At 46.7% G+C, this 64,147-nt stretch overlaps 2 protein-coding genes and 1 long non-coding RNA gene across 4 annotated transcripts; 1 reads left to right on the forward strand and 2 right to left on the reverse strand.

Moving 5' to 3' along the window:
- On the forward strand, window positions 14,953-22,494 carry LOC108634079. Its single transcript, XR_001917356.1, has 3 exons — window positions 14,953-14,998; window positions 21,209-21,283; window positions 22,205-22,494. It is a non-coding gene; the product is annotated as an uncharacterized LOC108634079 (long non-coding RNA).
- On the reverse strand, window positions 33,986-35,770 carry LOC100861169 (beta-defensin 1-like). The gene is given in 2 exon segments (XM_018041797.1): window positions 33,986-34,221; window positions 35,700-35,770. Coding segments are annotated over 2 exon segments (249 nt in total). The 5' UTR covers window positions 35,758-35,770; the 3' UTR covers window positions 33,986-34,030.
- LOC102188015 (beta-defensin 103A) lies at window positions 44,371-45,854 on the reverse strand. 2 transcript variants are annotated; one of them, XM_013975355.1, is made up of 3 exons: window positions 45,721-45,854; window positions 45,297-45,460; window positions 44,371-44,614 (listed from the first exon to the last, which is right to left on the reverse strand). In XM_013975355.1, the coding sequence occupies exons 2-3, from the start codon at window positions 45,352-45,354 to the stop codon at window positions 44,469-44,471; spliced, it is 204 nt and encodes a 67-aa protein (XP_013830809.1). In that variant the 5' UTR covers window positions 45,355-45,460; window positions 45,721-45,854; the 3' UTR covers window positions 44,371-44,468. The 2 variants fall into 2 exon arrangements, with proteins under 2 accessions (XP_013830809.1, XP_017897288.1); XM_018041799.1 differs by having other exon boundaries at window positions 45,566-45,758.

A 64,147-nucleotide genomic window follows, 5' to 3' on the forward strand; every position in this document is an offset into this window, starting at 1 on the left:
CTATACTGCATGTTTGTGTGTGTTAAAATATAGATCTACGTATGTATAGTTTTTTGTGTTATTGTAACAGGTTATATATACTTGATATATTAATCAGTGGTAGTCACAATTCCTCTGCCGGGATGGAAAAGTGCTCCATGTCGTAGCCTAGGGAGTGCGAGCGCCCTCAGACTATGAGCCACGTGTTTCCTGGACATCACTTTCAAGCCTTTGGGGTCCCTTTCTGCTTACCTATTTCTAGGGACACGAACCGAGATCGAACCCCACCCAGGAAGACTCATTCAATCTTGTCATCTCGAAGATCTGTGCTTGGAAGACTGACTGCTTCTGTGAGCACGCAGCGGCAGGTCAGCGTCCTGGTTTTTCTAAGTTAGGAAACAGGTAATGACCCAGGTGGCTGTGGGTGTCGTTGAGGGTCTTCACCTTGTACTGCTCAGTTGTCTCCTGCAGCTTATATGGGGTGGGGCTGAGTAAAATATAACGGACTTGTTAAGAGGGGGAACAAGTCGGATTTTTATACTAATCACTGCCAATCAGAATTTTAAGGCTTAGATGTTAATATAACTTTTAATTTTATCTGAATCTTCTCTTACGTCAAACCTCTTGGTTCTGATGATGTTTTCATCGCCTCCTGCGCGCAACCTTAACTATTCATCTTGAGAAGCTTCAGATGGAGCACAGCCTGACCGCACGATTTAGTAGCAGTGGTACCGGTCATCCGCTTCGTCACGTCTGGATCTCCACAGTTGTAATCATTTGCAAATTAATTGCTTTGGAGTGATTTACAGAGGAAGTTTGCCATAGACTTTGTGACCTTCTTTCCAGGCCTGAGGCTGCTAAGAATGCACTTGTCAGCTTGTTCCGTGCATTCCTAGGACAGGCCATTCTCAGCAAAATGTCAGTAAAGAGTCGGACGTGACTGACTTCACGTTCAGTTCCCAAAACTGCGATCTGTAGTCTCGCCCTTGCGGTGGATGCACCACGGCATTCTGAGTCCGCTGAGGTTTTCCTCCAGGCAGCCCTGATGTTTCCCTCTCCCTCCTCAGAGCTTGTGTTTCCAGAAACGCTCGATGGATGGTTGGACCTGGCATCCCGTGCCACCCTCATTCCTGACCAGGGGGGTTTGGAAATTTCTGGGGAAATTTCTGTTTTTTTCCCTAACCAAAGGTGAGGTGGCCATGGCATCTGGTACACAGAGGCCCGAAAGGATGGCTAAGCATCTGGGCATCATCCGGTGCAGGAAACAGCCCTCTGGACCAAGGACCGTCCTCCCAAAGGCCCCGCGGTGCCGAGGCTGAGAACCTGGGTGAGAGAGATGGTCAGACCTTTCTGCCCACTGCTTATCATCCTGCTCCTGTTGTTGCTATGACATCACCTGCCGTGGGCCTGGGTTCCAGGAATGAGTATTTATCGTGAAATCAGTGGAAGAAACTGGTATGCTGTGGGCTTGATCTTATCAAAGATAATTGGCAGGAGAGCGGACCACGCTCGGGTTACTCATCAGGCCACAACTGCGGAGCTTCTAGTCCGGGGGGGGGGGGGGGGAGGCGGGGCGGTGATCCAGCCCTGCAGTCTGACACCCGCGGCGGTGAGCGCGGGAAAACAGGGTCTGCGCAGGACCGATGGAGAAACCGGCCCCGGATGCCCCGCTCTGCTCCGAAGTTCTGAGTCATCACCAGTTTCACAAGCAATCGCGGGGGGAGGCACTCCAGGGCGGGCACACACTGCGTTCACAAGAAGCCTGTCTGTTAAGAATAAATGCGCCCCTAAAATTACTCTTTAATAGCCAACACCGTTTTGAGTCATTGGAGGTTTCAGTTTCCCAGTGCACTTGGATCTAAATATCCCTGGTCCCTTATGGGGTGCTCCGTTCCTCCCACTGGAGTGACTGCTTGTCTGCTGTGTGTCTGGGACCTCTTGCTCTGGGGTTGGCCATGGTAGACGTGCTGGTCTCTCCACGGGCACGTCACCCTGTCCCTTCACACGTGGGCCTAGGTCAGCTTGCCACCGTGGAGAGCTAGTGGGAGATCTGGGGCCCGAAGTCTGGGAGACTGTGACTCTAGGAAGATGGGGCCCTTCTCGGACTCCCATGAATGAGGCCTCTCCCACCTCCAGGTCCAGGCTTGCAAAGGATCTGAGGCTGGGGTCATGGGCTACTGCCCAGCTGGGGACACCCCTGCAGGGCCCGCTGTTTGGACAGGTGCTGACTCTCTCTGATTCAACTCAGAAGATTCAAGGACTGCAGGGTCCTTGATGCTAAACTTTTACTTCAGTGGATGAGGGGGAGATGGACAAGAAATACAGTGCACACACGTGTCTGAGTGTATGAACGAATCAGCTCATGAGCAAAAGGAGGCAGCAGAAAGGATGAGGGGGTTCAGAGGGCGGGGGGGGGGGGGAAGTGTCTGAGGAGGGAGCCTGAGGCCTGCCACAGGATGAGGCGGCAGCTCTGTGCGCGCCTGGGGGCAAGAGTCCTCTTATTACTAGTTCCCAGTGAGGCACGCACTCCCACAGGCGGGTACACACAGGTGCACACACATGCCTGCATGTGCACACACACACACACACACACACACACCACACAGACACGCACCACACATTTTATAAGAGGTAGAAATAAAATTGTCCAGACTGTTATCCCTTAACTCTTGCCAGTACAATTCAGCCAATGTTTTCTGAGCTCCCGCGGTGCGCCTGAGAGTTGGTCACTGAACAAAAGCATCTCAGGAGCAGGAACGCGGTTTCAGAAACAGCTCTTCTCCGCCTTCAGGTGAAGGACGCGCCAGCAGACCTCAGGTTTGCTGATGGCTTAAAAGGCCACATCAAGGTCAAATGAACTAAGTGATTTAGAAAACTTTGCTTAGCCAAGGAAAAAAAGAAACAGAAGCCAAATCCAGAAAACATGTCTTACGAACTTTATGCAGACAGGTGGAAAAACAAAATGATGACACAGTTTGAAATTTTCTTTTTAAAGAAGGTAAAAAGAGCAGAAGCCTAGAAACTCTTAAGAGAGGTTATTTAGTGAAGAAATCTGCCTTGTGCTCTGGAATCATGTATGTTTGCTTATATATATGGTCCTCAGATCAGAGAAACAAGTCAACCTGACATCACTTTCCAGAGTTAATAATGGCATTTTTCTTACATTAAATGAATGATTCCTCTTTCTTCAATGGCTGAGAGTCGCACTCTCCCTTTCAGCTCCCTGAGAGGGGACGCTGGCCTGTCCAAAGTGGCAAAAGGACCCACTCCTTCCTCCTCTCTGAAAGGAGGTGGGGTCCTCTCTCCCTTCAGGAAAATCTGTATTATTTCACTAGAGATGCAGCCTCATCCAGACCAGTGTGGTAAATCTGAGATGATGATTTTTACAATCTGAGGATGTCAAAGATCATGAACAGCTGTCTCTGCATGTGAATCACAGGAAGAGTACTGTCGAAAACGTTTAATCAGTGACACTTCACTTTTCTCTGTTAAAAACAATTTTAGTCACAGTATTTTACAACTGCCCATTGACCAGCCAGAACTGCTTATTCCTGGTCAGGCAATGTTCTCAATGACCTTAACACTTTCAGGTGATAAAGTCATGAGACCAAAGGGCAGAGAGGAAGGTTAGACACTCGCAAGACAGAGTTCTGCAGACCGGGACGGCATGCGCCACAAGTTACCTGCCCAGCAGCAAACAGGGATCTCTGGACAGCTTCCGATGGAGGCAGAATGCTCACATTCTAAATCCCTTCAAAGAAGATCCATATGCAGGAAGAGCAGACCCAGAGTCTGTTTCTTTCATGGAAGAATAATCTGCATGAAACCATTGCTTGTTGGAACTGAGGAAGGGGTGAAGACAAAATCTAAAAACATAGAGTCATTTCCTTCGTTTTGTATAACAGCTAAACATAGATTCTGAGTTAGCGGAAGAGTTTCACATTCCTTCTTCCGTTTCTGTGGCTGTCCAGGTGAGACTGTTTTGCCTCATTAAGAGTCACTGAAGCAAAGCCCAGAAACAGTGTAGGTACTATACGCAGTGCTGCCTGCAGGCGGCAGCGTCACCAGCCTAGTTTGGTGGTAGCAAGCGAACGGCAGACTTTAACTGGAGGAGACAGTCCTCTCAGCAGCCCACAGGCCTTTCCTATGCGGCGATCTCGTGTCACGCCTGTGATTTCTGTTAAGCATCCATTAAGGAAGGACAGAAAGACCAAATAGAACAGCGACTGTTTGTGTTCAGTGCCTGTAAGCTCACCTCCAATGGACAATGTATGTGGTTCATTTTCCTTTTTATTCTGTGTGGTTTGTTCCGATTATGTTATTGAAATGAAATGTTATGTTTGTTGAATCTAATAAAAATATGACTAATAATTTGTACATCTTTTAAAAATGCACAGGCTGGCATACGCAAACGTAATAAAAGTTTTCACCAGGAAACATCTGGGAAGCGTTGCTCTGAAGGATGTGGTTGCGTGGGGTGGGGGAGAGGTGAGGTGAGATGATGGGCAGAACCCCAGTTCTGACCACAAGGGAGATGGGTTGAGAGTTGCCAGTTCTGAGTGCATATTTTGACCAACTTGGGTTTCTTTCTGGGATTTAGATTTATTTGTTTCCTCTGAAACGACTTTCTCTCTTAAGAGTGTAGTGGTTAAAAAAACAAAAGCAAAACCAACCTGGGATCCCTGGCAGGATGCCTAGAAGGACCACTTGCACAAGCCGAGTACCTGCTGGGCCTGGGAGGTCCAGGCGCAGGATGGGGCGAGCTGCTGCCCTCTAGTGGTCGGACAGAAACTTGCGCGCACTCCACCTGCCGGAGTTAGCCTTTGTCTTAAGAAAACTGCCTGCCCCCGCTTTTATTTCACAATGTTCTTTTTTTTTTTTTTAACGTTTTTAGTTTTTAAATTATTTTTGGAGTATAGTTGATTTATAATGTTGTGTTAGCCTCAGGAGTACAGCAAAGTGAATCGGTTATACATATCCATATCTCCACTCCCTTTTAGATCCCTTCCTCTATAGGCCATCATATTGAGGAGAGTTGGCCTGTAGAGCTCCCTGTGCTGCGCAGCAGGTTCTTATTAGTTACCTATTTTCCATAGAGTAGTGTGTATGTGTGTATGTAGTGTGTATACGTAGTGTGTATGTGTATATGTAGTGTGTAGTGTGTGTGTGTTAGTCCCAGTCTCCTACACCGTCCCTCCCTCACCCCCACGACAGCCTCGTAACCATAAGCCTATCTTCCACATCTGTGACTCTTTCTGTTTTGTAAATAAGTTCATTTGTACTCTTTCTTAGACTCCATTCCTTTTGATAAACATGAAAGCCCCACACTTACAGTCCTCCCCTTTTCCACCTAAAGATTCCTGGGGATGCTTGCCAAGAATTCATTCAACTTGCTACATATTTTCATCAGCTAAGAGTTGGTCCAATCTTTCTTGAAGCTCGTAATACAAAAATAAAAGTTGTCCCCCCATATGTCAAATGTAGATAATATTGTAACCCTGAGTATACTCAGGTAAACAACTCCCCTCACCTCGGCAAGATTCCTGTTCTCTCCTGGAGCTGCACGTTCCAGGACGATGCTCCTTGCTTTAGTTCCTGCTGAAGATCCCAGTCCCTTCGAGCTTTCCTGTTATTTTCCTGCACGTTTCAGGGGCAGTGATGCCAGTTCTACGAGCAGTTTTCCGTCGCTCTGGCTCCTTTTGCTTCCCTCCCTTTCCCTCCCCTCCTCTTTCTCACCCTCTTTCTATACCCTCAGCCTGTCTCATCTTGTGGAGGGAAAACGCTAAAGGAGAGGTAACCCAGCTCCAAGCTTGTGTAGACGGTGGTTCCAGTGAGTTACCTGTATCACCTCATTTATTTTACCCAGCAGCTTCAAGCGGGAGATAAGACCTTAGGAACGGGAGCTCTGTCCACTCTGCTCAGAGGGGCTCGGGGGTGGAGGTCTCTTCTGATGGACTATGGGAGGAAGGAAGCAACGGAAACCACACAGCTGCCGGTCAGCGGGGCTTCCCAGAGACCCGCCATCATCAGCCAGGGTCTCCGCAGAAGCTCTTCCCTGAGCCCTGCGCTCCCCGGGAGTGGCTGCCCCCTGAGCCTCCCCGGCTCCCCGGTCCTCTGCCCACCCCCAACCCCAACTCCCGGCTTCCCGGCCCTGGCATTTAGGGCTGCCCTTCTTGCTCTGTGTTTCTTAGCTTCTGTTCATTTCTCCCACCAACTGTGTCTCTGTGTGTCAGTTATTGCAGGGTTGCAAAGACAAGTGGTCCACATCATGCTAACCCAACCTCAGCCACAGTCTGTGGCCAAGTTTTGGTGAAGAAACTGAAATTTTCCAAGACTGTCTTGTGTCTGTGTGGGGGTGGGTGGGGGGGCAGGGTGGTCTCAAAAGGTTCTGCAACCCAGGAAAAGTTACTTCAGAGTGTAGACAACCACAGCCCATCCCTGTAGGGCTTTCTGGGGGTGCCTCCCATCTTTTTCCTCTTCACTTATCCAGATTTGGTTGTGAGTCAGTCAGGGTTCTCCATAGAAATAACTCATTTATTTAAGGAATCATCTCACACCATTACAAAAGTAAGTCCCAAAACAAACAAACGTTTTGGCAAGTCCTAAAACAAACAAACAAACAAACAAACAAACAGACCCAGTGCGAGTGTGGCAGACCAGCGGGACTCAGGGAGGAGCTGATGCTGGAGTCAAATCTGAAGGCTGGCTGCTGGCAGAATTCCTTCCCTTTGGGGGGAAGTCAGTCTTTGTTCAGGCCTTCAGCTGACTGGATGAGGCCCACCCATGTCACGCAGAGGTAATAATAACCTGCTTTACCAAAGTCCACTGATTTAAATGTAGGTCTCATTTCCAAACATCCTCACAGGAACATCCAGAATGACGTTTGGCCGAATATCTGGGCAGCAAGGCCCAGCCACGTCTGTACGTAAGATAAAGCACCACAGGGAGGTTCTCAGGTTCGCTCTTCTCTGTCTTCTGTCTCCCCTTTTCCTCACAGTGTGGGTTTCCAACAGTTAGAAGCTTTGAGATGGACAGTATTTGTGGTCCCTTAGAGGTGAGAGGACACATGGGAGTGGTCCTCCATCCCTCCTGTCTGGCCCATTTATCCATTTTAAAATTAGACCTAAAGGGTTCTTTTTATTACAAAGCCTGCATTTTGTCTTCACTAATTTTTAACTGAAGCAGAGCTTGCATAGAGTGAGGAGCACAGAGCCTAAGTGTTCAGCTGGAACCCGTGTCCCTGTCAAGCTATGGGACTGCCCCATCCAGCCCCAAGTTACCTTGACCCCCTCCCCTCTTCCTCTCTGACCCTCTCCTGCTCATCCCACCTGCAGAACTCTGTGGAATCTGGGTGGGGAGGTCAGGACACATTCTCAGCAGTGCAAGGACCTCCAGCTTCGTATTCTAGTAGTTTTGATATGGTCCCATAGTTTAATGCCAGTAGTTCTCAACTCACATGGTTTTTCATTGTAGTTTACCTTTAAATAACATTTACTCTCATCTTCACTGAATGGTGGGCATTAGTCCCTTGGACTACAAGGAGATCAAACCAGTCAATCCTACGGGAAATCAACCCAGACTATTCACTGGAAGTCTAATACTGAAGCTCCGATGCTTTGGCCATCTGATGCAAAGAGCCAACGCACTGGAAAAGACCCTGATGCTTGGAAAGATTGAGGGCAGGAGAAGGAGGTGGCAGAGGATCAGATGGTTGGATGGCATCACAGTCTCATGGACATGAATTTGAGCAAACTCCGGGAGATAGTGAAGGACAGAGGAACCTGGAGTGCTGCAATCCGTGGGGTCACAGAGTTAGACATGACGGGGAAAGCAATGAACAATAACAAGAACAACAACAATGACCTCTGGGAGGGGGAAGGGACCACAAACTTGTCTGTGTTTGGCTCCTGACAGGTACTCGATAAAGTCTGTTGCCTCAGTGACTGTGGAGCCAACACTGAGAACCGAGAAGGGCTTGGTCGTTTACTGGGCTCAGATTACGCATGTGGCCTCTGCAGCAGGGAGCTGGAGGCACCACAGGGGTGGCAAAGGGAGCCCAGGGTGTCCTGCACGATTTTCTGCTATTCTCAGCCTGTGAATCACCAGTGTGGTGGTCAGACTGTCCCCTGTGGGTCTGACACACTCAGGAAGCTCTGAAAAAATAGAGGCTTTTTGCTTACAAGACCTAAAACTTACACAGCACACCTGGAGGCACGGTGTCAGGTAGGGAGAGAATGCATGGGGGGGCCTAGGCTTTTGCTTTTGTTCAGGTATAGGGTTGGGGGTCTGGATTTTCAAGGATGCTGCTGCTGCTAAGTCACTTCAATTGTGTCCGACTCTGTGCGACCACATAGACGGCAGCCCACCAGGCTCCCCTGTCCCTGGGATTCTCCAGGCAAGAACACCGGAGTGAGTTGCCAGTGCCTTCTCCATTCAAGGATGCACTATTGGTGAATTTAAAACATACGAGGGAGAATTTAAAGTGTAGGAAGAGAAACAAAAAAACAAGTGACTCAAACGGTCAGTTACAGAAATCGACCAAGGTTTCTAAAACAAAGGAGCTTGGGGAGGGGGCCAGGGCCTGGCCCTGCCTCTGGCATTTGCTGGAGTTCTGAGTCAGTCTAGCAAACTGTACAACCTGAAGGGCGAGGTACTGGGATTCCTGAGTTTGTAGCCAAGCTGGGCAGAAGTGTGGGGGAGCTGGGGACCCAAGAGTTGGCATCTGAGGTGGGGACAGTCTTGTGGAACTGGGATCATACCTGTGAGGCTGACCCTCCTTCTGGGGTGGTTAGTGTCAGAACTGAGCTGAAGCCCTGGACACACAGTTGGTGTCAAGAAGGGAAAACACACAAACAAAACCCTCTCAGCCAGGACCTGCGAACCCTCTGTAATCTCAGTTTTAAGCAACCGCTCTCAACTTCCACCTCCTGTCTTTCTGGCTCAACCCTTTGTAGATGAAGAACCTAGAATCCTTGACCTGATGCTGCTAAGCCCCTTCACACGCCCCCAGATTCAGCCTGTTTTCAGGATGCCTCATGCACAGCGGGTCCTGTCTCCCCACTGGCCCTGCTTGGATGCCTCCTTCCCCTTCACTCGCCTTCAGTCCTCACGACTGCTTTCACGTGGCACCTTCTCCTCCAAAGCTCCCGTCAGCTCCCCTCGCCTGCTCTCAGCTGAGAGACATCATGACAGGTTTTCAAAGAAAATCAAAGCAACCAGAAGTGAACTTCCCCAATTGCAGCCCCCAGGTGTGTCTATTTCTGTGCCCACATGTGGCGTGTGATTCTCTCCAAGCTCCCTGCACACCTTCCTGTCTCTTCTCCCCGCTCCCCGCCCCCTGCCCCCAGTCCCCACCACCTCCTTTTTCTTTCAGCATCTTTGGAGAGATTCTGAATGGTTTCTGTTTGATGATGACTCATCTTTGTCCAGGTGAAATATTCCTGTGCTATTTTTCTTAATTTATTGTATTTAACTGCTTGCTTTATACTGATTCTTTTTTATTGTTGTTGTTTTTTAATTTGTGCAGGCTGTTAGTTGTTGCATGCAGAATCTTTACTTCCAACATGTGAACTCTTAGTTGCGGCCTGTGGGATCTAGTTCCCTGACCAGGGATCGAACCTGTGACCCAGCATTGGGAGCTCAGAGTCTTAACCACTGGACCACCAGGGCTGTCCCTGCACAATCTACTTTAAAGTGGTTTTGTAGAGGAGTAGACAGAATTGGGTTCCAGGCTACAGGGATTTCTCCCTATGATACATGATTGTTGCTATGAATACTTTCTTTCAATAGGTAACCAATGGGAATAACACAAATGGACCATCCACATTCTCACAACCAAATTCACAACTGCTGCCTCCTAAGCAGACTGCTTCCTACCAGTGTGGTTCCCTCATGTGATGGTTAAGTCAGCACATCTCTTCTCCTTCCTGAAGCTCAGCTTCCTGTGCTATACAGCAGCTTCCCACTAGCTAGCTGTTTTATATATGGTGGGTTTATAACAGTCCTTTACCTTCCCTTCCTGAATCCAGTCTATATATAGCTACCGAGTTATTTCCAGATTACAAACTTGACAGTGTTATTTTCTCATTTAAAGTCCCTCAGTTTCTTCTCTTTGCTTACAAGGCAAATTCAAATATCCAAACCTGAGTCTACATATCCTATAGTATTTCCTTTTTCTTTAGCCAAAAGACACATGACTTCCCAAATTCACATTGAAATCTACGCCTTTCTATCTTTGCCTATGATCTTCCTTTTTCCTGGACTGGCTTCACCACTGTGTCTGCCTCATAAATACCGACTCATCCCTTAGACCATAAATCAAATACTGACCTCACATCAAAGTTTTCTCAACTTCTCCCCCTGCTCCCACCCCCACACCATAGGAACAGGAACAGCTGTTCCTTCCTTTAAGACCCCTCCTCCTCCCTGCAGTGAATAGTGATGAACTGTTACAGTGTGGATCTGTTTGATCCAGCGGAAAGCCCCTGCCATTCCGGGAGCACATTTTGTTCATTTTGTACCTGATTCTGGCCAAGTAACTAGAAATTGTGGGAGCAGAGGAAATGGGTCTCATGAAGATGGTGCTGAGCCAAGCTGCCCTGTGCCTGGAAAGGGGGCCAGGAGTACTAGAAACTGAGAACCAGGTGACGCCTGAAGGGACCCATCTGACTGTCTCCTATCTTTGTGTAACTCCTCTCACTTGAGTGCTTTGCCCAGAAACGTCAAGGATCTTAGATTACTATACTTGTGTAACATGAAGCAGCTGGATAAGCCTACATTTTGAGTAACTCACTTCCTTTTATTAGGCAGGAGGGACAAACATATTTTCCCCAGAGGCAGATAATTTGGCTTTTACTTAGTGCAGGAAGTATCTTTTTGCTCAGAAACCATTCATCAGAGCCTAGTGTCAGCAGGTGCGAGCCCTGGGCTCCGATGCTGTAGCATCTCAGAGTTGGAGGGACCTAAGTGACCATCGCATTTTCCAGATGAGAACACTAAGGTCCAGAAAAGAAAGGCTACTTCCCAGAGGTCCAAAGGCAAGTGGCATCTCTGGAGCCACAGCCCCCGTTTCCTGACTCTAAAATTGGTGTTTTCTCAGTTAATCCTAAGACTCAGTAATGACACTCTTTCATGGAGGAAATGTCTAGAGTTGTGAATAATAATCAGAAGAGAAATCAGAAAATAAAAGATGATTAAAAAGGTGAAATTAAGCAATGTTGTGCTATTTCCTTTTATGGACACTTTTTAATATTATTGCCAAAGTAGTTTTGTCATTTTTAACCTACACCATTTTTTGTCTCCCTATTTTAAATGCATCTGATGAAGCACCCTCCGCAGACCAAGGCACTGAAGACCCCAAGACTGTTCACCTCTTCTCAGCTGACTTCCTTGCTTCACCGCCCCTGCCCCCTACTTGCCCGCTGATGCGATGGTTAATGTGCACGTCTAGGTATGATTTACGGCGTTGTGTCCCCAGACATGTTTTCTCTCTTTTTCTTGCTGGCTGCTGCTGCTGCTGCTAAGTCGCTTCAGTCCTGTCCGACTCTGTGCGACCCCAGAGACGGCAGCCCACTAGGCTCCCCCGTTCCTGGGATTCTCCAGGCAAGAACAATGGAGTGGGTTGCCATTTCCTTCTCCAATGAATGAAAGTGAAAAATCAAAGGGAAGGTGCTCAGTCGTGTCTGACTCTTAGCGACCCCATGGACTACAGCCCACCAGGCTCCTCATCCATGGGATTCTCCAAGCAAGAGTACTGGAGTGGGGTGCCATCGCCTTCTCCGTTCTTGCTGGCATGCCGCCCTATTTCCTCTTGATTTCCTCCCTTCTGCAGGGGCATCTGACCATCTGAGCCCTAAGGCCGTGCCACGGTGTCACAGAGAGCTGTTCTCCACCTTCTATCTCCTGGTCCTCAGTGTTCCTGGCGCTGCAGCAGCGCTCGGACCCTCCGACACCCTCTACTCGCCCAGCAGCTCAGCTCTCGGGGGTCGGTGGTGACTGGCTCCCTGAGCTTGCTGAGAGGCAGGGGCAATGACGAGCCCCCCGCATTTTGCAGCCTCGCGTCCCCTCCAGTCCACGCGGTGCCAGGCCCGGTTACAGAGGCCCCGGGCGCCAGGTGCTGGCCCTTGGGTCCCTGCCAGGAGGCGCCGCGCGTCTGCAGGTGCCCACTCAGTGATTTCTCTGGTTCACTAGCGCCCAGTGATGGGAACACGGCGGGCCGTCAGGGCCTGAAACAGGCCCTGGAGGACGAAGGAGAGGCTCCTCAGGCCCCGCTGCCCGCAGGAGGGAGAGGAGGTGAGTGAGCGAAGCTGAGGGCCCGGGCGGACGGCGTCTGGGCTCCGGGGACCCCAGGAGGGAGCCCGGGGACCATGCGAGAGGCCGTCCTCCCATGGTCCGCCCTCTGCGTGGGGCCCCCGCGCCTCTCGGAAGCGCCTGGAGCCACGGGCCTCAGAACCGGGGGGACCTGGGGGTCAGCTCACCCAGCTCTGGCATCTCGCCGACGAGGGCGCGGAGGCGCCGCGAAGGGCCGTGACCTGCAGTCGGAGCCGGAGCCGGGACCGGAGCCCGGGGTCCGAAGCCTCGGTCCAGCGTCATCTTTCCACACGACATCCCAGACGTATCTGAGGCTGCTTCTGAGGGAGCGAGGGGGCTGCGGGACGGGACACGCGCGGTGGCGGGCCCGGCTCTGCGTCCACCCGGGGCTCAGTCCTCCTGACCTCGGTGTGGTCCTGCTCCCCGCGGAGGGAACGGCCGCTCGAGGACGCCCCGGGGGCCGTCTGAGGCCGCAGGGAGGGTCCCAGCGCACTCCGCACGGAGAGGGTCCCAGGATGCTCCGCGCGAAGCCGGCGCGGTGCCGCCGGACGCCCGACGCACTTCCGGGCGCAAGCGACGCTCTTGGCGGCCGACCGCGGCCAGAGACCCAAAGCCGCCCGTGCGCACGTGGGATGGTGCGTCCCCCAGACCGACCTGAGGCAGAGCGTCGGGGTCTTGAAGGGCCCCTTCTTGTTCTCACTGGAAGCAGGACCCCGGGACTGGAGTGTGCACAGAGGCGGGCAGGCCGGGGGCCGGGGGTCCTGAGGCCCTGAGTCAGGAGCGATGAGTGAGCCCCCTCGGGGTCCAGCGTGGAAGGCGTGGGAGCCCAGGCTCGGATGGGAGAAATCTGGGCACAGACGAAGGAGAAGAATCCCACGTTCCTATGGTTCTGTCAGAGGTGCTTCCTGTTTCCAGGCTTGAGTTATTCTCCGTCTGGTTCACACCGCAGCTCAACGCTGAGGAGACTCAGTCTTGGGTTTTCAAGACCTCGGAGTCTTGTAGGTGAAACAAGGTCGACAGGTAACAGGACTCCCAACTCATTCATGACGACAAGGACGTCATTCTGTTTCTTTCGGGAGAGAATGAGGGCTCAGAGTGAGGCCTGCCCTGTCAGAGTGGAGTCAGTAAGCTCCTCAGAGCAGAGCCGGGTGGGAACAGAGCTGCCAGCACCCAACAGAGCAGAGACGTGCTAACCCAGGGCCACATGCTCCCTGGCCTGCTCTGCTGGAGGAGCACATGGGGAGCAGACTGGGGCCTTTTATGGCCCCAAAACTGAAGAACAATTTTATGAGATTCTTGTGACTGCCCTCTCTCCCTCCCTTCTTCCCTCCGTTTCTATTTTCTCTCCTTTGAAGTAGCAACCATACTTGCCTTAGACAATTTCTCTCACAGGCCATACATCCTCCAGAGATTTCTCTCAGGGTCAATAAATAGTAATAGCCCCCATTCCTAGGCCCAGTGTGCTTTTTTATCTCGCTCTAACTTTCCTCTAGTCAAGGCTATGGTTTTTCCAGTGGTCATGTATGGATGTGAGAGTTGGACTATAAAGAAAGCTGAGCGTGGAAGAATTGATGCTTTTGAATTGTGGTGTTGGAGAAGACTCTTGAGAGTCCCTTGGACTGCAAGGAGATCCAACCAGTCCATCCTAAAGGAGATCCGTCCTGGGTGTTCATTGGAAGGATTGATGTTGAAGCTGATTGATGTTGAAGGTGGCCAATGCTTTGGCCACCTGATTTGAAGACCTGACTCATTTGAAAAGACCCTGATGCTGGAAAAGATTGAAGGCAGGAGGAGAAGGGGACGACAGAGGATGGTTGGATGTCATCACCGACTTGATGGACATGGGTTTGGGTGGACTCTGGGAGTTGGTGAGGGACAGGGAGGCCTGGTGTGCTGCAGTTCATGGGGTCACAAAGAGTCAGACATGACTGAGTGAGTGAACTGAACTAACTTTTCAGACAGAAATCTTGACATGGACTCAGTCATCTCAATTTTGACTCCACAAGAGTGGTTAGACTCAATCCCACGGTCACAGAAGCAGTGGGTGTTAGTGTTGTCATTAAAATTCCCTCAATTTCTTCACTGGACACAGTCATTTCTGACCACCCAGGGACATCTTGGCTGAAACTACAATTTGTGCTTCATGCGTGAGTTGAAATTCTTCATTAAGTTCTGGAAGAAAAATCAAAGATTTTTACAGAATAAATCACCTTAAAAAAAAAAGGATGAAAGCATTTATTTAAAAAGAAAAAACTGTCTTTAAAGAACTGTTTTTTAAAAACCTTGTTTCATTTTGAAGATTGAGGAAGTTAATCTTTGACCTGAAAGGAGGAATAAGAGAAATGAGAAAACAGGGGAAATGGGTAGAAATAAGGTAATATTTGCATTGTGGTAACTGAGAAAGCGCAAGCGGCTGTGACGGCCGGCACACTCAGTGCAAGCAGCTGTGACGGTCAGTGCACTCGGCACGGCCGAGAGGAGCTACTCCACGTCTGAGGTCAGGGGCAACGGTCTGGCGGAGCCACCCCGTGTAGGAGGCCAGGGTCGGGGGCTGGGAGGAGCCACCCCACGCCCGAGGCCAGGGGCGGTGGCCGGGAAGATCAACCCACGTCCAAGGAGCGGTGGCTGCGTTGGCGCAGGAGGGCCTAGAGGAGCTGTCCCACATTGAAGGTCAGGAAGGGCGGCGGTGAGGAGATACCCTTCGTCCAAGGTAAGGAGCAGTGACTGCGCTTTGCTGGAGCAACTGTGAAGAGATAGATACCCCACGCCCAAAGTAAGAGGGTAGGTGTTGCAAGAGGGCATCAGAGGGCAGACACACTGAAACCATACTCACGAAAACTAGTCAATCTAATCACACTAGGACCACAGCCTTGTCTAACTCAATAAAACCAAGCCATGCCTGTGGGGCAACCCAAGATGGGCGGGTCATGGTGGAGAGGTCTGACAGAATGTGGTCCACTGGAGAAAGGAATGGCAAACCACTTCAGTATTCTTGCCTTGAGAACCGCATGAACAATATGAAAAGACAAAATAATAGGATACTGAATGAGGAACTCACTAGGTCAGTAGGTGTCCAATATGCTACTGGAGATCAGTGGAGAAATAACTCCAGAAAGAAAGAAGGGATGGAACCAAAGCAAAACAATACCCAGCTGTGGATGTGACTGGTGATAGAAACAAAGTCTGATGCTGTAAAGAGCAATATTGCATAGGAACCTGGAATGTCAGGTCCATGAATCAAGGCAAATTGGAAGTGGTCAAACAAGAGATGGCAAGAGTGAACGTCGACATTCTAGGAAACAGCGAACTAAAATGGAATGGGTGAATTTAACTCAGATGACCATTATATCTACTACTATGGGCAGGAATCCCTCAGAAGAAATGGAGTAGCCATCATGGTCAACAAAAGAGTCTGAAATGCTGTACTTGGATGCAGTCTCAAAAACGACAGAATGATCTCTGTTTGTTTCCAAGGCAAACCATTCAATATCACGGTAATCCAAGTCTATGCCCCAACAAGTAATGCTGAAGAAGCTGAAGTTGAACGGTTCTATGAAGACCTACAAGACCTTGTAGAACTAACACCCAAAAAAGATGTCCTTTTCATTATAGGGGACTGGAGTGCAAAAGTAGGAAGTCAAGAAACACCTGGAATAACAGGCAAATTTGGCCTTGGAATGCGGAATGAAGCAGGGCAAAGACTAATAGAGTTTTGCCAAGAAAATGCCCTGGTCATAGCAAACACCCACTTCCAACAACACAAGAGAAGACTCTACACATGGACATCACCAGATGGTCAACACCAAAATCAGATTGATTATATTCTTTGCAGCCAAAGATGGAGAAGCTCTATACAGTCAGCAAAAACAAGACCGGGAGCTGACTGTGGCTCAGATCATGAACTCCTTATTGCCAAATTCAGACTTAAATTGAAGAAAGTATGGAAAACTGCTAGACCATTCAGGCATGACCTAAATCAAATCCCTTATGATTATACAGTGGAAGTGAGAAATAGATTTAAGGGCCTAGATCTGATAGATAGAGTGCCTGGTGATCTATGGAATGAGGTTTGTGACACTGTACAGGAGACAGGGATCAAGACCATCCCCATGGAAAAGAAATGCAAAAAAGCAAAATGGCTGTCTGAGGAGGCCTTACAAATAGCTGTGAAAAGAAGAGAAGCGAAAAGCAAATGAGAAAAGGAAAGATATAAGCATCTGAATGCAGAGTTCCAGAGAATAGCAAGAAGAGATAAGGAAGCCTTCTTCAGCGATCAATGCAAAGAAATAGAGGAAAACAACAGAATGGGAAAGACTAGGGATCTCTTCAAGAAAATTAGAGATACCAAGGGAACATTTCATGAAAAGATGGGCTCGATAAAGGACAGAAATGGTCTGGACCTAACAGAAGCAGAAGATACTAAGAAGAGGTGGCAAGAATATACAGAAGAACTGTACAAAAAAGATCTTCATGACCTGGATAATCACGATGGTGTGATCACTCATCTAGAGCCAGACATTCTGGAATGTGAAGTCAAGTGGGCCTTAGAAAGCATCACTATGAACAAAGCTAGTGGAGGTGATGGAATTCCAGTGGAGCTGTTTCAAATCCTGAAAGATGATGCTGTGAAAGTGTTGCACTCAATATTCCAGCAAATTTGGAAAACTCATCAGTGGCCACAGGACTGGAAAATGTCAGCTTTCATTCCAATCCCAAAGAAAGGCAATGCCAAAGAATGCTCAGACTACTGAACAATTGCACTCATCTCACACGCTAGTAAAGTAATGCTCAAAATTCTCCAAGCCAGGCTTCACCACTATGTGAACCGTGAACTTCCTGATGTTCAAGCTGGTTTTAGAAAAGGCAGAGGAACCAGAGATCAAATTGCCAACATCCGCTGGATCATTGAAAAAGCAAGAGAGTTCCAGAAAAACATCTATTTCTGCTTTATTGACTATGCCAAAGCCTTTGACTGTATGGATCACAATAAACTGTGGAAAATTCTGAGAGAGATGGGAATCACAGACCACCTGACCTGCCTCTTGAGAAACCTGTATGCAGGTCAGGAAGCAACAGTTAGAACTGGACATGGAACAACAGACTGGTTCCAAATAGGAAAAGGAGTGCATCAAGGCTGTATATTGTCACCCTGCTTATTTAACTTCTATGCAGAGTACATCATGAGAAACACTGGACTGGAAGAAGCACAAGTTGGAATCAAGACTGCCGGGAGAAATATCAATAACCTCAGATATGCAGATGACACCACCCTTATGGCAGAAAGTGAAGAGGAACTCAAAAGCCTCTTGATGAAAGTGAAAGAGGAGAGTGAAAAAGTTGGCTTAAAGCTCAACATTCAGAAAACGAAGATCATGGCATCTGGTCCCATCACTTCATGGGAAATAGATGGGGAAACAGTGGAAACAGTGTCAGACTTTATTTTTCTGGGCTCCAAAATCACTGCAGATGGTGACTGCAGCCATGAAATTAAAAGATGCTTACTCCTTGGAAGAAAAGTTATGACCAACCTAGATAGCATATTCAAAAGCAGAGACATTACTTTGCCAACTAAGGTCCGTCTAGTCAAGGCTTTGGTTTTTCCAGTGGTCATGTATGGATGTGAGAGTTGGACTGTGAAGGAGGTTGAGCACTGAAGAATTGATGCTTTGAACCGTGGTGTTGGAGAAGACTCTTGAGAATCCCTTGGACTGCAAGGAGATCCAACCAGTCCATTCTGAAGGAGATCAGCCCTGGGATTTCTTTGGAAGGAATGATGCTGAAGCTGAAACTCCAGTACTTTGGCCACCTCATGCAAAGAGTTGACTCATTGGAAAAGACTCTGATGCTCGAAGGAATTGGGGGCAGGAGGAGAAGGGGACGACAGAGGATCAGATGGCTGGATGGCGTCACTGGCTCGATGGACGTGATTTGAGTGAACTCCAGGAGATGGTGATGGACAGGGAAGCCTGGCGTGCTGTGATTCATGGGGTTGCAAAGAGTCAGACATGACTGAGCGACTGAACTGAACTGAACTGAACTGAACTGAGAAAGGAGTCTTCCCTGGTGGCTCAGCAGTAAAGAATCTGCCTGCATTGTTGGATATCTGAGTTCAGTCCCTGGGTCAGGAAGATCGCTTGGAGAAGGAAATGGCTGCCCACTCCAATATTCTTGCCTGGAGAATCCCATGGACAGAGGAGCTTGCAGTCTACAGTCCGTAGGGTCACAAAGAGTCAAACATGACTAAAGAAACTAAGCACGCACACAACAACTGAGAAAGATTTAGCAACATAAAAGACATCTGCCACAGGATAAACCCAGGACATGATTTTGACCTTGTCTGGCCACAGTTTCCTCCTCTGTGAAGAGGAAGTTGGCTTAGATGATCTCCAAAGGTTCCAGCCATTGTGAGTCAGCGTCATTCACTGAGAGCAGAATGTAAGAAAGCCTACACATCAGAATCAAGGCGGTTAATGATAATTCCTACAGATACATAGTTTTAGGACTGGAAAACTATCGAGAAGTAACCACTAAAAATCTAAACGAATAAGAGTTCAGTGTGGGCTAGTGACAAAATCATCACTCCTAATTCACAGCTTTTCTTATGCCAACAGTAGCCAATTATAAAATATAGCAAAAGAAGGTGACTGAAAAGCAAAACCATAAAATATTTAAGGATCAAGTTACAAGGAAACACTCTGAAGGACCCAGAACGGTTATACTGAAAGGGGGCAAAAACATGTAAAGGGAAATCTAGTTATTGGGCTCAGTCACCCACGTGTCATTTCTTTTCCTTTAGTAAAACCTGTAATTTCAATGAAGAATCGGTCAATAAAGTGATAACATAGTGTTTAACTTGATGGAGTAATTTAAATGTTATTTGGTAACAGAGAATCACTGAGCACAGCATAGCTATGCACTCTGAAAGAGACTGAAGAGGGAAATTTGATTATCTTGAACTCAAGGAGCTGTGTTATTCATAGCTCGGATCACTTAGCGCTGCCTCCACCAGAGACAAACAGAAGAGCAGAAGGGAACAGAACCGTCTCTGACCAGGACTAGGTAGGTGCCAAGCAGGCTGTGTGGTTTAGGTGATCCTAGGTTTCCTAAGAGGACAGAGATGTGAACTCAGACATCAGCCTTCCATATGAGACATGTGGGAGTGAGGGCGTGTCTGTGAGCTCAGGAAATTCATAGTCCTGGATGGTGCAAGCAACAGTTCTCAAGTCACTGCTGGGGACTTGTCTGTCATAGGTTTTCAGAAGAGGTTCCATTCCAGGACTGAAAGAATTAAGGATGAAACTAACCAGGAATACAGACAGAAGTAGATAAACATACTAATAAATATCTTTGAAGAAAACCAAATGTAATCTCTAAGGGTAGCTATAAATTTCATCTATTAGATGAGCAAGCACAAAGCAAAAAGCAAGCCAGAAACAATTTTTGAAACACATATAATATAGGATTAGTGACCTTAAATATACATGGGATTCTGAGAAGTCAGCAAGGAAAGATGAATAGAAAGATGGGTAAAGTGTAAGAGACAAAAATAACCAAAAAACATTAAAAAAATAAAAGTTCAACCTCAGAAACAATTTTTTAAAATATATTAAAACAGAAAAGAAAATATTATTCCCTCATTCAATTTGGAAAAATTGAAAAAATTCTTAAAACCACTAGTAATGAAAATAGAAAGTGAAGTTGCTCAGTCATGTCTGACTCTTTGCAACCCCGTGGACTGCAGCCCACCAGGCTCCTCTGCCCATGGGATTCTCCAGGCAAGAATACTGGAGTGGGTTGCCATTTCCTTCTCCAGGGGATCTTCCCAACCCGGGGATTGAACCCAGGTCTCCCGCATTGCAGGCAGACACTTTAACCTCTGAGCCACCAAGGAAGCTTGTCAAATATATTTTTTAACATTGTCAGTAAGAGGATAAAGTGGTACAACAGTTTCTAGCATGGGCAATTGGGAAAAACCCATTAAAACTTGAAAAATGCATATATATATATATGGAGATTCCACTTGTAGGAATTTATACAAAAGCAAGTGTTATATAAATTTCTCAAGATATATATATGGTCATACAAATTTATGAGGCAAATTCATTTGAACAGATATTTAAAATTTTCCAAAATAATATTTAAGTGGTAAAAACACATTGGCATTGAGTATGAAGTAAGAGTCTATGTTTTAAATTTAAAATAAATATTTACACAATTTCATTTGCAAAGGAAAAGAGCTGAAATATTCTGAATTGTGAAGGGTGGGCCTATGGGTTTTTAAAAAATCTTTCATTTTTGCATTTATTTATAACCTGAAATTTTGGGTGTTTTTAGTTGAAACTTTCTGATGTGTATTTTTTTTTATAATCAGAAAGACTATGATAGATTTAAATGAAAGTAAACATTAAAACTAAAATCCTAGAAATAATTGGGTATATTTCTCCACTAATTTTTAACCAATACAAACTCTTTCTTCCTTTAACGTGGATTCTCTAGGAAGATTATAACCCACCACCATTCTGGATCTTCCTTTCAAGTAGCCCTGAAGATCCAATCAATTGGGCTCTAAATCTTTTCTAATGAACCTCCTCACCTGCAAGGGGCTGGCCTTACCCTCCTTTTGTAACAGCTGGACTCCTGCCCTACCACTGGCTTTGAGTGCTCCAGCCTCTGCCTCATGAGGACACTGCCTCCATAGATGTGGGCACAGGAGGGCCTCAACCCCAGATCTGAAACCCCAGGTCTGAGCGAACCCAAGGCGAGCGACAGCTGGGGCTCAGGGAGCAAGAAAGGATGGGGCAGTCACACTCCTCCTCCCGAGGCAGGCACAGGGCCCCGGGGTAGGAGGTCGTGTTTGCTTTGGTCCTGGAGGCCCTGAGCTCCTCAGACTTCTGACTGTGTCCTTGATTCTTCCCACCAGGCCTTCTGGGACCTCAGTTCTGGGACAATGAGGCTCCTCTGTATCTTCCTCACTGCTCTCTCGATCCTCTTCCAGGTACTGCCTCGTAAATACCTGCCATGATGCCCTTTCTTATCATTACTTGGTTTTTCCTTCCCTGAGTCAACCATCATCAGAAAGTAAAGCGTGACAGAGCTACTAGTAGGTCACTTCCACACCCAAAATTAGGCATCGAGTGATTGGAGAATTCTTTCCAAAGCATGTTGTTGTGTCTTCATGACTTTAAATGTCTTGTTGGTGGTAAACTTCTCCTTCCTCCCAGTTCCCTAGAATAATCTAGATGATTTGTGAACTAGGTCAGTTGAATCACTTGGCTTGTATAACCCAGTATGAGACAAACTTCCTTTATTCAGCCCCGGACTGGAGACCTCTTGCCACATGTCACAGTTTGACCTTGAGTTCCACTGGACAAGGCCTCCATCTGACGAGCCTGTGAGAGCTGGGTGGGTTTTGCATGATGGGGAGGTGGGGTCACTGGTGAGGCACACGGGGCAGTGGTTACTGACCCTGCGGTTAACACCCAGGTGTTCCTGTGGCTGGAAGGAAATATATATATATATATATATATATATATATACATTTCTCTTTTTTTGGCTGCGCTGGGTCTTCGTTGCTGCGCGGGCTTTCCCCTAGTTTTGGAGAGCTTAGGCTACTTTCCAGTTGCAGGGCACAGGTTTCTCATTGCAGGGGCTTCTCACTGTGGAGCCCGGGGTCAGGAGCACAGGCTCACGGTGGTGTCTCAGGGGCTTACTTGCTCCCACACGGGGGATCTTCTCAAACCAGGTTCATCAGCAACACTGACGTCTTATGTCAGAGCAGAGGGTGAGGGATACGAGGGGGATGTTTGCTGTTGGTGTTTAGCTGGGAAAGAAGGGGATCCCAGTCAGATGGTGAGACCCCAGATTTCCTCATGGGACTTCCACAAAGCTTCGTTGTAAATGTCTTTTCCTTTTCCAGACAGCACTAGGGCGCTCAATTTTGAAAGACCCTGCCATCTTCGGGATGGAATCTGCCTGAAGCGAGGGACACCGAGCTGTGAGCCCTTCAGAGGACCTTGCGGGCAGTCACTGTTTGCTGCCAAATAAAGCCGAGCTGATGGAGGCAGCCCAGCTGAGGAAACCAGCGAGAGACCCAGAGCAATCTCCTCTTGTGCAAATAAAAGCAGACAGTTCTCACATCTACACAATCAACTATTTTATCATTAGGACTGATTAAAGTTGTTTTCAGGGTAGGCAGGGTAGGCAATGGGAGGGAAACAGTTATAAGAATTAAATTTATATTATGCTTTAAATGTTGCAAAGTGTTTCATTCACAGAGCAAATGTGACCCTTAGGCCACTTTGGCCCGAGGCTGGAGTCTGAGAGAGGTGCGCTCATTCGGTGTCTTCCTGTTCACTTGTCTTGTCCAAGGCGTGGCCCCTGCTGTAGTTTGCTGAGTAGGCCGCCTCTCCATACACGTGTCACTCTCCTCCCTCTGAGGAGGGAGCAGGCCTTGACAGGACCACAGCTTTCTGCAGTTTACAGAGCAGGTTTAGGGCGGGAGGACGGAGACAGAATGCAAGGTGCCCAGGAAGCAGGGGACAAAGAGGAAGGACAAGAGACATGAGCGTTTTTCCAAAACCTGAACAATCTCACGGGAAAGAAAGAGTGTGACTGGCATCGCGGTGATGTGATGAGGACCTGTTCTATAACTGGGTCCCAATCAGTGATGAGTGAGCTTTCCGGGTGGCTCAGATGGTAAAGAATCTGCCTGCTATGCAGGAGACCCAGGTTTCATCTCTGGGCTAGACAGAACCCCTGGAGGAGGAGACAGCAATCCATTCTAGTATTCTTGCCTAGGAAATCCCATGGACAGAGGAGCCTGGTGGGCTACAGTTCATGGCATCGGGAAGAGTCAGGCACCACTGAGTAACTAATACTGTAATTTGACTTTCAATCATGAATAATTAAAGAAAATTCAGAATAGGTTTGCAGATGAACAATCAGTGTACTGTTTCTGGCTTCTTTGTTTTACCTCAGGTTTGTTTTTTTTTTTAATTCCTCAGCCAAAGTCACATATTTCAAGCCTCAGCATCATCATAAATTATAATAACTGGTAATGAAAATCACTGCATTGTTCTTTATAAAAATTATCCTGCTTATTCTTGCAAGTTTTCCCTTTACAGAGAATTTTAAAATCAGCTTGGTCAATATAAAAATATTTTTAAATTCTAATTTCTAGATTATCACTAGTGTATGAAAAGTCGTGAGCCAATTTATCATTCTTTTAAAATGTATAACAATTTTCACTTGATTCTGATACTTAATCCTTGAGGAAGGAGACCAGTAGAACATCCTGCAGTAATAAAGAATTCAGTATCAGATTCCTGATTCCAACTTTAATTTCACCACATACAAACTCGAACACCACACTGAATGTCTCTAGTCTTATTTTTTCCTCATGGATACCATTAGGGATGATATTAGTATTGGTGTAAGGTAAGACTAGTTTACTTCTGGTTGTAGGAAGGCCATGATAATTACCTTCAATACGCTTCACTTGGTGGGTTCTGATTAATTGCATAAATGTAGGATTAGTAATCACCCATCATCTTGAGATGAGAGGGAAAATACAAGAATTCTTGAGTCAGTCACTCTGAAGACATTTGTTATAGAAAAATGCTTCATTCAGAATAAGGAGGATCATTTCTTATGAGAAGCCCAAGATTTTCTGGGTGAGAAAAAACTGAAATCTCACCCCCAACTGCTGAGACTTAAGTTAGGGACGGCTCAGCCAAAGCCCGGGGACAGAGGAGAGAAACAGCAGGTTAAGGGAAATCAGAAGGAGGGTGCCTGGATGTCTGTTAGCATCACTGATGCCATCTTGGGCTCATGCAGCTCCCGCCGTCCTTCTGCTGACCCTGCCCGGAACTGGCCTGTGTGGTGAATCACGTCTCTGTCATCAGGGTCTTGTAGCTAATAGATATTGTTTAAAAACCATTAGGACCAGGCAGCCTCTATGCTCTGTTAGTCCCCAAACAATAAGGAAAACCTTCCCTGATGTATTCCCATGTGACTAGTTACCCTTTCACAAATCTTAGGAAAATAGATTCCTATTTCCAACCCCCCACCCGCATACACCAGGTTAGCAAAAAAATAGCCCCAGTGGCTCCTCAGAGGGAGGAGTGAGCTGTGAAGGCTTTGGAGCTCTGCTCTGTGAGTAAGTAAGGTGCTCCCCCAACCTTGGTAAAAAACGGACTTATTGATTATACCTAGCGGCCTCCTCACTTTTTGGTCTCAAGATGCCATCTCAGTTTGGTGAGCTGTTTTCATTTCTTCTGTCCTTCGTCAGGGACACTAAGCCCCTGTCCCAAACTTGTTTTGATTCAGGCTTTGGCTAAGGAGCAAAGCCCTTCGACTTTCACTTACCCTGGAACTATGCTGTGTTTTATAACACAAGAGTCAAGAACATGAGGCTTTATTGGTCATTAGACATCACCATGGCCTGGACAGGGCCCTGAGTCAGAAGGGTCATTCCTAGAGCACAGATAAAGCCCATTGTCAGACTCAGGGGGACCATCTTCTGTACAAACTGAGCCAAGTGACATGCTAGAATAGATCTCAGACACCTCTCAGCCCTCTGAAGGGAGGTGAGTCCTAAACCGTGCGATAGTTTTCCTTCTCGAAGTCCCATTCGGTTAAGCGCAAGAGTGACTATCAGAAAATAAAAGATTGTATCTTGACTGTACTTGTGCCTGAGTTGAAGTAGTGGATGGTACTAACTCCATGAAAGCAAAGGGGAAAAACGTCATCTAAACTATTCACAGTTTCCCATAGATTAAGTGCTCCATCAATTTTAATCATTCTTTTAGACTTTTATTTTTTTGAGGTAGACCATTTTAAAATCTTCATTGAATTTGTCACACTATTGCTTCTGTTTTATGTTTTGTCTTTCTGACCACAAGGCATGTGGGATCTTGGCTCCCCAGTCAAGGTTTGAGCCCACATCACCTGCCCTGGAAGGCCAAGTCTTAGCCACTGGACTGCCAGGGGCATCCCATCTGTTCATTCTTATTTTTACTGTTATCATCGTTGTTCTTTTCCGGTCCTGCACCCATTAAGAGCTAACAAAAGAAACCCCTCCAGCTTTGCCTGGAACATTGTTAGTCATTGCTCCTGTTTATGTCACGGGCTTTCGAAGTCCAGCAAATATTTTAGTTAGTACTCAGATCAGAATTGAAGACTCTCTTCCACATGCAGTCGCCCTGATTGGACTTATAGAAGCAGCTCTGGGTCACTTTTTATTCAACGCACTGAAGTGCTGTTTGTTTTCTCCTTTCCAGGAACTTGCAAGGAGTCTCTTCTGAATCAGCCTTGAAGCTGTCTTACCTCCTCGTTGTCTTCTTTTCTCAAGTGATACCGGGTAAATGGTCTCTGGCATTTCCCTGTCATGTCTGAGTTCAACTTCCTTTCTCCAACCTGCTCCACTTTAAGAAAGATACCCTGTTGTCTCCAAAGCAGCTCAGGGATGCTAATCTGGGAACAGCAGAAAAGGGAAGGTTACCAGCTGGGTTTGCAGAAGGCCGTCTGCCCTGGAGGCTTAGAGAAGAAACCCTGAAATCAATGGGAAAGAATGGAAACAAACCATCATCTGCTTTCTTTAAAGTCTAATATGAGGACATAGTCATATCATACATAGTTTCCTTTTTTAAACCTTCCACCTACTGACATCTGAGCTGATAGCAGTGCCTAAAGTTTACCATTTGCCTCATTCCAGACGCATTTTGTTCCTGGCTGCGGAGCAAGAAAAAAGAGGAAGCTTAGAGGTATTTTTTAGAAGAAGATAATTCATATAGGTAGAACCACAGCATTTTAGGAAAAAACATAGATGTATATTCTGCCCCATATCTTGAGCAAGGGGTGGCGGGGATGAGAAAAGAAGGGGAGGTGGGGATCTGACCCCTGTCTGATCGCTCCTTGCATCACAGAAGTGCTGACTGTCATGGGACAGCTCAGAGGGCAGTAAGATTACTTGGGTGTGCGGGAGCAGAGTGGCAGGTGTGGCTGAGAGGGGCTGGAGGGTCCCTGAGAGCCGGCGCCTTGCCCCCTGCAGGGAGTCTTGTCTTTTGGTGCCATGTTGTGCTCAGTGCCCACCGCCCTTCGTCCTCTGTCTCCCCTCACTCACTTCCTCCAATCATCACATCACACCATGTGGTCGCTCAGTCGTGTCCAACTGTTTGTGACCCCATGGTCTGGCCAGGCTCCTCTGTCCATGGGATTCTCCATGCAAGAATAATGGAGCGGGTAGCCATGCCCTCCTCCATGGGCTCTTCCTGACGCAGGGATGTATCCCGGATCTCCCACATTGCAGGCAGGTTCTGGACCATCTGAGCCACCTAATGTAAATAACTCATCTGACCAATCATTCCTTTCCTAGCTCTCACTGCTCAGGGCTCCCCATGCTTCCCAAGGTGTTAGCTCACAAAAACCTGACAGATAATGAGCTAAGCGAGCAGGGGCTGGATGGATACAGTAGCTCCCCCGATGCCCACCCCCAGACCCCGTCCTCCATTCTGCTTCTGGTCAACAAGCCGCTCTCTGCTGTGGGCCCACTGGGTACAGTCATCGCTTCTGTGGCCTCACTCAGATGAGTGACCCCAAGTCAGTTTCCTCACTGGACTAACTTTCAATCAGAGAGAAGGGGGTGTAGATTCCCTTCCTCCACTGGGCTTTGAGGGGATGTCCTGGGGAAGAATGAAGACAGAGCCGCAGAACTCCTCATGTGAGATTCTCGGCACAGCGCTAGGACATCCATGGGTCCCAGCAATGGGCGGTCCAGAGGTCAGAGCTCCTGGGTCACAGCTGCTGTGATGAAGCCCAGGGTGGCATGGGTGGGCATCAGGACAGCCTCCACGATGTGACACAGAGCTGCAGGTGCGAGGACCTGTGATGAGCAAGCTCCCTGCTGGAAGCCAAGTGCTAGCATCTTCCCTCCAGCCTGTGGGTAGGATGAGCAGTTCAAGAAAGTGGAAACAAGATTGATGTCCATGAGTGGGCAGAGCGGGGAGTGTGAGCCTGCCGCCAGCCCTGGCATTGACCCCACAGGGTGTTGACCCCCCAGGCCAAAGCCAATGAGAGCCAGCTCTCTGACCACTCAACCTGGGCTCCAAAGCTGGTGACCTCTACTAATGACCCAGAGTGGACAGGCTGGACTGGAGAGTCCATGGAGCCCTTGCTTATCTCCCCCACCTCCTAAGTGGCAGGAAAAGCAACGTTCTTCTGTTTTTTATTTTTGGCTGTGCTGGGCCTTTGCTGCTGAGCCTGGGCTTTCTCTAGTTGCGGTGACTGGGGGCGCCTCTCTAGTTGTGGTCCTCAGGCTTCTCATTGCGGTGGCTTCCCTTGTTGCAGGTCCTGGACTCTAGATCGCAGGCTCAGCCATTTGGCACATGGGGCTTAGGTGCCCCGGGGCATGTGGGATCTTCCAGGACCAGGGATCAAACCCGTGTCCCCTACACTGGCAGGTGGGCTCCCAGCCACTGGGCCACCAGAGAAGTCCAAACCAACCTTAGTCCTGGTTTGGAGCCAGGCTGGCTATTCCTTTTTCTCTTTTAGAAACCTATCTCCCCTCAGCTTGGAGAATCCCAGGGACGGTGGAGCCTGGTGGACTGCCGTCTATGGGGTCGCACAGAGTCAGACACGACTAAAGTGACTTAGCAGCAGCAGCAGCAACAGCTCCCCTCAGCTGGTGTCCTGATCATTCTAGGCCCTTGGGGCCATTCTAGGTCCTAGGTCCATTCAGGGTCTTAATTTTTAGATCTTTAATCTTAATTGTAAGACTTATTTGAGAAACCCTGAAAGCAGGGGTATGTTCTTAGCCTGGGAATGGTGAGTAATCTTCAGAATATTGCTGACACTCTTCAAGTGCACGAGGCATATGTGTGAGTATGTTTGCAGATTTTAGTAAATATCTGAGGGCTGTGGTACCATCTTGTCTTCAGTGGGATCCCTTGCCAGTAAGATGAAAACACAAACTTACAAAATTTTAATATGCTATTTCCAAAAGACAGCTGATAATGTCACAATGGCACATCTCAGAGGGCACAATAACAGGCTGTAAATGTCAGCCCAAGAGAGCTGTTTACAGTCTCTGATCCTAGTTTCTAAATTACAGCATAAAATTTCTATTCATAACAAATTTGAAATTCAGCCTGTTCTCCTACTGAAAAAGCAAGTATAATAGGACAAAGTGAGGGAAAAGAGGTGCATAAGACGGAATACTTTCTTGGCAGTGTATTTTGGGGATTTCTGGTTGGAATGAATTATTTCTTCCCCCGGATAGTAATCTCAAGACTTTCTTCCAAAAACAGACATTTTTGTTCTTTCTTTAGGTTGTGGACACAGTAGTAGAATGCTTAATTTGTGTGACTCTCACACAAGTGTGTGCCTGAGAAGAAAATAAATTGTCTTCATCACATGATAAGCACCTCCGCTGTATGATGGACTCATGTTTGATGGAACTTCCTGAATGAAGTAAACTGAAGAATTCACGCTTAATGGATCATCCCTGAATTATTGGAAAGCTGAAGCCTCATTCTATCATTTTCTTTATTCATTGACTCTTCTGTCAACATCTATTGAACACCTACTATGTGCTAGAAACTGTACTGGTAGCTGAGGCCATGGGACCAAAGTCTCTCCTCTTACTCAAGTTGGGTGAATGAAGGATGTCTTCGCAGTGAAGGCCATGTGTGAGCTGAGACTATAAAAAGCGAGTACAAATCAGGCAGGGAAAGTCGGAGGACAAGAAGCTGAAGTGTGTTCCAGTGTGAGGAGAACACAACACGCCAGAAAGACAGCTGACGCTGTGTCAGGGGTTAGTTTGAGAACCAGGCTGAGATAAGATGAAACTCGAGAAAGTATGGCCAATGGGTGAAGGACCTGAGACATTAGAGAATTTGTCCTTCATCCTTTTAACAGAGAAACACGGAGAATTTTACATAGAGGTGTGATGAGGGATGGGAACATAGAGAGACTGGGAACTCAGAGGCCACTGAGATTGTCAGCAGCGACCACAGCTGCTTCAGAAAGCGGTTTGCTGTCTCTTGGGAAGTTAAGCACGTGTTGACCATGTGGAAACCCGTAAGCCAGTGGAAACACAGACGCCCTTCCACAAAGGGACACAAAACCTCGGTGACTTTTCATAGTATAACACACACACACACACACACACACACACACACACACACTCAAAGCTCTTTCCCCCAGGCCATACATTTGTAGGCATATATTAACAGGTTGGCTTTCCTGGGGCTCAGTGCTAAAGACTGCCTGCCAACGCAGGAGACACAGGAGATGCGGGCTTGATCCCTGGGTCAGAAAGATGTCCTGAAAGAGGAAAGGACAACCCACTCCAGTATTTTTGCCTGGAAAAATCACACAGATTGAGGAGCCTGGTGCCAGGCTCCTCAGTCCGTGGCGTCACAGAAGAGTTGGACATGATTTAGCAACTAAACCCCACCACCAACAAAATTAGGCTGTGGGGAACATCCATTTCAGCAGTCACAGGAGCAGAGACTGAGAGCTAGGAAAGGCAAGGCCTATCCAGTGTGAGTCAGCTAACGAGTGGTGTGACCAGACTTCCAGCCAACCTTCCCATCCAGTTCATGACCTCGTGCACTCAGAAAGACCCCACGGGACCCGAGTGAGCAGCAGCTCTTTTTAAACAGGACTCAGCGGTGGGGAGTGTCTCGTGCTGCTGTGGACACTCCGATGCTGAAACTAGAGTCTGCAGCAGTGTTTCTTCCGACTCCGGCACTCTCCAGGCAGGATGACACACCCGTGGGTGTTCTGATACCTGCAGGCACCACCCATTTTCTCACATTCAAGGTTTTTTCCTTTCCCTATAAAGGAAGGGGAGGTGGAAAAGAAACAAATAAGTAAGGCATGCGTAACTAAAGCTACCAGAATTCATCTTGTACAGCAAGGAACTCCAAATTACAGTCCACAGGGACACAACTGGCACCCTTCTTGGTCTGGTGTGACCTACCAGCTTAGAATGTTTTTCCACACTTTTTTAAATTGTAGAAAAGCTGAGAAGGGGCCATAAATTGTTCTATAGGAAGGTGATCGTGTTCATTCATTTAAACAGGGTCTACGGGGCTTCCCCGATGGCTCAGTGGTAGAGAATCCGCCTGGCAGTGCAGGAGACATAGGAGGCGCAGGTTCAATCCCTGGGTCAGGAAGATCCCCTGGAGAAGCGAATGGCAGCCCACTCCAGTATCCTTGCCTGGAGAATCCCATGGACAGAGGAGCCTGGTGGGCGACAGTCCATGGGGTCGCGAAGAGTTGGATGCAACTGAAGTGACTTAGCACACACGCATACCAGGTAAATCACTGATATTTTTCTTCACCTCTTCCTTCTCTCCACTCGGCTTTGCTTTACAGTGTTCATATCTCTTTTTTTCTTTATATGTAAATCTCCAAAGTAACAAGTCCTGTTTTATTATCTCACACTCTCAGCGCCTAGAACACGCCTGGCATAGAGCAGGTAGTCAGACATTTGTTTCTATGAACAGGTCCTAGTATGGAAGAGTCACCATACAGGTGAATGAATAAATGGATGAATGGAGGGAGTCAGGGAGGGAAGGAGGGAAGGAAGGAAGGCTTGGGCATAATCCTTAGGGTTTTGAGGGTCTGGAGAGAGCCCGTTAAGTTGCTTTATCCCAAAGTGTTCCCGAGCACAAGCACCCACGCACCCATTCCCAACATAACAGGTCAAAGCAGGTAAATACGCCATGGTCTCTAACCTTCACTCACCCACCTCTCTTCCATCTCACATGAACTATATGTTCTGATGTTTTTCTCTCTGTCCTGAGGCAACTTAGCAATAAAATGTTTTCACTTTTAATCTTTTGATCAGCATTTGAATCTTTCACTAAGTGGAGATCTATTTTAGTTTAGTGACATCAACCTAAAAATAGAGTGAGTGTTTGTAGCAAGCTGTTTAAATAAGTCTTACTTAATCCTATAGAATAGCTGTGAGGGTTTTACTTCCTTGGCCCAAGCAACAATACTTTGATAATAATAGAAAAGAAAGTATAGATTAAAAGCAATTGGCTACATTTCTCTCTTGTACTTTTATACTGAAAGTGATCGTTTACACTGACTCCCTAAATGTTACGCATCTATTCCCACCCCTTCTTCAACCACAGATGTCTCTCTCTCTCTCCTGGAAACCTACCTTGCACTTGGCTCCTCTGCCCTTCTCAGGTGGACTGCAGCAGACACCTGAGAGCCCCTGTCCATGGCTACACAATTAGGGGCCAGGTCAACAAAGGGCAGAGGAAGGGGTGAGTGAGGTCACACAGGATGCCTTGTGATCCCCGTTGGCAAGAGTCATCCTGGCGGAGAGGTGGGGGACCAGGCAGACTCAATGACATTGTTGCCACCAAAATCTTGGTTTTCTCTGCCCACTGGAGCCAAATAAAATTTGCAGAGACAGAGTTTGGGGAAAACAGAAAGATGGCTTTAATCCTTAAGTCAGAAGAAGGGAGAACACGATAGGCTCCTACCTCAAGGAGCCTGTCTCCCCTCCATTGGGAATCCAGGGGATCAAAAGTCAGGGGTGGGAGATATGGGACAAAAGGTGTAGGGGTCCTGAATTCTCTCTTTCTCACTGTTTGGAAACAGCCAATAGGCCAGTGTCAGGTAGCTAGGTGTTTGGGTCTGGCAGTTGGTCCCGGTAGTTGGGTCCATTGTCCTTGGGGATTTCCTGGTGACTTTCTTCCTGTAATACAAAAGGGGGAAAGCAAACCACTACGGGGTGGCTTCCAAAGAGAGCGCACCATAAAGTTAAGCATCAACATGAGGTTAAAATAGAGCAAAGATAGGAAACAAACTACAAGGGGAGGTTTATGATGCCATAAAGTTAAGTATCAGGATGTGGCTAGAATACGTTAAAGGATAACAGATGCAGAGTATGGCTCCTGCAGAGTTAGAGGGCAACAGGTACAGATGTAGTTTGCATAACAGGTTAGTCTTCTGAAAAGAAGAAACTTAGTTATCAATGCAGACTGTTGATTGCTAGCAAAGTAATGCTCAAAATCCTCCAAGCTAGCCTTCAACAATAAATGAACTGAAAGCTTCCAGATGTACAAGCTAGATTTAGAAAAGGCATAGGACCCAGAGATCAAATTGCTAGCATCTGTTGGACCATAGAAAAAGCAAGACATTTCCAGAAAACATCTACTTCTGCTTCATTGACTATGCTAAAGCCTTTGAGTGTGTGGATCATAATAAACTGCGGAAAATTCTGAAAGAGAAGCTAATACCAGACCACGTGACCTGCCTCCTGCAAAACCTGTATGCAGGTCAAGAAGCAACAGTTAGAACTTGACATGGAATAGCAGATTGGTTCCAACTGGGAAAGTAGTAAGTCAAGGCTGTATATTGTCACCCTGCTTATTTAACTTCTGTGCAGAGTTCATCATGCAAAATGCCAGGCTGGATGAAACACAAGCTGGATCAGGATTGCTGGGAGAAATATCAATAACTTCAGATTGCAGATGATACCACCCATGTCCCCTCCCTCCCGAAACTTCATCCCATCTCCTTCCCCATCCTACCCTTATAGCTGGTTGCAGAGCCCCTGTTTGAGTTCCCTGAGTCACTCAGCAAATCCCCACTGGCTAGCTATTTTCCATGTGATATTGTAATAGGTGGCTTACTAACAATAGACCCTTGCTTCTCAGTTTTGGAGGCTGGAAGCTCCACGATCAAGACAGAGCAGGTGGCTGGTGGACAGCAGTCTCCCTGTGTCCTCAGAGGGCACAAAGGGTGACCCATCTCTCTGGGATCTCTTTCATAAAGGCCCTCATTCCACCAAGGAGGGTCCCACCCTCATGACCAAATCACCTCCCAAAGGCCCTGTCTCCTAACACCATCCCCTTGGTGACCTCAGCTTGCACTGAGGGAAGAGTTAGTGCAAAGACCAGAGAGCTGCTCACACATACAGCGTGCACCAGCAAGGCTCTTGGTTTAAGGAGCAAACCCTCTGAAGAAACTGCATGCAGGCTGAGGTCAGCATGCGCGCGCCGCCCCCGCCCCCGCCCCCCGCGGTCTCTGTGTTCCATGCTGCGTTGTCTTCATTGAACTGTGCTTTCCGCAGGACTTGTTTTTCCGTAGCATCTAGGTGCATCATATCATGTCCACACAGAGAGACATGCTTTGTCCACGTCAACTCTGTCATTCAGTTGATGACAATTTGTGAAGCAATGTGTCATCTCAATGCCCAAGCACATACAGGAATAGGGCAAGTCCGTGCCTATGGAGATCTTATAGCACAAAAGGGAATCAGAAGGGTATCCACGAGCGCACAAGGCAGGAGTAAGAAGCACAAACCAAATGGAAGTGAGGGCTGCAGGGGGACAGAGGAGGGGGGTTTCCTCTTGGAGCGGGGGCAGGGGTTTCCTACGGGACTGGTGTGCTGGTGATTCTGGACCCCTGGGGTGCATGTTTGAGGGGAGACACGGGGAAGGTCAGGGTGCCCTAGGCCGGGAAGCAGAAAGGACAACAGGCAGAGGGGCTGGGGAAGGTAGGCCCCCAAGGAACAGGGGGCCACACCTCTGGGAGCACAGAGCACCCCACCACGATTCCCCAGTGGTTCCCGTGGGGAGCTCAGAGAGCATCTTCAGGGATTTCGGAATTCACCTGGGATCAGACACCACACAACAACCTCAATGACCAGTGGGCAAGATTCTTTAACTTTGAACAAAATTTATTCTGGTTTAAATTTTAGACGCTCTGTCTAAGGGCGCAGTTTCTGACTCCGCATCGGTCCCGGCCGCGTCTTCGCCTTCTGTTACTTCTTTCTGCAGCATTTTACTGGGGGCCCGTGACAGGTGCCAATCTGTCTCATGTTTCTAGGGCACCTGTCCGGCGCACAGACGCCTTTAATCCTATGGCAGCTTCGATGATTTATTATTCCTTGAGTAAATCCTGAAAAGAGAACGAAGAGGGATAAACGTGTCAGCAGGAAAGCGGCATCTCGAGAAGGCCAGCTGAGTCCCCTCTGAGCAAGGCCCTGGGGCCTTCTGTGCTGAGATGCGGACACGGCTTCATGACAACAAGATGCGAGTCCAGGACCCCGTGGCTCAGCTTCCAGACAGACGCTGACCCTGCCCAGGCTCTGGTGGACCCTCATGTTTCCAGAACCAGAGGCCGAGGGACTGGGGCGTGAGGAGCACGGTTGTGTGCGGGGTCAGCTCCACCACGAGGGCAAAGACCGGGAAGCTCTGCTGCATCCACCCTCCCGCCAGGAGTCAGAAGCGGCCCGCGGGGGTCTATCTTCACCCTTTAGTTTTCCACCTCATGGAGTCAGTCAAGCAGTGGAGCTGAGATAGGAGGAAAAGATGCCGCTGAAAGTGTAAGAGCTGTTTAAAGAGAACTTACTCTCACAGGAACTTACAGCTGACGGTGACGATGGTTCAGAAAAAAAATTTTGTACCATTGTCTCCACTGACTCGGAACGCTCTCAGCGCTGGTGCGAGTCAGCCCCTCTCCTCCTCCCTGTGTGGTTTCCTCCTGACCAGCCGCCTTCCCGTCTTCCTCACACCCCTTTCTCTCTCTTGGCCACAAGGCACCTCTGGTCCCTCTCTAATTCCTCCCCGAGGGATTGAACCCAGGCCCCGGGCACTGAGAGGCCGTCTTCCTTACTCCCCTGTCCTCTCTCCCTGCCACTGTGCTAAGAGTTGGGTTACAGTCATAAACAACACTGACCAGACAAGGGATTTTCAAGTTGATTTCTGACACTTAATCAGGTGTCTCAGTGTCTCCGCATCCTCTCTCTCCCTTCCTCCCTCCCTCCTTCCTTCCTACATATTTTCATCCAATTTCTGGAAATATCAAGGGTAAGATGAACATTAGACAGCCGATCCTGCGCACTGCTTTGGATGCGCTGCCTCCCAGCTGTGGAGCGAGGGTCGCATCTTCAGCGACGTGTCCTGCGAGGAGACTCAGCCCGGAGCGTCTCAAGGGCAGCCTCTGAAGCCCAGGCTCGGCCTGACTCTCCTCTGGACTTCTCCGGTCACCTAGAGCCACCACCCTTCAAATAGAAAGATTTATAAAGCAACATTCTGCGCTTCTGTCATGGGACAAAATCAAATATCTTGCTTTTACGAAAAAGAAAAAAAGGAGAGTCACTTATCAGAGGCATCTTCAGTTTCCTCCTCATGAAACCAGTGAGGAGACAGGCTCAGAAGCTTTGGCTCGCTAGAGTGGCTTAGAAACAGCCAGGAATTTTGCAGAATGGTTCTCAGACCCCTCTTGCTACTAAGGACTCAGCGCTGGCTTCTCAGAAGCATCAACTGCAGTGGGTTTAGTCTGACCACGTGTAGAGGAGGGTAGCAGGACAGAAGGAGGTAGAAACAGGAGAGAGAGAGAGCCCGCGGCTCCCCCCAGGGCTCCCACGAGCTCACCTGACCCAGCAGACAGGACCAGGAAGAAGAGCGCGAGGAGCAGGTGATGGAGCCTCATGTTGGCGTCACGAGCTCTGCAGCTGATGCTGGAGAAGAGGCTGCGAATGCCGCTTTATAAAGGTCCCAGGTTCCGGGAGGAATTCCGTGTTGGCTGTGGATTTGGTTATTAGGAATTGGTTAACTGAGCCTCTTCCCTGTATGTCATGGGAGTGGCCTTTATAGCACAAAGCAGGGGCAATCACTCTTATGCTAATGAGGCTGTGGAAAACCCAGAAAAAGCTTTTCTGCTGCCCTTTTGACCAGAAGCTTCTCCCTGGCAGTCAGTTCAGCTGATGGGCAGGGGTGTGGCAAGGGGCACAGACTTGCCTGTCTCCCCTGGCAGGGGCACAGACTTCTTGCTGAACTTTCGCTTACCTGCTCCCCAGCCCCACCCTCACCCCTCCAGGGCTTTGAATCTGTCCACTGTTTTCCTGTGCAGAAGGAAATGGCAACCCACTCCAGTACTCTTGCCTGGAAAATTCCATAAATGGAGGACCCTGGTGGGCTACAGTTCATGGGTTGCAGAGAGTCAGACACGACTGGGCGACTTCACTTTCTTTATTTCTATAGTTCCTTTTGGGCTGGAAGAAGCACAAGCTGGAATCAAGATTGCCAGGAGAAATATCAATAACCTCAGATACACAGATGATACCACCCTTATGGCAGAAAGTGAAGAGGAACTCAAGAGCCTCTTGATGAAAGTGAAAGAGGAGAGTGAAAAAGTTGGCTTAAAGCTCAACATTCAGAAAACTAAGATCATGGCATCCAGTCCCATCACTTCAAGGCAGATAGATGGGGAAACAGTGAAAACAGTGTCAGACTTTATTTCGGGGGGCTCCAAAATCCCTGCAGATGGTGATTGCAGCCATGGAATTAAAAGACACTTACTCCTTGGAAGGAAAGTTAGGACCAATCTAGATAGCATATTGAAAAGCAGAGATATTACTTTGCTAACAAAGGTTCATCTAGTCAAGGCTATGGTTTTTCCAGTGGTCATGTATGGATGTGAGAGTTGGACTGTGAAGAAGACTGAGCGCCGAAGAATTGATGCTTTTGAACTGTGATGTTGGAGAAGACTCTTGAGAGTCCCTTGGATTGCATGGAGATCCAACCAGTCCATTCTGAAGGAGATCAGTCCTGGGTGTTCATTGGAAGGACTGATGCTGAAGCTGAAGCTCTAATACTTTGGCCACCTCATGCGAAGAGATGACTCACTGGAAAAGATCCTGATGCTGGGAGGGATTGGGGGCGGGAGGAGAAGGGCATGACAGAGGATGAGATGGCTGGATGGCATCACTGACTCGATGGACATGAGTTTGAGTGAACTCTGGTAGTTGATGATGGACAGGGAGGCCTGGCGTGCTGCTATTCACGGGGTCACAAAGATTTGGACACCACTGACCGACTGAACTGAACAGAACTGATAATTCCTTTTGGAGAAGGAAATGGCAACCCGCTCCAGTGTTCTTGCCTGGAGAGTCCCATGGACTGAGGGGCCTGGTGGGCTGCAGTCTACCGGGTTGCAGAGAGTCGAGCATGACTAAGCAACTAACACATACACTGTTTCCATGAAAGGCTGTTTCAGGCCCAAATAGGGACTAACTCGTTCAGAGGCAGTTTCACTCCCTGGGCAAGACTTGCTGACTCCCAGCATCTGCAGAGACATGCTCTTTCTGGCCCCTGGGGTGCTGAGGGAAGAGACCCAGTGGTCTCTCTCCCATGCCAGCTAGCCTGTTACAGGATGGCAGCAACAGTCACCACCAAAATCTTGGTTTTCTTTGCCCACCAGATCTGAATAAAAATTGTGGAGACAGAGTTTGGGGCAAACAGAAAGATTGCTTTAACCCTTAAGCCAGCAGAAGGGAGAACACAGTAGGCTCCCACCTCAAGGAGCCAGTCTCCCCTCCATCAGGAATCCAAGAGATCAAACAGTCGGGGCTCACAGTCAGAGGTGGGAGATACTTGACAAAAGGTGTAGGGGTCCTGAATTCTCTCTTTCTCTGTTTGGAAACAGTCAATATGGCAGTGTCAGGTGGCTAGGTATTTGGATCTGGCAGTTGGTCCCGGTGGTTGGGTCCATTGTCGTTTGGGGATTTCCTGGTGACTTTCTTCCTGTAATACAAAAGGGGGAAAGCAAACCACTATGGGGTGGCTTCAAAGAGCGCACCATAAAGTTAAGCATCAACATGAGGTTAAAATAGAGCAAAGAGAGGAAACAAACTACAAGGGGAGGTTTATGATGCCATAAAGTTAAGTATCAGGATGTGGCTAGAATACGTTGAAGGATAACAGATGCAGAACGTGGCTCCTGCAGAAATGGAGGGCCATAGGTGTCAGGTGTAGTTTGCATAGGTTAGTTTTCTGAAAAGAAGAGACTTGGTTATCAGTGCAGACTGTACGTTAGGAACAGTTAAAGCGGAGAAAGACACGAAAGGGAGAAAAGAAAGACGGGTAAAAAAAAACCATTTCTTAATTCACTGCAACATAATCACACACCAGTCTCATGAAATCTCAGTGGGACACATGATGGGCACATGGGTGCTCCGTTTCCTTTCATCAGAGACAGAGTGGGAGGATGACATTGCCATTGAACGCATCTCCCCACCCTGGTATCACAAAGCAGGTCCAGCAGTGGGGACCCGTTTACTGGGTTAAGGGGGACCTCCATCACTAAGTAACGTCCCTCACTTGGTAACACCCATCCATCTCAGTGTTGGAGAGACACTGACCCGGCTTTTCAGAAACGCTAAATCTCAGGATGGAACTTGCCATGCAGCTCTGAGTAGAACTCCAAGCCCTTTAGAAACGTGGGTACCCAGGGGGACCCCATCCTGAAGGAGCCCCTGGAGCTTCAGTCCTGTTCAGGTCCCCTGCTGTAGCTCAGAGTCTCGCATCTGAGGCTCGGCAAAGCCACGGAGGCTGCCTCGAGCAGACAGAGTCCCTGGCTGGCACTCAGGGAGAGGATTTTTCTGATGGAAAATAAGTCATTGATCATGATTCCTTCTGCTTTAGCTCTAAATGATATTTGAGAGAGGTAGACAGCATCTACTTATACATATATATAATTATCTATACATAAGATATATATATGTATCTGTTTATTTATGGACCTTGCAGGCAAAATCTATACTACAGGGTCAATTTACATACATGCTATAATACTACACTGGAGAAAGAAGTGAGACTGAATCGTTGTCTACTGAGTCTCTTCATTGAAAAATGCTGTTTTTCAGGGAACTCTGCTTAATGTTATGTGACAGCTTGGATGGGAAGGGAGTTTGGGGGAGAATGGATACATGTATATGCATGGCTGAGTCTCTTTGCTGTCCACCTGAAACTATCACATTATTAATCAGCTATACTCCAATTCAAAGTTTTTTTTAAAAGTAATTTTTAAAAATGCTGTTTTACGGGACTTCCTTGATGATCCAGTGGGTAAGACTCTACTCCCAAGCATAGCAGGTCACGGAACTAGATCCCACATGCCACAAATAAGACCTGGTGCAGCCTAAATAAATAAACAAAATAAAAATTGGTGTGTTTTAATGATCTATGGTTTGCAACACAGCAGATATTTTTTTCTTTTAAGGAAGCTGATGATGCCATTTTATGTGCAAGATGGGGCATGACTTTTCATAGAAGGAAGTTCCAGAAGGGGTCAGGGTGCCATGGTGAGTTTCAAAGGAGTTTCTTGCCATGGTTTCTCACCAGTGGGACACGGCCCTTGTCAGGAATTCCACAATTGCAATAGCTTATTTTTCCTTGGCAAGGTCTGAAGATGACTCCTTTGCAGCTATGTTAATCCTAGAGATAGCGCCCAGGGGCATCTCTGTCCATCAGGGAAAGATCCTGTTGCTTCAGCAAGGAGGTCACACACCCAAGAAACCATGGGGTGGCTCATCAGAAACCAGAGATGAGTTCAGATAGGATAGAGGGAAGGGTTAATTTTAGGTCAAGTCTACATGAATTATTAGTTTTCCCAGGTTCAAAGCCAAACAAGGCCATGTGGATTGTGGTTGCTTCATGCCTGTGCTGAGAGGTAGCTCATGGTTTCATTCTTTAAAGGGAAGAAAAATGCTGTGTCCCCAAACCCTTAACCTGTGAGTAGGAAACTGAGGCAGGGTCTTTCTGGCAAAGCGCCTCAGTTCCTCAGGCAAGAAGGTGTGTCCCAGTCCTACAGATAAGGTTTTGAAGAGCAAAGCCCTTCACATCTGTGACTCCAAAAACAAGTGTTCTCAGCACGGAGCCCTGGGTGTTAATGGGCAGAGGCCACTGTTGCCAGTTCCCTTCTCCTGTGGACTGGGTGGGCGCCATGGCTTCTGACAGTCATGTGGTGACCTGCCCTCAGAAGGGGACCAGGGCTGGGTCTAATGCTGTGCTCCCCCCTGACACTTTCACTAGTTTTTTCTTTGAGCTTGTCCCACAATCATATTTTGCAATGAGCCTTGCTCAGTAGCTGGCCACTTTTAATCAAATTGTCTCTTTGAATCCCCTAAACAAATGCTCAAAATTCTCCAAGCTAGGCTTCAGCAATACCTGAACCATGAACTTCCTGATGTTCAAGCTGGTTTTAGAAAAGGCAGAGGAACCAGAGATCAAATTGCCAACATCCACTGGATCATCGAAAAAGCAAGAGAGTTCCAGAAAAACATCTATTTCTGCTTTATTGACTATGCCAAAGCCTTTGACTGTGTGGGTCACAATAAACTGTGGAAAATTCTGAAAGAGATGGGAATCCCAGACCATCTAACCTGCCTCTTGAGAAATCTGTATTCAGGCCAGGAAGCAACAGTTAGAACTGGACATGGAACAACAGACTGGTTCCAAATAGGAAAAGGAGTACGTCAAGGCTATATATTGTCACCTGCTTTTTTAACTTCTATGCAGAGTACATCATGAGAAACGCTGGACTGGAAGAAGCACAAGTTGGAAACAAGATTGCCGGGAGAAATATCAATAACCTCAGATATGCAGATGACACCACCCTTATGGCAGAAAGTGAAGAGGAACTCAAAAGCCTCTTGATGAACGTGAAAGAGGAGAGTGAAAAAGTTGGCTTAAAGCTGAACATTCAGAAAACGAAGATCATGGCATCTGGTCCCATCACTTCATGGGAAATAGATGGGGAAACAGTGGAAACAGTGTCAGACTTTATTTTTCTGGGCTCCAAAATCACTGCAGATGGTGACTGCAGCCATGAAATTAAAAGATGCTTACTCCTTGGAAGAAAAGTTATGACCAACCTAGATAGCATATTCAAAAGCAGAGACATTACTTTAATGACTAAGGTCCGTCTAGTCAAGACTATGGTTTTTCCAGTAGTCATGTATGGATGTGATATTTGGACTGTGCAGAAGGCTGAGTGCTGAAGAATTGATGCTTTTGAACTGTGGTGTTGGAGAAGACTCTTGAGAGTCCCTTGGACTACAAGGAGATCCAAGCAGTCCATTCTGAAGGAGATCAGTCCTGGGTGTTCATTGGAAGGAATGATGCTGAAGCTGAAACTCCAGTACTTTGGCCACCTCATGCAGAGTTGACTCATTGGAAAAGACTTTGATGCTGGGACGGATTGGTGGCAGGAGAAGAAGGGGACGACCCAGGATGAGATGGCTGGATGGCATCACTGACTCGATGGATGTGAGTCTGAGTGAACTGCGGGAGTTGGTGATGGACAGGGAGGTGCTGCGATTCATGGGATTGCAAAGAGTTGGACACGACTGAGCGACTGAACTGAACTGAAACAAACCCGCCAGGTAGGTATGACCTAAGGTTTATACAAGATGGTCCCGAGGACTAGAAAGCCATGTCTGAGGCCCAGGTAAAACTGACTTAAAAAGTCGATTAAAATTAGCTGCAAATCCAACAAAAATATGTGTGCAAGGCCGTCTACTAAGTCTACCAAGTAGACTACTAAGTGTCTGCTAAGTAGACTACGCAGTCTACTAAGTGGCAGTAACGTAACTTGGAGCAAAATCAACCTCTCTTCCAATGTTCCTGCCTGCCTCCTGCAGTCACCACAGTGTCCTGAGAACTTTACCAGGACATTCTCCTATAACGCAAAAGCTCGAATAGCGCTGTCAAATGCCAGCTATCTGGTGCTAATGAGACCGGAATCGGGCGGGGCACAGCCTTTAAAAGAATGACGGGGACTTCCCTGGTGGTTCAGTTATTAAGAATCTGCCTTGCAGCACAGGGGATGTAGATTCAGTCCCTGGCCTGGGAACTGGGATTCCACATGAAGAAAGAAAGTGAAGTCGCTCAACTGTGTCCGACTCTTTGCCACCCCATGGACCTTGGCCTACCAGGCTCCTCCCTCCATGCAATTTTCCAGGCAAGAATACTGGAATGGGTTGCCATGCCCTCCTCCAGGGCATCTTCCCAAACCACGGATCAAACCCAGGTCTCCCACATTGCAGGCAGATTCTTTACCATCTGAGCCACCAGGAAGCCTGTCAATTAACCAATACAGCCTACCATGTTTTCTTTAAATTAATGTTTCCATAGCATATCTGTCGGCTCAACAGTAAAGAATCTGCCTGAGATGCAGGAGATGCAGAGACATGGTTTGATCCCTGGGTCGGGGAGATTCCCTGAAGGAGGGCATGGCAACACACTCCAGTAATCTTGACTGGATGATTCCATGGGGGTCTCAAGAGTGTTGGACATGACTGAGGGTCTAAACAATGACAACAGCAGATCTGTTTCCATCCTTTCATTTTAAATCCATTTGCCTTTATATTTGATGTCTCAAGTGGGTTTTTTATAGATAATTTATATCTGATTCTTGTTTTTGTTGTTTTTTTTTTTTTCTGAAATGATCATCTCTTTCCTTAAGATAGTGTCTAGAATCTTAGCATCACACTTTATCCCATCATGCTGAACCAAAATTCCATCTAGTATCTTAGACTTCCTTTTTCCAAGCAGTTTTAGACTTGAATGAAAAGCACAGAGTTTTTAGGCAGGCTACACAGGCAGGCTACAGTCCATGGGGTCACAGAAGGTCAGCAACTCTGTGGACTGTGGACACACCTGAAGCGACTTAGCGCACAGGCACACGCCCCTGATCCCGACGCCCGTTGCTGGTTTTCTGTCCAGAAGTCAAGATGCCTGCACTCTCTGAACTTCGACCCCACTCTCTTCGACTCAGAAGAACTGTTGGTCTATTTGGGTTCTTGTTCCCTATGCTTTAGGCCTGGAAATCTGTAGAGGCTGGAGATGCCATAAGTCTCACTTCACTTGCTTTCTTTTCTTTTTTAAAAAATGTTTAAGCGCATAACATTTAATTAGCTAATTCATTAATTTGGCTGCCGTGGACCTTAATCATGGCAGGCAGGATCTTAGTTGCGGCATGTGGGATATAGTTCCCTGACTGGGGTGGACCCAGGCCCCCTGCGTTGGGAGCACAGAATCCCAGCCACCAGACGGCCAGGAAATCCCTCAGCTCGCTTGTCTTCCTCTCTCCTCAATTACGGTCCTGTGCTGCTTGTGCCAGAGTCTGAATCAGTAGTTTCACGGGTTTTGCCTGATTCCTTAGCTGTGTACTGTCACAGTCCATTATTATTTTTTTTTAATGCTGAATTGTGGGGTCCAAGCTCTTGTCTTTGAGGGTGTGCTCTTTTCCTGAGAACTCAGTTCCTTGACTGGGGGCTCAAGGTGGGGGTGATGGGCCTGCCACCACGTTTGCTGGAATCTATCTGTATCAGCCTCCAGAGACCACTAAATAGTTACAAAGAACACCTCCAAGGCCTTGGAATGTACTTCAACTCACTAAAAGGAGGGCATGGCAACCCACTCCATGTATTCTTGCCTGAAGAATCCTATGGCCAGAGGAGCCCGGTGGGCCCCAGTCCATTGGGTCCCGATAAACACTTGTTGAGCAGCTTTTCTGTCAAAACACTTGGGCCAGGGGTGATTAAGTGATGAAGTGCCCTTCAAAATCCTGCAACCACATATGGAGATTGGAAATATGCAAATGTAGTGAATGTAATGAGCTGAACTGAACTGAACTGAGTGAATGTGAAAATCAGGCAGGACTCATAGGTGGAGCACTCAGGTCAGAACCCTTTTAAAAGGAAAGATCATATTTGTTGGGGAAACCAGCTGTGTTTTTAAGAAGGAGGTAGAATCTGAGGTGCCCCTGAGAGATGGGTTTGGAGACATAGCGGGAGGAGAGATTTCATCCAGGCCTGAGGTCAGTCAGAATAGAGGCAAGGGTGAGAGGAAAGCTGAGGGCAGGGTCGAGGAGGAGCCAGGTTCCCCGTGTCTCTGAGCCGTAAAGAGCTCAGAAGGACCTGGGAAGACCCTCAGGGATGCCCTGAAGTTTCAGAGACGGATTTGGTGGGGAGATGCTATGACAGATGGACAGACTGCGAAGCTCAGATGGGTGACAGGAGGCAAAGAAAGTGTTTCAGAAAGAACAAGCGGTCCAGTGTCACTGGGGGGTGAAAGCTGCGAAAGAGGAGTAAAATCTGACAATCTTTGTAACGTCAGTTTGGACCCTCTTGTGGCTTCACTAGGAATTATACTTTATTTGAATTAAAGGTGAGTCATTAACACTTTCTAAGTTGCCTGTTTGGTTACAACTAACACAATAAACAGAATGTTAAAAAAATAATGATAATAATCAAGCTTCTAATTTTTTGTAAAAAGTCTTTAATTTGATTTGGCTTCTGGACTCTTCAAGGAGGCATTTTCACGCTTTGTGACATTCTCCTTGTGTTTCTGGAGTTTTCATTTCTTCTTCCGGCAGCATTTTCGGCCAGTCAGGGAACAGTGGCCTATCTCTTCCTCCTTTGGAAGGCAGCCAATCAGAGCACACCGGCCGCTTCTTATTTTGCAATAATACTTTCGTAACCCGCTTATGATGCCGCCATTGCCTGCAGGAAAGAAACGGAGCACACGGAAGGTTTCAGGAAGGCCGTGGTGCAAGTCCAAGGCTTTTGGAATCCCTCTAATAAGTTATCTGGTGCCATTTTTCATTCTTTTCTGTCTTTTTCTTTTTTCTTTACCATCTGGAGTAAAGAAGAAGGTGGGCTAGCTACTAACAATGTGTCTGTGGGTTCGGCTCAGCTGAGAAAGTGGCGTGACCGTGGCACCTCCCTTGTGAACTGACCCCTGGGAGGCAGGTGCCCAATGGTCCCCTGGGCCCTTAAGAGGCCGAAAGACTGTACCTCCAACCGCTAAGCTAATAAAAGGGAATCTGTGCTTCTGTCCTCAGATTAAGTTCATTTTTCCTGTTGGTATTAAAGATGTTGGTTAGATTAATACCTGTTGGTATTAAATGATGTCACTTTCTTCCTGTCTCATGAACAGGTGTAACAATTCTCCCATGGAGGGATGGTTTGTGAGCTGATTAGTCTCTTAAGAGTGAATCAGAAGGGATGGAGACCCTGCTTTGAGGTTCTTGATGATCTTCGTCAAGAAAAACAAAAACTGGTAATGTCTAGTTCCCAGACAATAAATCTACTTTATCTAAAATTCCCAAATGAATGAAGAGGGCTGACTCTGAATGACAAATTCTCAATCCATTCAGCCCTCTCATTTCCCAGCGCATCTTACCTGGAACAGGCAGCAAGAACAAGAAGAGCAACGCAAAGAGAAGGTAGTAGAGCCTCATGGCTGGCTGGCTTCCCAGCTGAGACTGGACAGGACGATGTGCTCACTCACTTTATAAAGGCTCCAGGTCCACAGCCATAGGGAGAAGCATTCAGCAGCGGCAATTCCTGTAATATTACAGTGATGACAATATGACGTATTTCCTGATGCTTCATGCCAAGGTACCTTACAAAGCAGACCACGCCCATCCCCCCCAGGAGTTAATTACAAACCTAAGGTAGATTCAGAGCTTGATGTGAACACAGGGCTATTCTGATGCCTCTGAGCTCTGGGTGCTCCTGTAGGGCTGGCTCATGTCTGGCTGTCTGAGACGGAAAGACCTGCCCACTCCTGGATGCAGTCCTGGGGCGTATAGCTGGAAGCTCACCTGTTCCCACTGTGGTCCTCCTAAGCTTTTGCCTTCTTCCTGAGAAAGCCTGAGCCCCACCAGTCCAAGGCTGGTGTATTCAAAATCTAGGTGTACGCTGGGGCTGGGTCACGCCCTGAGCCTGCACGGATACGCCCAAAATGGGATCAGCTTTTAAGTAGTGTGGGAAGGGAGGGAAAATGGGCTGCATTCCAGAGACCCTGCCCTGTGTCCTTGGCTTGTGATGGAGTGCGACATCTCAGGTCAAACACAGCTTACACTTCGCTGTGTTCTGAAAACCACCAAATTCGTGAGTCAGGACGGTGTCTCATTTTCCCTCATCAGAGAGAGATGGATAATGTAATTTATAGGCTGGTATTTCCTCACTGATGGTGTCACTCTCTCTACAAAAGAGGGGCTTCGGAAGATATATTTACGACACCCGGTTACAGCTAGCTCGTGACATACAAGGAAGTTGAGGATCGGGGATTTCCACTAGATACAGATTCAATGCTTAGGAAGCCAACTGCCTTTTTAAAAAAATTATTAGGCTTAATTAAATGTTATGGAATCTAACAAGGGGGTTATACTCGAGAGGTTATTTTCTTGGAAGCTGAAGTCCCCATGGCGGTGGTTGGCTATTACTTTGCGTGAAAGCAGTTGTAACGGATCCACCAGGGTTCTGGGGTGAACCCCAGGGTCTAGGACTGTAGGTTCAGACTCCTGTTGTACCTATTGGATTCTGTAAGCAAACTCTGAACTCCTACCATAGATAAAGTACCATGGGCTTTGGGTAGGTGAGGGGATAGAAAGGTGAAAATACAGAGGGCCCAGTTCTGCCTCTTTCTCTCAGGGAACTCCCATGTAGACTGACACAGAGCCAAATCAGCCATAGAGAATGGATTTTGACAAAGGGCTGTAATAGGGGTTCAAGCACAGGGCTATGGAAATGCAGGAGAAACGTAATTCATACAGAAAGGCAAGTCTGAATCAAAGGTTTAAGAAGGATTTGGAATTATAGATACTTCATATCTTTAAAACCTAACTTTCCTCATCAGTTCAGGATATGAGACAAAGTAGACATTGTTATTTTAATTAGTTAATTGAACTATAGTTGATGTACAATATTATATGTTACAGGTGTACAACATTGAGATTCATGCTTTTTAAACTATAACATAGTGGCTATACTCCCCATGTTGTACAATATTTCTTTGTAGCTTATTTTATACATAATAGTTTGCAGCTCTTTCTCCCCTACACCTATGTTGCCCTCTGCTCTTCCTCACCACAATGGTAGCCACTAGTTTGTCTCTTATGTCTGTGAGTCTTCTTCTTTTTTTTTTTTTTGGTTATATTTACTAGTTTGTTACATTTTTTAGACTCCATGTATACCCAGTTTCACACATACTTTGTCTTCCTCTGTCTGACTTATTTCACTGAGCATAATATCATCCAGTCCATTCATATTGCTGTGAAAGGCAAAGCTCCATTATTCTGTATGACTGAGCAGTATTCCCTTACATACAAATGCCATGTCTCCTTTGTCTATTCATGGACACTTAGGTGGCTTCCATGTCTTGGCTCTTGTAAATACAGCTATAACAAACACTGGGTGCACGTATCTTCTCAAATAGTGCTTTTAGTTTTTTGAATATGTACCCAGATGGGTCATATGGCATTTCTGTTTTTAGTTTTTTGAGAAACCTCCATCCCATTTTCCATGGTGGCTGCACCAATTTGCAGTCCCAAGTGCAGACACATTTAAATACGGAAGGAGGTAAGTGTGGGGCCGGCGGGGTCTCGTACCTGGCCTCACATGAGATAAAAGAGAGGGTGGCTGGGGTGCTGTAGAGAGTTAGAACCAGCGCTCAGCCCAGGCTCAGGGCTGGCGCCCCTGGAGCTCTGGTTACCTGCAAGGATGTACTTTTCTTGGAGACCAGACCTCCACGTGAACCCTGAGTCTAACCTGTCCCTTCAAAGACAGGAGGCCTTTCTACAGCAACACGACTGTTTAACCAGAGGTTCTCTGGGAGTGGAAGGCACATTTTCTTGTCAGCTAATTTGGAAGGTGGGTGCTGGGGAACGGGCTCTAGCTGTGGTGCCTGCCCCACTCACAGAATGAATTTTGAGGAACATTTCTGTATATTAAGATGTTTACAAAAGTTGGGTGAAACTTTTTGTGGTGAAAATTCACGCAGCAGAAGAGTGAGACTGTTCTTCACATCTCTACCCTGGGGAACCACTGCTAACTCTGGTTTGCCTCCTTTTTGTCTTATTGAACCATTTTATGTGTCACAAATACTTCTGGCCTCTCAATTAATAGGTGCACATTTACTGTTGAATAATTAATACATACCTATGAGTCTGACATCAACAGGAACTGAGGCCATGCCCCAGGCCCAGGGTCTTGAGTCACTGGGCTCAGAGATGCAGACCTTCCCAACTCTCCTGCAGGATCCACTGGGTTTTTTCCTGGTGACTCTGAGCCAGCATTTTTTTAAAATTTGATGTTGATTAGGTTGAGAGAGGATAGACTTATTTTCTCTCAGGTCAGACTTCTCCTAATGTCTTCTAATCCTTTTTTTTGTTTTTAACTCTGTTTTTAAAATCTGGAGCAGAGTTTTGGTTGATCAAAGTTTTTGGTCCAACAGAAACAGACTCACAGACTTCGAGAACAAACATATGGTTGCCAGGGGGAAGGATGGGGGAGGGATGGCGGGGGAGTTTAGGATGGACATGTACACACTGCTCTATATAAAATGGATAACCAAGAAGGTTCTACTGTATATCACAGGAACTCTGCTGTATGTTATGTAGCATAACATAACACATGGATGGGAGGGGAGTTTGGGGGAGAATGGATACCTATATACGTATGACTGAGTCCCTTTGCTGTTCACCTGAAATTATCAAACATGGTTAATCGACTATATTCCAATATAAAATTAAAAGTTTAATTAAAAAAAGTTTGGGGCCCAAAGGCAATACCATGTAATTCTCAGTGCTATCATTTATTATCTGGATTTACTTGAATAAGTTTCATAAACTCTTTGACCATCTGTACCTCAACAATAAAGTACAGAGAGTAATAAATGTCCTATTTAGTCCACAGGGAAAGCCCTATGAGTTAATGATATGAGATTGACTTGTAAACTGCAGATTACCACTTGGCCCATTTATCACCCATGTGGCCCTGGGGAGAAATGACCAGTGAGGGCTGGTGAGCAATAGCAAGACAGCTTAAAGACTGTGGCATGGGCTCCTCACAAGGGAGCTAGGACTTCCCTTCTTTATCTTAATACAGTCTAAGTGGAACTCAGCCACTCTCCTCTGCAGCTGTTTAAAATTTATCATGACCACTGCTATTTAAGGTTTATCAGCAAAGATAAGTATTAGCCCAGTTTTGCAGATGAAGAAACAGGTTCAGAGAGGTTGAGTGACTTTCCCTGGGCCACCCAGCTAGTTAATGGCAGTGTTGTAGGGAACTACATACATTTCCCACGCACTCCTGCCTCCAGGCACCATGTTGATTTGCCAAAGGGAGACACTGGTAGAAAATGAGAAGGCAGGAACTGGTAAGAAGCCAAGGTAATCGTCTTCCTGAGCTTCTGAAGGCATCTCCTCTGTGCTTCCAGTTTCAGCCAGAATGCTGCTTCATCCAAGGGCCTGGCTTTCATAAGGCATGTTCGCCGCGACCCCAGCTTCTGTGGCGTGCTCCCTGTCTCAGGCTCTGGGAAGGTTACCTCCTTCCTCCCTCTGTCCCTCTGGTCCCAGGGATAGTAGTGTCTTTATGCTATTGCAAAAAAATTTTTTGGCCACAACATGTGGCTTGTGGGATATTAGTTCCTGAATCAGGTATTGAACCCAAGCCTGGGGAAGTGAGAGCTCAGAGTCCTAAGCCCTGGACCACCAGAGACTTCCTGCTGTTGCAAATTATGAGGTGACTCACCATGCATTTATTTGGTTTCTCAGCTCTCCTATCACACGATAACCAATTGCCTAATTGCCGGGAGAAATATCAATAACCTCAGATATGCAGATGACACCACCCTTATGGCAGAAAGTGAAGAGGAGCTCAAAAGCCTCTTGATGAAAGTGAAAGAGGAGAGTGAAAAACTTGGATTAAGCTCAGCATTCAGAAAACGAAGATCATGGCATCTGGTCCCATCACTTCATGGGAAATAGATGGGGAAACAGTGGAAACAGTGGCAGACTTTATTTTTTTCAGCTCCAAAATCACTGCAGATGGTGACTGCAGCCATGAAATTAAAAGACGCTTACTCCTTGGAAGAAAAGTTATGACCAACCTAGATAGTATATTCAAAAGCAGAGACATTATTTTGCTGACTAAAGTCCATCTAGTCAAGGCTATGGTTTTTCCAGTGGTCATGTATGGATGTGAGAGTTGGACTGTGAAGAAGGCTGAGCACTGAAGAATTGATGCTTTTGAACTGTGATGTTGGAGAAGACTCTTGAGAGTCCCTTGGACTGCAAGGAGATCCAAGCAGTCCATTCTGAAGGAGATCAACCCTGGGATTTCTTTGGAAGGAATGATGCTGAAGCTGAAGCTCCAGTACTTTGGCCACCTCATGCGAAGAGTTGACTCATTGGAAAAGACTCTGATGCTGGAAGGGATTGGGAGCAGGAGAAGAAGGGGACGACCGAGGATGAGATGGCTGGATGGCATCACTGATTCGATGGACATGAGTTTGAGTGAACTCCGGGAGTTGGTGATGGACAGGGAGGCCTGGTGTGCTGGGATTCATGGGGTTGCAAAGAGTCGGACATGACTGAACGACTGAACTGAACTGAACAAACTCCTCCCTTTTTAGGTCCTTATATTTACTTCAATTTCTCGTATTTTCTTCAGTTGTTGGATTTTGACTATCTTCTAAGACCACAGGGCTTCCCTGGTGGCTCAGATGATAGAGAATCTGCCTGCAATTAGGGAGACCCAGGTTTGATCCCTGGGTCAGGAAGATCTCCTAGAGAAGGAAATGGCTACGCACTCTAGTATTCTTGCCTGGAGAATCCCATGGACAGAGGAGCCTGATGGGCTACAGTCCATAGCGTTGCAGAGTTGGATCAAAGCCATGCTCTAAATCATAGCAATATTAAAGTTCTATTCATTCTTCCCCTTGTGGTGGCAATACTATGTTGTCGATAGCTAGAATGACACTTGGCTACACTCTCCCTCCTATCTACTTTATCAGCATCTTAAGATTCAGCATCCAGTGGGAGATTCAAGACAATGATATGGAGTTGCCAGTTGCTACCAACTTACTGTGGTCCTTTGTTAAAACATCTCAAAATTGTGTGCTTTCTGTTGTAGGTATGTATGTGAGGCAGGTTCTAGAAATCCAATTTATCACTGTTATTTCAGCTTAATTCAGTTCAGTTCAGTTCAATTGCTCAGTTGTGTTCGACTCTTTGCGACTCCTTGAATCGCAGCACGCCAGGCCTCCCTGTCCATCACCATCTCCTGGAGTTCACTCAAACTCACGTCCATCGAGTCAGTGATGCCATCCAGCCATCTCATCCTCTGTCATCCCCTTCTCCTCCTGCTCCCAATCCCTCCCAGCATCAGAGTCTTTTCCAATGAGTCAACTCTTCGCATGAGGTGGCCAAAGTACTGGAATTTCAGCTTTAGCATCATTCCTTTCATAGAAATCCCAGGGCTGATCTCCTTCAGAATGGACTGCTTGGATCTCCTTGCAGCCCAAGGGACTCTCAAGAGTCTTCTCCAACACCACAGTTCAAAAGCATCAATTCTTCGGTGCTCAGCTTTCTTCACAGTCCAACTTTCACATCCATACATGACTACTGGAAAAACCATAGCCTTGACTAGATGGACCTTTGTTGGCAAAGTAATATCTCTGCTTTTCAACATGCTATCTAGGTTGGTCATAACTTTCCTTCCAAGGAGGAAGCGTCTTTTAATTTCATGGCTGCAGTCACCATCTTCAGTGATTTGGAAGGCCAGAAAAATAAAGTCAGCCACTGTTTCCACTGTTTCTTCATCTATCTGCCATGAAGTGATGGGACCAGATGCCATGATCTTAGTTTTCTGAATGCTGAGCTTTAAGCCAACTTTTTCACTCTCCTCTTTCACTTTCATCAATAGACTCTTTAGCTCCTCTTCACTTTCTGCCATAATGGTGTTGTCATCTGCATATCTGAGGTTATTGATATTTTTCCCGGCAAACTTGATTCCAGTTTGTGCTTCTTCCAGCCCAATGTTTCTCATGATGTACTCTGCATATAAGTTAATTAAGCAGGGTGTCAATAGACAGCCTTGACGCACTCCTTTTCCTATTTGGAACCAGTCTGTTTTTCATTGTCCGGTTCTAACTGTTGCTTCCTGACTTGCATATAGGTTTCTCAAGAGGCAAGTCAGTTCAGTTCAGTTCAGTTCAGTTGCTCAGTCGTGTCCGACTCTTTGCAACCCCATGAATCGCAGCACGCCAGGCCTCCCTCTCCATCACCATCTCCTGGAGTTCACTCAGACTCACGTCCATCAAGTCAGTGATGCCATCCAGGCATCTCATCCTCGGTTGTCCCCTTTTCCTCCTGCCCCCAATCCCTCCCAGCATCAGAGTCTTTTCCAATGAGTCAACTCTTCGCATGAGGTGGCCAAAGTACTGGAGCTTCAGCTTCAGCATCATTCCTTCCAAAGAAATCCCAGGGCTGATCTCCTTCAAAATGGACTGCTTGGATCTCCTTGCAGTCCAAGGGACTCTCAAGAGTCTTCTCCAACACCGCAGTTCAAAAGCATCAATTCTTCAGTGCTCAGTCCAACTCTCACATCCATACATGACCACTGGAAAAACCATAGCCTTGACTAGATGGACTTTAGTCGGCAAAATAATGTCTCTGCTTTTGAATATGCTATCTAGGTTGGTCATAACTTTTCTTCCAAGGAGTAAGCATCTTTTAATTTCATGGCTGCAGTCACCATCTGCAGTGATTTTGCAGCCCAAAAAACAAAAGTCTGCCACTGTTTCCACTGTTTCCCCATCTATTTCCCATGAAGTGGTGGGACCGGATGCCATGATCTTCGTTTTCTGAATGCTGAGCTTAATCCAAGTTTTTCACTCTCCTCTTTCACTTTCATCAAGAGGCTTTTGAGTTCCTCTTCACTTTCTGCCATAAGGGTGTTGTCATCCTCATATCTGAGGTTATTGATATTTCTCCTGGCAATCTTGATTCCAGCCTATGTTTCTTCCAGTCCAGCGTTTCTCATGATGTACTCTGCGTATAAGTTAAATAAGCAGGGTGACAATATACAGCCTTGATGTACTCCTTTTCCTATTTGGAACCAGTCTGTTGTTCCATGTCCAGTTCTAACTGCTGCTTCCTGACCTGCATACGGATTTCTCAAGAGGCAGGTCAGGTGGTCTGGTATTCCCATCTCTTTCAGAATTTTCCGCAGTTTATTGTGATCCACAGAGTCAAAGGCTTTGGCATAGTCAATAAAGCAGAAATAGATGTTTTTCTGGAACTCTCTTGCTTTTTCCATGATCCAGTGGATGTTGGCAATTTGATCTCTAGTTCCTCTGCCTTTTCTAAAACCAGCTTGAACATTAGGAAGTTCACGGTTCACATATTGCTGAAGCCTGCCTTGGAGAATTTTGAGCATTACTTTACTAGCATGTGAGATGAGTGCAATTGTGCGGTAGTTTGAGCATTCTTTGGCATTGCCTTTCTTTGGGATTGGAATGAAAACTGACCTTTTCCAGTCCTGTGGCCACTGCTGAGTTTTTCAAATTTTTTTCTCCAAAAGAATCTAAGGAAGAAAACAGGAGAAACAAAACCTTTCCTTAACTGTGTAATCACAGACTGCCTTTTGGGCTTCCCAGGTGGTGCAGTGGTAAAGAGTCTGCTTGCAAATGCAGGAGATGTAAGAGACTCGGGTTCAATCCCTGGGTCAGGAAGACTCCCCACTGAAGGAAATGGCCACCCATTCCAGTATTCTCTCCTGGGAAATCCCATTGACAGAGGAGCCTGGCAGACTACAGTCCACTGGGTCACAAAGAGTCGGACACAACTGAGAATGCAAGGACGTATAGACACCTTTTACTTCTGGAGGAATCGTGAACTGTAGGTGCTCGGTCTGGGGCTGTCTACGGAGGTATTTAGTTTTGTTAGTAGATTTGGCTTCTGTGCAGGTTGAAAAATCTGCTTAGCACTTTGTCCCATCCCCCTGCTTTATGCATTAATATATTTGCCTATCTCCCAAAGGCATCTGAACTGTTATTCCTGCTTTAAAAGATATTGTCTTCCCTTCAAATTCACACCAGAGAACTACAGTTCGACATGGGGAAGTGGACCCAGTGAGAATAGGCTGTATCTCACACTATGTGACTGAGGTGTTAGTCTCCACCAAACCCCCTGGGTGTGTGCTATTATTTTATATCTTCAGACAGCAAGTATTCTTGGCATTCTTGCATATTCCAGGCATGAGTAAACATTTTTGACCCTCTAAGATTCCTGAAAATACTCTTGAACTGTGAACATTTTATTTGACATTTTGCTCCATCCACTGTACCAAAAAAAAAAAAAAAGAGGAAAGACCAATAGAAGGTGAAGGGAGGAAGTAAAAAGAAAAAACAAGTGTGGGAGTGAGGGGTGCCTGGGTCACCATGAGTCATGGACTCGTGATCTGGTTGATGAAGCTGAGCAGAATCAGAGACACACTGTACTCCTCAGGAGCCAGGGCACATGTGGGGAAACATTGAGCAAGTCAGGGAACAGTCAACAGTCTATTGTGGCCAGGTGGACAGCATGGGGACAAGCCTGCCTTGATTCGGAAGACAAGGGGACCGCGACAAGAATTCATGATGACATAGATCTAAGATATAACTTATCCAACATGCTGAGGTCACCAAAATCTACCTCCACAGCCACCATGTCTGACCTTCATACAGGTATCCCCTGCTCCTCTGAACGTGGACCACTGTAAGCCAGCCAGATCCACTGATTCCTCACCACTGCCTTGATGATGAACTATCTTCAGGATTTTACTCATGGGTCCAGCAGACACAGAGATACTTGTTAGATTTGAGAAAGGGCAAATAAACTAGCAAAGTGATTCCATGTCCATAGTCTGCATCAACTCGGCATAGGGAGCTCCTCTTAGGTGCTACTCGAGTCACAAGTCCAAATCCTCTCAAATTACCCTAACTGACTTTGCTTCAAGTGAAAACTGTGTTTACTTGAAATTGCCTAAGAATATTACAAGAGGAAAAAGTGAGAGCCATTGCATAGGGGAGAGAACCTCTCAGGACAGAAGAGGCAGAAGCTTGTTTTGTCTCCATTATCCAACTTCCCAAGAGTGGTCTATACCACTATATATTCCCTCAACCTATTGATCCTAAATTTATTGCTTTCTGCATCTGTTTCAAGAAATTCATCAAAGGCACCCTTTCCAAGGTCAACAGTGACCTTGACATCACCAATCCAATGGTTTCTTTGTCCGTAATCATTTAACTAGATCTCTTTTCGACATGTGATTTGTGGGACTATGTTCGATTTTGAAACCTGTCCCTCTACTTCAATTCAACATCCAGAAAACTTTGTGTATAGTTAATCCTGGGTGTTCTTTGGAAGGAATGATGCTAAAGCTGAAACTCCAGTACTTTGGCCACCTCATGGGAATAGTTGACTCATTGGAAAAGACTCTGATGCTGGGAGGGATTGGGGGCAGGAGGAGAAGGGGACAACAGAGGATGAGATGGTTGGATGGCATCACCAACTAGATGGACGTGAGTCTGAGTGAACTCCGGGAGTTGGTGATGGACAGGGAGGCCTGGCGTGCTACAATTCATGGGGTCGCAGAGTCGGACATGACTGAGCGACTGAACTGAACTGAATCTATATTAGGACCTTGGGACATGATGACTTAAAAGATAAAAGACATACACTTTTCATATCTGCTCTCCTTTGATTGTTGCCTTTGATTCATTATGGGATTTTTCTTTTTTCTATTCTCTAAGCTTCTAAAGGGCTTCCCTGGTGGCTCAGACTGCAAAGATTCCACCTGTAATGCAGGAGACCTGAGTTCGATCCCTGGGTTGGAAAGAACCGCTGAAGAAGGGCATGGCAACCCACTCCAGTGGCTCAGAGGGTAAAACATCTGCCTGCAATGCGGGAGACCCGGGTTCAATCCCTGGGTTCGGGAAGATCCCCTGGAGAAGGAAACAGCAACCCACTCCAGTACTCTTGCTTGGAAAATCCCATGGATGGAGGAGCCTGGTAGGCTACAGTCCATGGGGTCACAAAGAGTTGGACACGACTGAGCAACTTCACTTTCACTTTTCCATGGACAGAGGAGCCTGGTGGGCTACAGTCCTTGGGGTTGCAAAGAGTCAGACATGACTGAAATAACACTTTCACTTTCAAGCCCCTAGAAGAGAGTATCTTCAAGAATTTATCATTATCATATGATGATAATAATGATGATCACCATTATGATAGCTGACATTTGTTGAGCACAGACATTTTTTGTGCCAGACACTCTACTGGGCAGTCTATACGCATTTATTTCATGTGAATCATGCAATAATTCAATAAGGTTAATATAATTATCTGCATTCACAGATGAGGAAGCCACAACATAGAGAGGCTAGATAAAGTACCCCGTCATCTTTATATATTGAATATTAAAATTTTACTTCCGGTCCTCTTACTGCTGCCCGTAATCCCTGGGATGTGGGTTGTCTGTCTCTACACAGATGGCTTCCATCTTTATCACTACTCTGGACCACTCTCTCAATTTTCTGATCTTTACATCTTTTTAAAGAGCACGGCCACCTGGGACCCTGTCATCACCGCAGCATGTAAACTTCCATCATCTTGGCTTTTCAATTGCTTGGCAATAGAAGGTGGAAATTAAAGTCTTTCTGATTCTTCGCTTTTCCCAATTATTCAAATGCAATCTGTGTGTCAAGTCCATTCATTCCACACTTGTTTGCATAATCTATTAATACAAAACCCAGACTAAATGCCAGCTCTTCACGATGCTGACCACCCTGGCTGAAAGTGCTTGCTCCCTACTTTGCATTCATGCAGGGCATATTTTGTAGCACACTTGGAGCTACTGCCAAACTCCTTAGTAAATGGCATATCCTATCACTATTTGTGGACCTTTCTTATTACCTTTAACAGACAGTGCCTTTTTATTTGTGTCCTTGTGTTAATGAGAAAGTACATACTCATGCCCTACATTGCCTTCATCCTTTGAATAATTTGAGGTATTTTCAACCAAGAAACTTAGGAAAAAAACTATTACAAAGGATAAATAATACCAGAAGAGTTAGGAAATAGAGAATATCAGCAGGTAATGCAAAGTCAACAAAGGATTTACAAAGGACAACAATCCAAACAAATTTATGTTTTTGCAAACAAAATTTACAGCAAATATAATACAGGATAGAGGATTATTAGGCTAAAGGTCAGGAAACCAAGAGCTGAACTGAGGACTGTTTATTTACCCCCAAAAACAATGGGATAGAGAGACAGACTTGAGAGTGAGAAGCATCTAGAAGGTAAAATCTGAAGTTGGTACGACTGAGGATGAAAGAAGGAATTAGAAGTGAGACAAAGCAGACTCGGGAGACCACCAGTGTTCTGCACAGGGGACAGGTAAATGGTATCGTCATCAACATGGAGAGACGGTCAAGGTGGTGACTTCCAGTGGGCCTGAAGGAAAACACGCTCTGGAGAGAAAGCCAGACTGGAGATGTGACACCTTTAACAAGCTCCAGCTTGTTGAGGAATCTGAAGGCTTAGTAGTGATGTGGTGCAGTGTGCATTTTTCCAGAGTCTAAAATCACACCCAACAAGGTGGGGCTACTCTCCCAAGTCCTGTGGGCAAAATCGAGGGCAGGACCTCAAAAATTCATGCAAGTCTCCCGAAAGACTTCCTCCTACCCATCTGACAGCAATGTTTTCATTCCAAGTAGAATGAAATGTGCAGGATGCTTTACTTTCTGTTTATACTTTTATACTTTAATCAGATTTTTGGCATTTCACCCTCAGCCCCAGTGAAAACTCACCTGGCAGCGGCTCTTGCCACTAACCTGCCCAGTCTGCTGGCTGCTTCCTTGAGCAGGAATTCTGGGCTACAGGTGGCTCTTAGTAAAAAGACACGTAGTGAACTCATTAATGGGTAGGGACTCAGGGAGGAAGGGAGGGAACCTCAGGGAAAACTTTTGAAAACATAGGGCTTCTGCCACTAGTATATAAGAACTGAAACTTGAAATGAACCTATTGGCTGTTGCTAAAATAAGCTATGGGAAACCATCTAAGACTTTACACATAATGACCGGCACCTACTGAACTGTTATGTACTTAGCACTGTAATTGGTGCTATAATGCCCTTTTTGCAATTAAAAAAAAAGTGTGAAGTCAGTGTTACAATCTGGATTTTAAGAATAAGAAAATTAAGGCTGAAAGAAATGAAGGAAGTTGGTAAAATTCAAGTTTGGAGTTCAGGCCCATTAGGGTCATGGGCTTGCGTGCTGTCAGGTCTGACGTTTTGTGACCCCATGGACTATAGCCCTCCAGGCTCCTCTGGGATTCTCCAGACAAGAAGACTGGAGAGCGTTGCCATTTCCTTCTCCAGGGGATCTTCCCTACCCAGGAATTGAACCCAAGTCTCCTACATCTGCTACATTGCAGGTGGATCCCTCACCCACTGAGCCACCTGGGAAGCCCCATTAGGGTCACAGAGAATGCTAAATGTCTGCTTTACTACTTGAGGTCATTACAACTATGTTTTGTATCCATCTTTTTGTCAAAGGTTTTGGGAATGGGGTTTCCCAACGGAAGGGTGAATGACTGATGTGATGGAGAATGAGCAGAGAAGGACCTGGGGGTTGAAGTTAGACCTCACCCACTGGACCCAAACCATAGAGTTGTTTTGAGATTTCCCATTTAACTCTCTTATGGACGTATTGGGCTTTCCATGTGGCGCTAGTGGTAAAGAACCTATCTGCCAATACAAGAGCTGTAAGAGATGCCGGTTCGATCCCTGGGTCAGGAAGATCCCCTGGAGGAGGGGATGGCAACCCACTCCAGTATTCTTGCCTGGAGAATCCCATGGAGAGTGGAGCCTGGCAGGCTACAGTCCATGGGGTCTAAAAGAGTCGGACACGATTGAAGTGACTTAGCCCTCAAGCACACAAATGGAAGTACCACCCTGACATTCACAATGCCAGAGCCCCGAGAGAAATTCAGATGATGAATTTGGCATCTCCACCTCAATATTCCATATTTTAAAAAATATCTTACTATTGTGTACATCAGAAATCAGAAAACTGGGACTTCGCTGGTGGTTCAGTGATGAAGACTCTGCGCTTCCACTGCAGGGAGTATGGGTTCAATCCCTGGTTGAAGAATGGGGATCCCACATGCCATGTGGCATGAACAAAAAATTAAAAAAAAAAAAACAAACCCAGAAAACTTTTTCCGTAAAAGACTGGACAACACATACTTTTAGGCTTTGCTGGTCATATGCTTTCTATTGCAGCTACTCAATGCTGCAGGTGAAGGGCAAAAGCAGTCCTAAACAATATATAGACACATGGGCATGGCTTTGTTCCATAAAACTTTATTTATGAAAACAGTTAGCAGCTGGGTTTAGCCAGTGGGCTGGCCCCTGGCATGTATTTGTGAGACAATGAGTATGTAGGTGGCCTCTGAAGACACCTATTCTACTAAAGCTGTGTAACCCCCATTTGTTGCTTGTGGCCTGGCCTCACTGACTCACTTCTAACAAACAGAAGTGACGGATGCCACTCCTGAGATAAGAGGAGTGTGGGCTCAGTTTTGGGTGCCTACTTGCTCTCTTACTTGCTGCCATTGAGGGAAGCCGGGTGCCACGTTTGGAGCTGCCCTGAGAAGCCCATGTGGCCAGGAGCTGAAGAAGACTTTTGGTGGGAACAGCCAGTGGGAAATGAGACTCTTAGTCTAACAGCCTGGGACACACCAGCTCCTGCCAACAACTCCCTGAGTGAGCTTAGAGATGAGAGCTTTCTAACGGAACCACAGGCTGGCTGACGGCCGGACTGGAACTCCATGAGTGCTTTGATTGAGAAGCACCCAGCTGAGCCATTAGCTTAGCTGCGATGGTTTTCACAATGCACAGAAATTGTGAGATAACGTTTGCTGCTTTCAGCCATTAAGTTTTGAGGTCACTTGTTACGCAGCGATGGTTAACTACTATGGTGAGGCGTTCTACAAACAATGTTTTATGGGATCTAGAGACGAGATGTTCGGTCTCAAGGTTTTTGGCAAACTTACTGTGTGAATTTAGGTTAGCTGCTGACCCAGTGTGGGCCTTCCATTTCCTCTCTGCCTGCTGAAGAAACAGGAGTCACGCATTTCTGAGGTTATTATAGGTTTAAATCTTCATAGTTCATTTAATTGAGTCAAACTGATTCTGCCTCTGAGCCAGAGTTGTGCATTGGCAACCCGTGGGTAAAACACAGCGTGCTGCTGCTGCTGCTAAGTCGCTTCAGTCGTGTCCAACTCTGTGCGACCCCATAGATGGAAGCCCACCAGGCTCCTCTGTTCCTGGGATTCTCCAAGCAAGAATACTGGAGTGGGTTGCCATTTCCTTCTCCAATGCATGAAAGTGAAAAGTGAAAGTGAAGTCACTCAGTCGTGTCTGACTCTTAGCGATCCCATGGACTGCAGCCCACCAGGCTCCTCCGTCCATGGGATTTTCCAGGTAAGAGTACTGGAATGGGTTGCCATTGCCTTCTCCGAAAACACAGCATGCTGCTGCTAAGTCACTTCAGTCACGTCCAACTCTGTGCGACCCCATAGATGGAAGCCCACCAGGCTCCCCCGTCCCTGGGATTCTCCAGGCAAGAACACTGGAGTGGGTTGCCATTTCCTTCTCCAGTGCATGAAAGTGAAAAGTGAAAGTGAAGTTGCTCAGTCGTGTCTGACTCCCAGCGACCGCATGGACTGCAACCTACCAGGCTCCTCCATCCACGGGACTCCCCAGGCAAGAGTACTGGAGTGGGTTGCCATTGCCTTCTCCGAAAACACAGCATACTATGATATAATCATTGTGATATAATTACAAACGTTTAAAGGACTAAAGATTCTATAGAAAAGCCCAGATTTCTGGCATTTTCAGGAAAATTAAATGATTTTAAGTCATATTTTCATACTGTAACTTCAAGGAGTATCCAAATATCTCTACCCCTTCATACAGAATGGGACCCCCAGAGCAGGGTGGGGCCCTCATGAGTCATTTCTCACTGGCCTGTCTCGCTTAGTCATAATGCCTGGCTCTGAAGGGCTTTAGAGAGCTGCTTAACTTATATTCCATCTTGCTTTAAGAGCTCCCCTAAAACACAGCACAGGTGTTCTCTTACCTTCTGATCATGTCTGAGGCCAGGACATTGCCCATGTAATGGCTCCACCTACACTTTGTGAAACCCAGCTGTCATGATAGCTGCACCCATGGGTCCTGCTGCCCAGACCTCAGGGAGACCCGGCAGGTTGTGTGTCGGGTCGGTGCCTTTCCTACGTTCTCTCTCCCCACCACAGATCTAGAAGACCTCTCCTCTCTCCCACAGCCTTTACAGGGAGACACATGCACACCCACACACACACGCAGAATGACAGAAGTCACTCTCGCTCAGATGAAGCCTGCACGTGTCTTATATTCCCCCTGCTCCTGATACATAAGAACCCGAAAAATGTCCCCCTTTCCCACTTCTGGCAGGTCCTTACCCCTCCTCTTAAACGATGTCATTTATCCTCTAACAATCTCTGTGAAAAGAGAGTTTCTGTTCTTTCTTCCTGCCCATTCTTTCTCCTTCCTTCCTTTTCACCACTCTACTTGACAATCATGGGCACATGTTGCTATTTATCTGTGCTGTTTGCATGTATCTTCTTCTTTTGAGCACTCGGAATCAGTTCATGAAAAATACAGTCTATATAATATATGTATACATATACCTGTTTAAATTACTGTGTCTTAAAATGTGTTTTGTTTCAGGGGCATTTTTGCATTTGGTAATAAGCATTTCACAAGACATGCCTGTTTTTGGAAACACTCTGGCCCAGGGCCAAATCTCGGGTTTAGCTCTCTAGTTATGTATACATATGCAGAGCTTACAACACCTATCCAGGCCTGCACGCCCAGCTAAGGAACTTGTCTTCCAGATGACAACCTACAAAAACTGGGCGGGGGGGGAATCAAAGAAATCTCTAGACATTTTCAAGCACAGTACACATTTTAGGAAAAATAACTGATAAAGGGCTGGACTTTATTCTTCTGGAGGTTGGTGTTTTGCGTCACCAGACTGTCCTATATTGTTGTGACTATGATGGCTCACTGAGCTAAAACACCCTGGGGTGCCTAGGGCAGGATGCACCACTTTCCAAAGGGTCACATTTGCCTCTAGGACAACAGAGAATGAGATAGTTAAACAGTATCACTGACTTAATGGACGTGAGATTGAGCAAACTCCAGGAGATGGTGAAAGACAGGGAATCCTGGCATGCTGCAGTCCACGAGGTCACAAAGAGTCAGACACGACTAGGCGGCTGAACAATGGTGGTGCTTTCTCTAGCTTCTTTGGCACTGGATTTTATTACAGACAGTGATGCTCAGTATCACAGGCTGTCTTGCTCAGCTGCCTGAATTTTCCGTTTAAGTCTCACTTCAGGGGCCCTTTTGAGATCTGCCTCTTCCCTGGGGAAGTATGGAAGCTCCAGATACCAGCTTGCAGAGCCCCTGCAAGACTGCACCTTTTCACTTGAGAAAGGAGACCATAACGTGTTCCCGAGTCTCGTTCACCTCCCCTGTGTGTCTCGCTCTTGTTTCTCTCTGCCTCTGTTCTCCTCTGTGTTCTTGCATCTGTCACGGCCTGTCTCCTCCCTTCTTCTCTTTGTCTCCGTGTATGTGTGTGTCTTCCCCTCGAGTGGTCTCTTCCTCTGCTCTGGAGGAGAGCGCCATGGTCCCTGGGTCTCTCCACATCAGAAGTCTCCTTCTGAGTGTTTCCAGCTCTGAGAACCCCCTTCTGCACCCAAGGGAGTTTCCTGACCAGGAAGTTTCCTTCTCCGGCCCGGTGATTGTGGGAGAGCGTGATGAGAACACACAGACCCCTCCTGTCCATAAACCTGGCCACAGAGCTCCGTAATGACGCATCTTGAAGGTTCATGGGGAAAGAGATAACAGATAAGAATCGACCCTCATTTTCTGTGGGGAGAAGAGCTCAAGATGGGAGTCATAGCTCATCTCAGACTAACCATTCTCAAATCCCAAACGAGGCAACCATAGGGCCATGTGTGGCTCTTCTCTCTACATGAGGAAATATGACCGAGTTGACATAGTCAAAGCCAAGCTTTTAGGGGAGTTTCTTTACTTTTTAAAGATGACTGTTTTCTAGCTTTGTTATTAACAGCAACAAAACCTCCAGATTTAAAGGGATCTTCAAGTTCATAGTAATAAAATGCTTTATGTGATGGTTAAATCCTGCCTTTTTCAAACACTTCTAATGTTGGCAAACTAACTGTTTCCAAGAGGATCTCATTTTACTTTCAGCTGCTATGTCTATTATTTTATTTTTCTCCTTATTGAGCCAAAATATACTTTCCCAACTCTTGTCTCATTGTTCCTGTCTTGGTTCCTGGTTCTCAAAAATCTCCCTCCCTTCCTTTTTCTTCCTTTTTTCTCTTCTCATTTTCTTTCTTTTTTAGTCAGACTGTGTCCTTTTTTAAAATTTTTTTTTGATTTTTAAATTTGAGGTATAGATAGTTGACAAATAAAGTTGTAAGATCATGATGTGGTTCAGATGGTAAAGAATCTGTCTGAAAATGTGGGAGACCCAGTTTCCATCCCTGGGTTGGGAAGATCCCCTGGAGAAAGAAATGGCAACCCACTCCATTGTGTTGTTGTCTGGAGAATCCCATGGACGGAGAAGTCAGGTGGGCTATAGTCCAAAGGGTCACAAAGAGTCAGACACGACTGAGTGACTAAGCATGTATGTGATACTAACATCAAGATGATTCAAGATATGTGCACATTTTGAAAGAATTCCCCACATCTAGTTAATCAACACATTCATCACCTCACTTCTAGATCATCTTCTTTTTTGGAGGTGGGGGTGAAAAACATTTTCCTGGTTTCCTGTCTTCCTCTCTAACCTTGAATACAAATTTCAAACTTGGCCAGAGTGGCAATGAGTCAGGACCAGCTGCTCAGACTGCAGTGATTCTGGGGAGAAGTGAATTGGGCTGCATCTCCTTTCTTTCCCTAAGAATTTTCACTGTCAGCAGAAAAATTCTTTTACCTCCAGATTAAAACCCTGTATTGGTTCCCTGAAATCTTCTTGAGGAAACTAGAGACTCAAGCAAGTAATTAGGGTTTCTGGAGATCTTGGGAAGTCTATAGGAAAAGGATTTCAGACTTTCAAAC

Source organism: Capra hircus, chromosome 27 (assembly GCF_001704415.2).
Source record: "Capra hircus breed San Clemente chromosome 27, ASM170441v1, whole genome shotgun sequence".
In the NCBI taxonomy this organism is placed as follows: domain Eukaryota; kingdom Metazoa; phylum Chordata; class Mammalia; order Artiodactyla; family Bovidae; genus Capra; species Capra hircus.

Bases quoted from the DNA above. Each gene is read 5' to 3' on its own strand.
- LOC102188015 (XM_013975355.1), bottom strand. From the start codon at position 45,354: ATGAGGCTCTACTACCTTCTCTTTGCGTTGCTCTTCTTGTTCTTGCTG. The intron at 44,615-45,296 runs GTAAGATGCGCT...TCTTTCCTGCAG, and splicing joins GTTCTTGCTGCCTGTTCCAG to GCAATGGCGGCATCATAAGC.